This window comes from Apium graveolens, chromosome 7 (assembly GCF_009905375.1).
Source record: "Apium graveolens cultivar Ventura chromosome 7, ASM990537v1, whole genome shotgun sequence".
Taxonomy (NCBI): domain Eukaryota; kingdom Viridiplantae; phylum Streptophyta; class Magnoliopsida; order Apiales; family Apiaceae; genus Apium; species Apium graveolens.
The window spans coordinates 169,667,038-169,739,126 of record NC_133653.1 but is presented as its reverse complement, the minus strand read 5'-3'; positions in this window follow the sequence as shown (position 1 = coordinate 169,739,126).

The following is a 72,089-nucleotide window of genomic DNA, read 5'->3' as shown; positions in this document are numbered from 1 at the left end:
GGCATTTGGATTAACCAACGCACCAACAGTTTTCATGGACCTAATGAATCGAGTATTCAAGAGGTATTTGGATAGATTCATGATTGTGTTTATAGAGCATTTGAGAATAATTCTGGAATAATTCTGGAATAATTCTGATCTATTCCAAGACGGAAGAAGAGCATGCAGAGCATTTGAGAATAATTCTGGAGACACTGCGACAGGAGAAATTGTACGCAAAGTTTTCCAAGTGTGAATTTTGGTTAAAAGAAGTACGATTTCTTGGGCACGTAATTAGAAATAAAATAGTGGAAGTAGATCCGTCAAAAAAATTGAAGTTATAATCAACCTGGGAGTTGGAAAGAGAAATGCGAACCAAATATCCTCACTTGTTTTCCTTGGCTGATTCTGAGGACAGAATCCTGTTAAGGGGGGAAGGATGTAATATCCGGGAAAATTATGTAAATATTATATGTTAAATAAATAAATATTATGTGTTTATATAAGTTAAAATGTTCCCTGCCATGATATTACATGTTATAAATGCTATTTGTATTTCCGTGTGGACCAGAAATTAATATGTATTTAAACTGCAATTATATGAATCGATCTGCAATCGGGACTCGTATTTAATTGCGTTTTTATCGAGGTACTCATTTTATCTCGCTTTATGTGCGTTTCAATGTATTTTATGTGTTTTTGGGGTTTACTAGTAATTTAGGAATTGTTTCTGTTTTTCAAAAATCAACGGACTGGGCCCCCACCGGGACGTCAAAGCCCACAAAATTTATGGTTTTATTTTATAGAATTATTCGCATTTCAAATACCCATCATTTTTGTATTTTTGAATTTTTCGCAATTTTTGGGGAATTTTAACATAAACCTTGTATTTATTGGATTTAAAAATTATTCCTCATAATTACTATTTTTAGGCCTAGTTATTTTATTTATGGGAATAAAACACCCTTAATTGATTTTAGGGGTATTTATTTTATAAAAATATAAATAACCTAAATGATTATTATATTATATTTTATATTTATTAAAACCAAAAGTTGAAGAACATAAGTGGGGGTATGATTTTGTTCTTGATACAAATCCAGTAATTTTGAGAGATGTACTGAACCTCTGATCGAGCTCTAGGAATCAAATCAATCCTCTCAAGGAGACGGATCTTTCGATATCAAAATCACAAATTGGGGGTGAGTTTTTATCAAATTCGAATTTTAGTTCTTGAGCTCAAAATTAAAACTTGATTTATGGGGGTTGTTGTTTGTTTTGGATGATTTGAATAGCTTCACAATGATTCAAGGAGTCGATTTCATCATTTATATGCACCGCTTGATTGCTAAATGATATAACCCGAGTTCTTGGTTATTCTTGGATTTTAATTTGTGATTTTCAGAATTTTGATTGATTGGTGATTGTTTTTTATTATATAGTTATATAACTGTGATTCATAGCTCTGTTTTTATATAAGAAACTCGAGTTTTGGTCTAGAAACAAGCGAATTGGGTGTTGGCCGGATTTGAAGCTTGGTTCCGCCGTCTTCCATGGCTGTTACAGTTGGAATTAACGAACTCTTCGTGTTTCATTGTTGTTTTGGTGTTTGAATTTCTAAGGAGATTACGTACTGATTTGGCTTGAGGATAATCACGAAATCGGGACAAAAAGGGGGTGAACGAAGTTGGCCGGAACCCAGAACTCGCCGGAATCTACAAATATTCTGGCTTGTTCTTGGGTTTCTTGGCGACCCGGTTCGACCCGTTTTAGACCCAATCCCCGACCCGTTTTAGATCCAATCCACGACCCGGTTTTGATCTTCCATTCCCCTAAATCCTTTACTAAATCTGTTTCTGCTAATTTGTTTTTAAGTTATTTCAAAAATTCATTTTCTAATTTTAAAAAAATCATTTCTTTTATTTTCAAAAATCATTTAATTATTATCTTAAATTCTAAAAATTATGCACTTAATTATTTTAAATTCCAAAAATTATTTTCTTTTATTATTTTCTAAAATCTAATTTGATTTAATTATTTATAATTTATTTTAATTAATTATTTATGAATCTAATTAATTGATTAAATTATTTAATCAATTGATTTTATTTATAAATAATTAAATAAAATGTAAATTATTTATAATTAATTCAAATAATACCTAAAAATCACTTTTAAACTTTTAAAACTCATATTTTGGTATTTAAAAATGAATTAATATTATTATTAATTAATTTATTCCCAATTTATTCTTATTTTGTTCGTAATAAATAAACCGTTCGTCCGTTTAATATGCAACGAACGCGTACAGACTCAGAAAAATATTACGCTTTTAATAAAAAATATTTGCAATTCCTAATTTCTTTTGTAATGAAAGGTCATTTGATTTGTAATTCATTCTGAGTCGGTATTTAATCGATAAACACTGTTATTAACCTGATTTCAGTTCTAAATATACTAAGACCCTTCTTTTGACGACCTGACTTATGTGTTACATGAAATATGTGATTACGAGTTATATGAATAACATGATTACGTGCTATGTGATATGCATGCTATCTGTTTACAGTTTTAAAATACCATGATTAGTTATAAACAAGCGGGTAGATGTCAAGACGTATAGTTACATCAATTGAGTTTCGATTCGTAAATTAAGATAGTCCTTTTGTTTATAGAATCGAGTTGCAAGGAGTGTAGTTCACTGTTAGACGGAGTTAGTAGCCATCTGTTATAAGCCAGAGTTATAATAAGAGGTTATCATGCATACCAGGAAAGTATCCCTGCCTTCACTTATCGTTCAAATGATATTTATTATGAATCCTATCACGCAAGTATTCCTAAACTTTATTGTAGCATAATTGCTGGTATCCTTACCTTCATTTAACATTCAAGTGATATTCATTTTGAACTCTATTATGCAAGTATTTCTTCCCTATTCTAAGTTCAGAATCTTGAATCTTGAACTCTATTATGACTTGTTAATATGTTTGGCATCTCTACATGCAGAATTGACTTGTCGATATCTCAGAGATCTCTATATACATTTTGACTTGTCGATATCTCCAAGATCTCTAATGATAAATTGACTTGTCAATATCTCCAATCTTCACATCTTCATTTTGACTTGTCGATATCTCTGAATTCTCTACATGCAGAAATGACTTTTCAATATCTCCAATCTTCATATCTACATTTGACTTGTCGATATCTCTGAAACTTCTCTATAAGCCATTTTGGACTTCTCGATAAGCCATTCGGGAGTTCTCGAATGACTTCTCTATATTACTTGATCTGTGACTTGTTAAAATCTTGACTTAAAACATATTTGCTAAGACAGTTTTATTCAACTCCAAACTTTTTCATTTTTCTCTAAGTCATCATTATGGCTTGATCTTCTTCCAGAGTTTATTCTTTAGCTTGAATCTGTTTATAGAAAAATACTCCAGTCTAATCTTCTAACCATTTTACACACTCAAGTAATACAATACAAAACACAAAGTTGATTATTAAACAACTAAATCTTAGGGTTGTCAATGTGACTTAGTCTTGTTATTATATAGGCATGTCTTGTACAACAAACTTCTTTCAGTAACCTGCAAGCAGACTTCAATACTTCTTCTAATATTTTGATTCAATATATTTGCCTTGTCTTCAAGTTAGGTCTGTAATCAACTGTAGAGGGGGTGAATACAGTTTATGTAATCAATTCGATAAAGCTTTAACAGAATCAACAGTTTTTATATTAACAGATAAAAACTGATTACAAACGTACTCTCTCAAAAGGATGAAAAACTATCCTTGAGAGCTGCTAGGTTATGCGAATGATATAACAATATTCGCAATGCTTATAAAATGAACCTAATCTATGCTTTATATAGAGTACAACTACACAATCAAACAAGGAATCATATTCTATTACAATAAGGAAACCTATTCATGTATGATTGCTTCTGAGATAAAGTCCTTCACCGCCTTGAATTCCTGCTTTCCTTTTCCACCTCGAATATCTACTAAAGTGACAAATTCTGATGACATCATCTGCTAATCATCAAGTACTGATATAAGTACTGATGACGTCACTCTTCAGTAAATGCTGATATAAGTCCTGATATGAACTTCTGATAGTTTCTGTCCAGATATCATCAATTATATCTAACAATCTCCCCCAACTTGTGCATTATGAATATATTTACAAGTTCCAATTGATGATGTCAAAATTATCTAAATGCAGAAATCAATTTATCATATTCATTCCTACTTCAGTAAATATCAGACTTTACTCTTTATTCTGAACTCTAACACAGTCTGGAAAATCTTCAAGAAATTCCTCAGCAGATTTTCTTCCATTACATCCAAATACCATTGCATCCTCTGTTTATGTTCATTTAGTTCATCTGTTAATTTATCATTCTGATAGATGGAAACCCTGAGATTATGTAACTTTAAATTTTCAAGAGATAGATCATCCACCTCCAGAAACCCAATTTTCTTTCCATCCGGATTAAAGGTTAAAACTTTAGTCCCTAGACTCATTTCTATCTTGTGTCCTCCAATAGGCATATCAACATCATATCCAGTTTGATCAATGTACTTTAGAATGTAGTTAGATGTTTAAGGCATTCCCTTCTGCTTTAACTGTATTAGGTTCTTTATGAATGCAAACCTTCTGGAAGTTATAGAATTAGTTACCTTGAGAATTGTAGCAATAACTTCCAATTCCTACCATGATTTGTCTCTTAACTATTCTTGATTCAACCTTAAGCTTCCCCTAGACTCCATAAAATAAATTATTTTCTCTTCAACACGATCAATTACAATTTGCACTGATATTATCTTCATTAAGTCTTCAAGCATCACATTTATAATTTCCGGGAAATATCGTGTAATTATTTTATCAATAAATAATAATTATGTGATTATTATGTGAATTTTGGTGAATTATGTGATAATTGGTATTGATATTTGGATGTTTACAGGTGATAAAATTTGAGTATTTTAATTTTTATATGTCCAAAATAAAGTAAAGATAATTTTGATACTTTTTTGGTAATTTATATGTTTGTTATTCCCAATCAATGCAACAAGAATTACAGAAGGGGGGAGGGGGTTGTATGTTATTCTGGCTTCTTTTTCTGATTTTAAGAATGTTCTTACTTAATATATAATTGTGTTTGATTTTGCAATAAGTGCGGAATGAAAGTGAAATGAAAATCAAAACACAAAGAAATAAAACACAAGGCTTTAAAACTTTCTGGTGGATTTCAACATATCCACCAGAGATATATATATAAAGATGAGAACTCTGTGATGCTTGAATAGCACACAGCTGCTTACAAGTGAACTTACAAAATTACAAAGAGATGCTTAACAGATACATCTTTATCTCTCTCTCTAAAAATATTGCTTACATGGTTAGTTTATTCTACTTGCTATACTTGGTTTATATACTTCCAAGTTACATGATAAAAAGAAAAACAAGTAAAATAAAGATTGTTTCTAGTCTAATTCCATGCTACTTCATTACTCTATCCAGTATCTTTGAATATCTTCATAATTGTATGAAAATGGTAATGTTTCTTTGTTTTCTAAATCCTGCAATTAGGCTACCACATTCCATTTACAAACACCCGATGCATGTGACTATGTTGTCACTGTCAACTTCTATTTTGAATATGATCATCCGTCGGGACTATGTTGGTCATCCGTCGGGAGCCTTGTTGATTATCTGTCGGGAGCCTTTCTAGATTATCCATCGGGAGCCTTTCTTTCACTTGACTCTATTTCACTTATACAGAATTACAAGACATCTTATATTTACAATTAGCCAACCTATTCTGCATATCAATCTAGTAGTTAACATGACTTAAAGAATCCTACAATATCTACTAATACAATGTTGTTTGTAGGCATATGCTAGAAGACGTATTATTACATAAGCTACCCTCTCGATGGATGTTCAGTTGTCATCCGTCTGGACTATAAAGTTCATCCATCAGGACTATTGTAGAACATCCGTCGAGAGCTATAAAAACACTAAGTTAGATCTACTAAGGTATTTTGTTCAACTTATCATCAAGTTTACAACATATTCCTAACAATCTCCCCCAATTTATGCCTACTGTAGGCATAAATTAAGAGAAACTTGATGATAACAAAATACCCTAAATGTACAGATTGAATAATGGTAGATAGAACTAGTAAGTGCTACAGTTTATTTAAAATTTGACCAAAGTAAAGTGTACAAAGAGTTCTCACAATCATTTTCAAGGTGCTTCTCTAGTCAGAGCAGATGTGATCTATTTCCTTGATTGTCTTTATTTCTTGCCAAGCTTCTTGTTCTTTTCTTCTATTTGATTTTGGAGTTATCTGTGAAATTCAAGTTCTTCAGCATTTGATAGATCTAGCTTTTCTTGCATTTCCAATAGAGTCTCATTGCTTGAGATGCTCAATTGGTCATCCAGTATGAAGAATCTCCTAACACCTTTTTCATCCATGAATTCCATCATTCAGTAAGGCCTTAAATGCACTCTATTTCCTGTGAAGGGAATTGATAGAGTCTTTGGGAGTGCATTTGAGGACTTGCTGCTCTTTAGTTCTTCTATCTTCTTTAAAATCATTCTTTTGGCAGCCATATTGAATCCAAAATTTTTCTTGAATGATGAGAAGATCTGTATCAAAATAGAACAACTTTCTTGAATAATCATGTGAAGGGGCCATATGATATCTTTCCCACCCTTGTATTTGAACACCAGTTTTTTAGGGAGATTCCTGTGAGCATCAATTGCTCTCACTTCTTCTAGTTCATCCATGTAGAGATTTATATCTGAAAACTCCTTGATGTCACAGATATATGGAAGATCTCTCTTGTTGACAGTTGGTTGAGTTTTGGTTAAGGTTTTGGTTTTGAGTTTCACAGGCTTGACCTTCTTGATTGTTCTTGTCTTTGTCTTCTTTAACTTGTTGGAGATTGGTAAATTAAGCTCAAGAAGAGGCAAACTATCCCAGTCTATAGGCTCATCCTTGGGAACTATTGGCTCACTATGAAAGTTCTTTGTAGGATCCACCTTAAATTCATTCTACACCACTGAGGTCTTGGATGTTTGAGTTGTAGATGTAGACTGGCTGGGAATGTAATCTTCCATCTCATCATCATTGACGTCCAATCTCCTTTTGGGAAGGATTTTGTATCTGAACTTCCTTTTCTGTTGAGGTTCCTTGTGCATTTTCTGATTCTGATCTTCAACTACCATAGGTTGTTTCTCAGAAATCTCAGTTGCAGTTTTCACATCTTGAAGCTTGGCTACTGTAGCAGCTTGCACTTTCTTCTGTTTGAGCTTCTTAGCATCTAAAGCAGCTTGCTTTTTTTCTTGCTTGATTTTCTCCTTTTCTTCCTTCTTAGCTCTGCAAACTGAGGTTGTCCAGCCATCACACAGATTTCTTTCCCATTCCTGTAGATCTTAGAAATTCTTCTCTTTAACATAAAGTCAGTTGGATCTTTGAAGAATACAATGGACCTTTACAACAGTTTCTTTTCATCTGGCCTTGGATTCTCAAACATAAGGTCCAAGGGGTTCTTGTCAAATGACTTTGGATAATTTCTTTTGGGCTTCAGAACCAAGTTGGCTTTTGGAGACTCTATACATGAAGGTTGTCCCTTTTCCAAATTACCTAGACTCATTTCATTTGCAGAAATTTGTCTCAATTGAGAGAAGTGAGAAAAGACCTTGTCTTTCTTCTCAATTGGACCAAACTTCTTCACTATCTCTTCATCAATTTTTTTCCATTTGTCATCCATTTTATTCTCAACTGCTGCAACATCAAGCTTCTTAAAATTTTCATTTGATTCCAACTTAGCAGCTGCTATCTGAATCAAATCACTGATGTCCAAGACTGGTGGCTTAGGAAAAGTAATTTCTGGCACAATTACTTGACTGACTTGTATCTTTATCACATTCTCCCCCTCACTTATTGGCTCCTCTTAGCTAACTGGAACACTTGAGTCTTTCTCCCCCTTTTTGTTAGCATCAAGTTGAGTGGAGGTAGAAGTTTGTGCAGCCACTAGCTTTTGAAGCAACCGAGTTTGTTAAGCTTGATGTATATGGATTACAGTAATGGAAGCTTCCAAGGTTTTAAGTCTTGTGTCCAAGGAGTCCACTTTGCTGGCCAGATTAGAGTTTTTCCTTAGTTGTTTGTTGATGTCAAGCATGGTTGTGTTGGGAAATTTAGCATCCAGTCTCTCAGAAACATCCTTCTTGACTTGATCAATCTCTGTTTTAATTGTAGTGACATCCAGATTCTATTGAAGAGATTGAATTTGGTGTAATTGAAGAGAATTGTGATGTGCTTGAAGAAGCTTCTTGGTGTTGGTATTGGTTATAGCTTGAAGAGCTGCCTGAGTTTGTTGAATGATATGAAAGAGAGTAGACTTGAAATGTTGCTCATCACATTTTTTGGAAAATATCCAAGATGGCATGCTAGATCTTGAGCTAGGGTCTGCTTCTCCCCTTATGTCCATTGAATCTCCTTCATAATCATCTTCATCCCAAATAAATCCTCAGAACCACCAGTTCTATAATCAATGTCATCACCAGCTCTGGGTGGCATGGCTGAGATGGCATCTTTGGCTGTTTGCATGGAGGCAGTTATATGCACCAAATTGAGCATTCTTTCAGCAGCCACATTGTCCTGTTCAGCAAGAACTTGATAAGCTAAAACAAGGTGAGTAAATGCCTCAGCTTCATAAGAAACAGAATCTAAGACAACTTTATATTCTTGTTGAATTAGTTATTTCTTTTCAGCCTCATTGACATCCATTAACTCACCTACAATGAGCTCTTCCCATACATCAGTACCTGCTTTTCTCTCATTATCTCTCTTTTCTTTCATCAAGGGCTCCTCTTGGCTCACCACCCTCACACTCTCACCTTCACCTACTAAGGTGGAACTCCCCTCACTCACTATACTTGTAACCACTAGCTCATCTACACTTGTAACAATTGTTTAAAATTGAACTTGTGTAGTGAGTACTGATAGATGAGGAACATCCATCGGGGTAGTAGTTAGGATGTCCGATGAATGACTGCCGTTAGGCACATCCATCGGGATACAATCACTAGCCGATGGATGAATAATATCCATCGGAATAGAAGAAATGATAGAGTTTGGAGTAGAAACTATTATGGACTCTGTGCAGATATATGAAAATTTAGGCACAGAAGTCTCAATAATTCCTGAAATAATTGGCAAGTGAGCCAATAAATCATCTAGAAGATGGTGCTCACTTCTACTGAGGTTTGGCTTCTCCAACAGAGTTAAATAAGGAGAATCAGGGATTGATGTGTGAATCATATCCACATCCAGAGAAAAGGTGGGAGAGTTTTGTGTGTTTGGTGCTTCTATTGTTAAAGATTTTGGTTGTGACTCCATATTTATTGGAGCCACATCAAACTGAATTTGAGATGGTGCAGTGACTGAGTCTTTAGCTGCAGTTTGTATTGTGTGTGATCCATGTGCATCCCCAAGTTTACTAGATTTCTTCTTTCTTGTATAAGTTTGGGGTGAGTCTGTGTCCCTAACCTTTTTGACCTGTGCTCCTAGTTGGGAGCTTGTTTCAATAGTAGCATCCTTTTAAGAGGATGAAACTAGAGATATGCTAATTTCCTTATTAAGCACCACAGTTTGTTGGGAAACTGTGGTGTGGCTAGGTTTGGGTACACTCACCTCACCATCCTTATTCTTAGGGTTTCTTTTATGTTCACCCTGTCCCTCACCAATCTTACCCACCATCACACTCCCCTCTTTGCTTTTGGTAGATTTTGAAACTGGCATCTTTTGAGAGACACCAGAGTGTGGTTTCTTTGATTTGGATTTTGAAGGTTTGGATTTTGTGGCTTGGGTAGGCATCTGTTGGGTCATTGACACATATGTCATAGCCACAGTCAATGGCAAAGAAACTTGAGAGGTAGAAAGAGTAGGGACAGAAGCATTTACCTCACTTACCTGAGGGCCCTCCATGATAGGCAAATAAACAAGGGGCACCTCCTTGTGATGATCAACTCTGTTTAAATCTGTAATTATTCTTCTTTCTTGAACCCAACAATCCAGTTTGTTGGTTGGGTTCTCAATTACAAGGTCCTAAAAATTATGGTTAATAATAATCATAAAGAATCTAGCATAATAAACATTTCTAGATCTCTTTTTGATTTCCCTTAACTTGTAACCTAACTCAAACATGTTAGCATAACTAAAATTATAGTAATGATCAGTAAGTAGCATGTAAAGCATGTTAAGCATGGTAGAATTGATAGAATCAAAGTTGCTTATCTTACCAGAAAACACCTTGGTAACTATATCACATAGAAAACTCCATTTTTTCCTAATACTTAGCCTTCTAATCTCCCTTAACTTAGTGGTAGGAAGTGCATAGCCAATAGAATTGAGTAAGTTAACTAAATCAACATTTGTGTGTGGTTTAGTAGCAGTGTTTTCAGGAATTTTAAAGAATGCTTGAATAGTATCACTGTTAATACAAAATTCCTTACCTTTAATGGAGAGAGTTATTGTTTTGTCAGTTGCCTGATACACAATAGTAGTCCACATCTCCTCCACAACTTCACAGTAAATTGTGGGTGATTCCAGCATGGCATAGTTAAGCTTGCATCTCTTCACAAAATCCATCATTTTGTGATAATCTTCAGAGGCTAGAATTTCTTTGTTTACAAGAGCCACAAGGTTGTTCTTTTCATAAATAAATCATGTCTGGGACATGATCTTGACTACTAGTGCCATTGTTAAGCAAGAAAAGTTGCAGAAAGAAAGGGGGTTTTGCTTTGAGGAATGATAGAGCAGTTAATTGCAATAGAGAAAAATAAAAGCTAAAATGAGCTTGGAAAAAGGCTTTCATGTATTCTCAGATAAATTGGGATAAAAATTAAAGGTAAAAATTAAAGACCCAATGAAAATTATCCAAAATAGCCGTTTTAAAAGTAAAAATAAACTGTCAAAATTCTGTCAATTATTCGTCGTGATATACTTACAGATTGTAAGTAAATCCGATGGATAATGTTCAGAACTTTAACGGCTAAAATGTTGACAATTCAATGGATGGGAATAAAGCAATTATCCGTCGGGTTTAAAATAATCCAGAAAAGTAATTGATTTTTACCAGGCTATTCTATTTTGATGGATGATCAAACTCGATGGATAATAAATTTTCGGCTGCATTTCAACTTGACCAAATTTTCATTCAAAAAAGAAAAATCAATTAAGTTTCCGGCTGCATTTCAACTTGCAAAATAATCAAAAATGATTTAAGAATAATTAAGCATACCTAACTCACTTACCAACCTAGAGAATATGGATTCATCAAGTGGCTTGGTAAAGATATTTGCAAGTTGCTTCTCGCTTAGAACAAAATGAAGTTCCACAGTACCACTCATTACATGTTCCCTAATGAAGTGATACTTGACGTCTATGTGCTTTGTTCTTAAATGTTGTACTGGATTTTTGGTAATGGCAATTGCTCTTGTGTTATCACATGAAATAGGAATTCTGTCCACTTGCAGACCATAGTCCAACAATTGGTTTTTCATCCATAGAATCTGTGCATAGCAACTGCTAGCAACAATATATTCAGCCTCAGCTGTAGAAGTAGAGACTGAATTTTACTTTTTACTGAACCAGGATACTAGCTTGTTTCCTACAAATTGATAGGTTCCTGTAGTGCTTTTTCTATCAATTTACACCATGAATAGTCTGCATCTGAATAACCAGTTAGATCAAAACTAGAATCTCTAGGATACCAAATGCCAAGTTTTGGTGTTCCCTTGAGATATCTGAAAATTCTCTTTATAGCTATTAAATGAGACTCTCTAGTATCAACCTGAAATCTAGCACAAAGACAAGTAGCCAACATTATATCTGGTCTGCTAGTTGTTAAATACAAAAGAGAGCCAACCATGCCTCTATAGCTTGAAATATCTACAGACTTTTCAATAGTGTTTAATTCAAGTTTAGTTGTACTGGCCATGAGAGTTTTTGCAGATGTGCAATCCATTAAATCAACTTCTTTAAAAGGTCATAAATATTTTTTGTTTGACTAATGAATATTCCATCACTAACTTGTTTAACTTGTAAACCAAGAAAGTAAGTTAGTTCTCCCATCATGCTCATTTCATACTTACTTTGCATCAATTTGGCAAACGTTTTGCAAAGTTTTTCATCTGTAGAGCCAAATATATTATCATCTACATAAATTTGAACAAGTATACCGGAGCCATTAACATTTCTAAAGAATAAAGTTTTGTCCACAGTACCTCTTGTGAAATGATTTTCTAAGAGAAACTTTGACAAGGTATCATACCAGGCTCTAGCTGCTTGTTTCAATCCATAAAGTGCTTTCAAAAGATAGTATACATATTCTGGAAAATTTGGATCTTCAAAACCAGGAGGCTGACTGATATAGACTTCCTCCTCCAAATTTCCATTCGGAAAGGCACTTTTAACATCCATTTGATATACTTTGAAATTGGCATGGGCTGCATAGGCTAAGAAAATTATGATGGCTTCAATTCTTGCAACAGGAGCAAAAATTTCATCATAATCTATTCCTTCTTATTGACAGTAGCCCTTAGCAACCAATCTAGCTTTGTTCCTGATAACTATGCCATTTTCATCCATCTTGTTTCTGAATACCCTCTTGGTATCAATTGGATTCTTTCCTTTAGGCTTGGGTACCAGCTTCCATACCTTATTCTTTTCAAATTGGTTTAGCTCTTCCTGCATAGCTAATACCCAATCAGGATCCAACAGGGCTTCTTCTACTTTCTTTGGTTCTTCCTTTGAGAGAAAGCTGCTATACAGACATTCTTCTTGAGTTGCTTTTCTTGTTTGAACTCTAGAAGATACATCACCAATAATGAGCTCAAAAGGGTGATCTCTAGTCCATTTTCCCTGTTATGGTAGATTCGCTCTAGATGAAGAGGCCTCATCATTGTCTTGATGTGTGACTGAGTTTTAATTAGAAGAAACCCCCCCTGAGTTTGTTGATCTTTAATTTTAAGAAGGAGTTCTTTCTGTAAGTGATCTATTTTGACTCTCAGCTTCTCTCATTGTTCCGACGGATGATGCACTTTGTATCCCAACGGATGAAGCTGATTGTCTACCGACGGATGATGCATTATGTAACTCGACTGATGCTGAATTTTGTGCATTATTGGTGATAGTCTTTTCTGCATTATCCTTAGCCACTATTTCTTGATCACTATCATCATCACTATTATCACAAATCATCTCAACATTATCAAATTTGAGGCTATCATGGAAACCTTCATATTTTAGTCCTTCAATCTTCTTATCATCAAACACAATATGTTCAGATTCCATAACAATGTTTGTTCTGAGTCATGCCTTTTGCTTGATTGATCAAGGTGATATTCGGAGTATAACATGTTGTATTTAAAGCTGCTGCCCAAAAGTAAGTTGGCAGCCTTGATTCTTTAAGCATAGTTCTTGCAGCTTCAATGAGTGATCTATTTTTACTTTCCACCACACCATTTTTTTATGGAGTTCTTGCTGCAGAAACTCATGCATGATTCCATACTCTTCACAAAATACTCTCATCATAGAATTCTTGAACTCAGTTCCATTGTCACTCCTGATTCTTCTAACCTTTGAAGTCAGGATGATTGTTAACTTGCCTTATGTGATTGGTGATGATTTCAATAGCTCCATCTTTGGACTTTAGAAAATATGTCCATGAGAACTTTGAAAAATCATCCACAATTACTAGGCAATATCTCTTCTTTGAGATAGACAACACATTTACTGGTCCAAACAAGTCCATATGAAGTAACTGTAAAGGTTCTTCAATATATGATTCAAGCTTCTTTTTGAATGATGCTTTAATCTGCTTTCCTTTCTGGCAGGCATCACACAATCCATCCTTTAAAAACTCCACTTTAGGAATACCTCTAACCAATTCTTTCTTGACTAGCTCATTCATGGTCTTGAAGTTTAGATGAGACAGCTTCTTGTGCCATAGCCAACTTTCATCTTGACTTGCTTTACCGAGAAGACAAGTTACAGATTCCGCAGTTGTTGAGTTGAAGTCAGCTAGATACACATTGCCTTTTCTCACTCCAGTGGGAACCACTTTGTTGCTCTTCTTGTTAGTCACAACACAGGCTTCTGCAGTGAAAGTGACTGAGTTGCCCTTATCACAAAGCTGGCTGATACTCAACAGATTGTGCTTGAGTCCATCCATTAGGGCAACCTCCTCAATGATTACATTATCCTTTGAAATCTAGCCATATCCCACAGTATAACCCTTGCTGTCATCTCCAAAAGTGATACTTGGGCCAACTCTTTCTCTAAAACCAGTTACCAAGGTAGAATCTCCAGTCATGTGCCTTGAGCAACCACTATCCAGATACCAAAGATTCTTTTTGTCTCCCTGCACACATCAAAATCAAATCAAATTGATTTTGGTACCCAAGTTTCCTTGGGTCCCTCCTTGTTAGCCTTTTTCTTTAGTTTCTTAGGTTTGACCTCATTTGACTTGGGTATTTCAGACTCATCCTTTGTCATTTGAGTTGGACCTTTGAAACCATTCATCATTGCAGAATTATCATGCATGGGTTGATTAACATGAAAAGGCATATTTTGTGTGCAAACATGTTATTCCAGTAAGGCATGCTAAATGAAATTTGTGGCATACTAAATGCAGCATAATATGGATTTTGTGCAAATGGCATGTTAGCATACTGTGCATTCAAATTTGGTGCAGACATAACATTGACAGGCATTGTAGGCATGCTGGGAAATGAAGGTGGTGCAGACATAGGAGTAGGCATGGCAAGTTTGCAATTAACAGATAAATAATTAACACTACCACACTTAACACGAATTTTTCTTGATCCATATTTATCAGGTGTGTAGTTGTTATGTTTGTTGATTCCTACTTTCCCATTTCTATTGTTTTTCCTTTTTGACCTTGCTATCACTTCAATTTTCTCCAATCTGTCATTCAATTTCTTGATAGACAAATGACCTACATTGAATCTTTTGTTCTTATTCACTTGACTTGTTTATTCTGAAATAAAGTTCCTAGAAACTGATCCATACTTTTCATTCAACTTAGCTAGTTTAGCTTCGCTAACTAGTTTACTTATACTCAACGGATGTGGCTCATTGTCTCTCGACAGATAATCCTTTTGATTATTCGACGGATAATTTTCATCATCCATCGAATCCACATCAGTTAACAGTCCTTCAACCAGATTGGAATCAAGCTTCTCCTTGTTCTTTTCCAGGCTGCATCACAAAAATATTCTATACCTTGAGCTTTCGTGATTTGAGCATAGACATCTCTACATGATTTCCATGCCTTAATCACTTCATGTTCTCGTTCAAGTTGCTTTCTTAAAATTTCCTCTTTCTTTAAGGATTCAGTTAGTTCATCCTTAGCAATCTTGCATTCTATATTCAACTTTTCAAACTTAACAAATTTAGTCTCCATCACATTGTTTCTTTCACTTAAAAACACATTGTTCTCTTTAATATACTTGTTTTCTTTAGTAAGAGACTTGAGTGTAACATGCAGGTGATATAGCTCAGTAGACATATCATTTATGGCATCATTATACTCATCTTTAGATAAATGAGCTAGGTTGGTAGTGATTACCTGATTGCTTGTTGAACTTGTCTCTTTTTCATCTGATTTGGTCATAAGTGCTAGATTGACATAGCTTGTGTCTTCATCATCTTCTAATCCATCTGTAGCCCAGTCATTCTCTTGTGTGATGAAAGCCTTTTCCTTTTGTTTGAGCAACTCAAAATATTTCTGCTTATAATCAACAGGCTCAAACTTCTTTTTTCCAGAATCAGGCTTTCTACACTCACTGGCAAAATGACCTGCCAAGACACATTTGAAACACTTGAATTTCGACTTATCAACCCTGTTTATGTTTGGCTTAGCTGCTCCAAAATTTTTCTTGAATTTGAGCCTGGAAAATCTCCTGGATAGAAAAGCAAGATGCTCATCTATGTCTTCCATGTCATCTTGACTAAGCTGGTCTTCATGCTCAGCTACTAGTCCCTTTCCTTTTCCTTCATAAAACTTTTGAGTTTGGTGCAGATTCAACAACTTCAACCTTTATCTCCTTCTCCTTTTCTTGCTCAGCAACTAGTGCAATGGACCCTCCATTTTTTCTTCCTTTCTCCATCTTCTCATCTTGCTTTATTTCAAGCTCATAAGTTTTTAGGATACCATACGGTCTATCCAAGGTGAACTCCTTGTAATCTTAAGAATTTCTCAATGAGACTGTCATAGACTTCCATTCCTTTGGTAGAGATCTACGAAATTTGAGGTTTGAGTCTTTTGTTTGATAGACCCTTCCATGAAGATTTAGAGCATTCAGTAGTGTTTGGAATCTACTAAAAATGTCAGTGAGTGACTCACCTTCTTCACTATGGAAATTCTCATATTGCTGAATCAAGAGTTGCATCTTGTTCTCCCTTACTTGCTTAGTTTCATCACATATAACTTGAATTGTATCCCAGACATCCTTAGCAGTCTTGCAGTTTATGATGTTGTCAAACATATCACTGTCAACACCATTAAACAGAATGTTCATGGCCTTTTAATCCTTTTGAACTTGTTCTTTGTCTGGATCTGACCATTATGCTTATGGTTTTGAGACTGATGCTTTATTTCCTGTAGTAGCTCTCATAGGGACACGTGGACCTTTCACAATGCAGTCTATATATGCTTCATCTTGAGATAGGAGATGCAGGTGCATCTTTACCTTCCAATGTCGATAGTTGTCTTTTTCCAGAAATGGAATCTTTACTCCAACATCTTTTCTGTTCATCTTGTTAATTATTGTGATCTTTAAACTCTTTGTTCTTCAAGAGCTTGCTCTGATACCAGTTGTTATTCCCAATCAATGCAACAAGAATTACAGAAAGGGGGGATTGAATGTAATTCTGGCTTCTTTTTATGATTTTAAGAATGTTCGTACTTAATATGTAATAACCCCAAAAAAAAATTTGAACTTTTTGTAACCCTTATGAATAGTGATTTTGCTGATTATGCTGAATAAGAAAACTTTTCATGCCACACTATGTAGAGGTTCTTTTATTGATATTCTGAGATCTTATTAGTACTCTATATGGTATATAAGTGTATGTAAAGATCGTCAGAATCCAAATTCGAACACTTTGATTTTTCCCGAAAACCCACCAGATACAGAAAGAATTGAGTATAAGGTAACATGATTAAAAGGATTTTAATTCAAGTATTATAAGAGAGGATCATAAAAGGAATATAAAATATTGAGAAAGGTTTAAGGGAACCTAAGTAATGAGATCTCGGGTATGATCCCTCAAACGATAAATGAGAATCAAAGTTAAGCAAACCGTATAACAGATAAGCGGTCTTTAGCCAAGTAATTAGGGGTTAATCAAAGAGGTTAGTGGGTGATGATGTCATCATACCAATAAGAAGAAAACAAGTGTAAGAAGATGACATAAGAAAGATGACATAGGCATGATGACATAAGCATGACAAATAGAAAGGTTATTTGGTTAATTGTGAGCCATGTAATTTTTACCATGGTAAATTTAATTAGCAAACAAGAGAAGCAACCAAGCCAAAAGAAATCATAACACAAAAATTGAGAAGTTGACTTTGTTTTTCCACAAGAAGCTCTCGGCCAAAACCAGAGCAGCAACTTCAAACTACCATATCGCCTTCAATACTCACTCAAATAGTATGTTCTATAGCTCTTTGGAAAGGTATTGAGATGGCCTACAACTCTTATTCACAAGTCTCATCCAAATAAGCAAGGTAAGACCCTCGTTTTGACAGTTCTTTCAATCTACCTTTTAGAAACTTCAAAACCTAACTTTGTGTTCTTGATTTCTTTGGAAAGATCAAGCTTGTAGGAGGTTAGATTAAGGCTCCCTAAGGATTCCTAGAAACTTAACACCTACCTTGTAAGGTATCAACTTCAAACCCTAGCTTTGATTTTATGATTCCATTAAGTTTTATTGAAGCATTGTTAGTATTAAGGCTTGATCTTTGATTATAAGTTATTTTGGTGGATTTGAATTGGTTTTGAATATCGGGTCTTTGATTGGTTGGATAAATTGGTAAAACTTGGAGTTGGGGACTGAGTTTGTAGTATGATGGTTGAATATTGTTGTATTGGTGGTTGTGAGTGAATTGATGATAATTTAGAGTGTTAATTAAATTGAAAATCGTGTAAACATAAACGTCATAATGCCCGATTTTCCTTAACTGTTCTGTTATTAACTTTAGGACCCGTGAACTCACTGAAAGATTCTAACCTTTTCCATTTTTAGATAGTTTATGTTACGAGCTTCGTTTTGATATGTGGTTCGCTTGAATCTGATGTACGGTTTAGGAGAAACGACCGTTTTAAGTAACGGCGTTTTGCGAACGAACCATTACCCCTTACCTTACTTTAAAACCTTGGTTAAGGCCCTTAAATGACTAATTGGAGTATGAAACAATTATGTAAAGTGGGTTAGGTATTTGGTAGGGGACTCGCGAAATAATCGCCTTAAAACCCTTAATGGTTAATTTATTAAAAATGGAGGAGCCGAGGGTACTCGAGCGACTTAAGTGAATCGTTAAGCGCAAAAGCAAACGTTAGGGTCTAATTGGTTAAAGTATAGATTCATAAGCGACTTTGGTTTAATTCCAACTTACATGTTGTTTATAGGTTACCAGACTCGTCCCAAGCCTTTTATCACCCCCAGTCGCTCAGGCAAGTTTTCTACCCGTTATACTGTTGTTGTGATGTAAATATATGTATATGCATTATCTTGTGATAAGTGCATGATTGTTATTAGCAAATTTTGCGATATATTGGAGCATGCTGATATTGTATATATGCATGTCTGTTTCATAATCTTGATATCTAATTGTTGATTCAATTGCTTATAAGTTGCATAATACCTATGCTAGAGATAAGCAGTAGTTGCGTATACCCTTAGTATAGGGGACCCAAAGGTGAACATATTTTCTAAACCGGGAGATGATGTTCCCGAGTATATTATATATATATATATATATATATATATATAAATAGTTTTCAAAACTATTATTCGAATAAGGTTTATTCGATAACTTTATTTCACTTAATGAATATTATTTTGAATATTCATTCGAGGATTTATGAATCCGCTTATTTTATTAAATAATATTCTTTATTTTATTAAAGAATAATGTTTCTATAATCAAACTTATTTTCGATTATTCAAATAAAGATCGTACTTTCGTATAAGTATATCTTTGGTTATTTATTATTCATTTCAAGTATGAGTTTTAAAACTTCTACTTCAATTATTTTTATAAAGATTATTCTTTATGGGAATATTATTTAAATAATAACATTAAGATATTTTCTAATATATTGGGACTGATTTATTTTATTAAATCAGCATTAATCCAAACATTCTTAAAAATGTTTTCGAGTCTTCAAAATGATTTTTAAAGGTTAGGGCGGATCCCAAAACTCATTTTTATATTTAAGATCCTCCTTTCGAAGGGGATTTGAATATTCGCTCAAAACCTGAGGGATCCGGCTCTGTGGTGTGTTTTATATTCGCAACAAGGTTGCTGTTTTGATAAAAGAGTTTTTGATTACTTACCCAACACCCAGGAAGTAAAATTCTTAGAACAAGTTAATCCATTAACATGCACCACCTGGGAAATATCGGTGAGTTTTCCTTTCCAACTAGATACGACTTCTTGGTGGAGCCGTATCAACAAGTTTCTACTTGGGGAAAGAGGGGACAAGCTTTACGTTTCAGAGTCATGGATTTCATCTGAACTAGGAGTGGCGTAAGTGGTCGAGTGGCGCCGGCCCCGCCTTATTATATTGGCCCAAATGGCCTGGAAGTTCCGCTAAGACGGTCCATTCCTTAGGAGTCCAGTGTTAGGTTGACAAGTAAATCCGACAGGTTCTCCTCTACATGTAGAAAATGGTGGGGTTGCACTACTGCGACTGATCATCGTAAGTGTTCTTCCTGGCGCGGCAAACTCCCGTAATAAATTAATCATCCAATTGGATATTTCTGCAACACTACCCAGAGCACTTCGATAGAAAGGCTACGGCTGGGCGATTGTTAAGTGTTGGCAGAGTCGAGTTTTCAAAATGATGTTTTCATCAAATGAAGTATCTCGTAACTTCATTTCATTTTGATGATATTTCAAAGATTAATTCTATACAAGTTTTGTCGTATAGCTTCATCTATGGGATGAACTAATTATAACTTGAATGGTGGTAGTTCAAGTAGTATTCGGAAAAGATATAAGTATATTGGAGTATCTTGTAACTTCATCTTTTCAACTTATATCTGGTTAATGATTATCTTATGCATGACAAAGATTTTCACAAAAACGTTGAGACAAGGTTAAATATATGAGATCACCTTGCAACGATATTTTTATACAGTTGTAAACTGGAACTCTGTGTAGATTATACATGGAAGAGGATTTAAAAATTCTGAAAAGTATATATATATACTAAATATTTTGCGACTTGGTCGCATTAAGAGATCAAACTTGGTTCATTTCTTCTTGACCAAGACTTTCATGAGTACTATGAGGATGCTCATATATTGTTAATTATTATACATATTATTTCGGTGGGCTTGTTGCTCACCCTTACTTTCTTCTTTCATCACACAACATCAGATAGACAAGATGAACAGGACCAAGCTCCCAATTCGCAAGTGGATAGGAAACGTTACGCAGTTTCCTATAGGCGTTGATGTCGCTATAGCTGAGGTAGGAACTACCAATAGGCTAGGCTTTCAACTTTTGATGTACCAGACTTATGTATCTTTATGTATTTTAATAGTGGCAAAGAAATGTAAGTTTATTCAGAAACCCTTTTAAGGTGTAATGGCATATAATTGTGGAATAAAATGACTCGTGTTATTTTTGGATATTCATCTCTGAGACTATAACTTGTGGTGTGTGTCTGTTTATTGTGGGGTCACAGTACGGAGTAGTTGATTGTTTATTAAGATTGGGTGTTATTAAGGGAAATGGAACTCGCGACAACCCGGATCCCCGACCCCGAATTTACATAAGCCGTAAGTGCTCTAGTACATTTTTACGCAGAAAGAGCTCAACATGCGCTAGAGGAGGTGGTTAGAGCTAATTAAGGATTACGATTATGACATTCTTTATCATCCCGGGAAAGCCAATATGGTGGATAATTCCTTAGTAGAAAGGAGAGACTCAAAATGATAATGTCTTCGGGAGAGTAGATAAAAGATTTCGAGAAAATGGAAATAGAAGTTAAGGTAACCGGAGCCGGTACTGAAAGACTATTTGAGGTTGTAATGCAACCTGAATTATGGGAAAAGATCATATTGTGCCAAGAAAAAAATTAATGAATGAAGGCAGAGAGCGAATGACTGGAGAAGAGATTAATACTGAGAAAGATGATAAGGGAATAATGAGGTGTTCCTACAGAATTTGGGTTCCAAATGTTCAAGAGCTTAAAGATGAGATCTTAGATGAAAGCCCTAGTTTGAGGAATAAGATTTACAGCGAACCCTGAACGTGATAGTCAGGGAGGTCGCCATCAAGATAGAAGGAACCCATAACATAATGAAGTGGAAAATGAGGATTTAAAATATGTAGGATGACCCTGATTATGGGGAGGAGGAGGGAACGTTCAGACTAAGGAAACAGAAGTCGAGTAAGGGTAGGGAGAACTCGGATGGTACTCCTATGGGGCAATTTCATGGACCTGCCAAAACAAAACTTATACTTTTACCCCAACCACTACCCTGAGGAAACAATGTAGTGAGAAATTCTTTCAGGACCTTTAAGTCGCTAAGCTCACAGAGTTCCAAGGAAATAGCTGACCCAGTCGAGGCAAGAGCCTGGCTAAAGGAAATAGAGGAATCATTTGAGATTCTAAATGATTAACGAATCACAAAAGACTGTTTTTGTCACTTACCCTCCTAAGAGAGAGACCACCCGCTGGTGAAACACCAAGAAAGGCACGGAGCCAGAGGTTATAATAAAATGATTAAAGTTTAGTCAATTGTTTTCGGGAAAGTACTTCCCAAGGTTATAGAGATAGTGTAAAAGCTTTAGAGCCAGATCAAAGGTGGACAAGTATGATGAATCATGAATCTAGGTTGTGAAAGACGTCAAGGTTCGACTGAAGGACACGAATCCAGAATGACGGGATGTTTGAAATCAATGCTTATGTGGTGTTGGTTCATGAAATAGTTATAATAGAAATGAAAATAAAAGAAATTGAAGTGGAAAGGAAAATAAAGACAATAAAGTTGAGGAATGATAAGGGAGTTGGGTATGAGGAAACCCTAAAGACTCGTAGCAATAGAAATAGAAAAGTATGTAATCATCAGGATAAGGGTGATTCACCATGAGTTAAGGTTGATGGTTGAAGACATAAGAGATATATATATATATATATATATATATATATATTGTACCCCTTTAAGTTGGGAGAATTCGAGGAAACCTTGAGATAGTTCGAAGGATAAACAATGAGACGCGGATAGATTGAGGAGACAAGAAAGTCAGAAATTAGGAAGATTGGATAAGGAAGTGACCTTCAAGAATGTGAAGTGTAAGACGGGGGCATGATACCCAGAAAGGGAGACACTAGGTATGAAAGATATCCCAACATTGAGATGACTGTTGAGATAAATAACAAAAGTAAATAAGGATTTATTAAGAAGAAGTTCATGTTGAACACGACCAATATCTTCCAGGACATCCCTGTTGTCATTACCAAACTAGGAAAGAAAAGCGGATAACCATTGTTATCTATTGAAGGCCATATGTGTTGACCTCAATTTGAATAAAGATGCTATTGTGAAATTGGTATAGACTATCTGGGTGGGAATGATTGAATAAGATAATCTATCAAGGATATATGACTTGATTTATCCATGGAAGGATGCAAGTACCTTTTTAAAGGTGGAATTAAGGATATAACCTCAATAACTTGAGATGAACCCTAGGGGAATGTATAAGGGTTGGCATTTCGCCCTTAATAGGGACAACATGAGTTTTGACATTATGAATTGGAAAGGATTAAGGTAAAAACAACCTTTAAAGATCAGTAGAGAAATTTTTCAGAAGTACATAGACAATGGTTCTAGTATTAGTAAATGGTATTTTGATATGCCCTGTATCCAGGGAATACAGGAGGAATGATTCAAGGATAACCTTAGAGGTCTTACAAGGAGAAAGGTAATATTCAAAGTTTTGAAGAATAGAAATCTTGATAAAGAAAATATGACATAATTATAATAATGCCAAGTAGGGCACGTGTTAAACCATGAGAAGTATAGATTGAACCAATGGGGTCAGAATTGTTAAAACAAGAAGGACCTAAGATAAAAGACGTCCTAAGTATGATTAAGAGTCAGCCGTGATAATGTTCACATTTAAAGACTAAGGCAGTGACTTATGGAAAGATGGTGATTTTTTTTATCATAAGGACTTAAGAAACACATTTTCACATAAGCAGTAATTTGAAATGAAGTAGAAAATTTAGTGAAGGTGGTTAAAATGACATTGATTGTAAGGAAGTATTACTATCAGGAAAGGCCAAAGAGGTGGCCGACACTTTAAGTGTAAGAAGACACTTATCGGCGCTCGTGCCAGAGGAATACAGTGATGATGGTTAAAGCGGTGAAGGTTGTATTATGGTTTGGAAGATTGACATTCCTTCTGATAACTGTGCAATACCCAACCGTAATAGTAGTTTGGTAAAGGTTCAATTCGTGTAGTCGCCATGAGCGGGCTATCTATCTTAGAAGGTACTATCTTGAGATAGGCCAGGACCATGTTTCAAGAAGGACTAAACGAACCTTTGAGTTAAGTCTTCTATTGAAGGCATATGATTAAGAATGGTATTAACCTGCTATCGTTGCTTTTATTGAAACTCTTCTGCAATTTTATCTGCTTCATGTCATATGTACGCCAAGTTCTAGAGTGTTCTTCATGAATCATGGAATGGTGATTATGTTTCCTCCTTAGAAGAATTCTATATGATATGTATGGACTCCGTATGGTTAGCTATTAAGATTTCATAGAAAATGAATGACTATAGTGGGTCAGTGGTGGACCATAGTAATGCAGCAATGATTCTGCGAGTAATGAGCCGATTACAACCGTAAGAGTTGTAGTGTAATGGATGTTGAGATTGGGTACCACTAATCGGGTTGTGGTGATGTATAAGTTATCATTGATAGACTAATTAAGTCGATTATCTACCTATTGAATACTTATTCCTTCTTATCAATAGAGAGTCGTATTACTCTACGAGGAAGGTTGTGGTGCAAGCATAGAATTCTAATAACGATGATGTCTAGAATGAAATCCCAGATTCGATTTTCGATGTCGAGGGAGTTTCAAAGGTGATTGTTTATAAGCTCAAGCAAGAGCATGGGATCATAGAATGATGGACGGAAAAGTAGATATTCGGGAGCGTGAAATGCGATGCTATAATACTTGATGTTGATATATACACATATATGTTTTGTTCTCCTATGACAAACCTCTATAGTTCAGAGGTAGATTCCAAGCCAGATATTTGTGGCAGTATTTTTCATATACAATTCTCTTCAATTCGTTCTTTTCTCTCCTTTTCATTTTGTATAAGCTGAGAAGAACAACCCTTCCAGAAGGGGAGGTATTGCCGAATGACTATCTATCTGTGTTATAGAAGCCTAGTAGGATACCACATGTTGTTTAATTGCTTGTCAAGTACTAAAGGCTGGCCACCTTCTGTACTAACTATGTAATAGGACAAGTGTTCACGATCATAGTGATCTCTAAATAAATTCTTTACTTCTATATGAAGGACCAAGCTTTCGAAGATGGAGGCAGCTAGAGATGAAGTGGTACCAAGTATGGTGGTATTCGGAATGGAAACGCATTCGTGATACTAAGGTTGACGCATTTATTAAAAGGTTATAAAACTCTAGCGAGTAAAGGTATATCTAGAATAGTATTCTGTACGGAAGATAGTAACGATTATGAACGGGAAAAAAAGTGGGTATTGAGAAGCAAAAGCTATAATGCTAGAAGCTATGATGAGAGTCTGTGAAATAGACTTGAAAGAATTTGGAATGAACACTTAACGCGGATTGAGTTTTCTTATGATAATAGATCATATGTCATTATCGAGATGTCACCTTATGAGATCCTTGAGGGAACACAATGTCGATCTCCCTTATGTTAGGATGAAGTTGTAGAGCGCAAGATGCTCGGACCCTCCGTAGTCCAAAGGACCAAGGATATAATAGATCTAATCAGAGGATAGCTGGTAGTAGCCCAAGATGGACATAAGAAGTATGTTGATTTGACATGAAAGGACAGAATAGGAAGTAGGGGACCTAGTGCTGTTATAGGTATTCCCTTGGAAATGATGGATGAGGTTCGGAAAGAAAGGAAAGCTAAACCCACGAATTGTTGGACCCTTGGATATATTAAGACATATTGGGAAGTTAGCATATGAGCTAGCCCTACCCCCGAACCTGTAGCAAGTTCATAACGTGTTCCACGTATCAATGTTAAGGAAGTGTAATCTGGATGCCTGACATATAGGGGCATATGAGCGCATAGACATGCAACCAGACGTAACATATATGGAGCAACCAGGAAAGGTTATAGATCGAAAAGGAACAAGTGCTTAGGAGAAGGGTTATCAAAATAGTCAGAGTTTGATGGTAGAACCACAATGTGGGAAAATTTACTTGAGAGTTAGAAAGTGCAATGCTAAGAGAGTATCCCTATTCATTTTCTATCTGATTCCGGGACGGAATCCTTTTACGGAGGGGAGACTGTAATAACCCCAAAAAAAAAAATTTGAACTTTTTGTAACCCTTATGAATAGTAATTTTGCTGATTATGCTGAATAAGAAAACTTTTCATGCCACACTATGTAGGGGTTCTTTTATTGATATTCTGAGATCTTATTAGTACTCTATATGGTATATAAGTGTATGTAAAGATCGTCAGAATCCGAATTCGAACACTTTGATTTTTCCCGAAAACCCACCAGATACAGAAAGAATTGAGTATAAGGTAACATGATTAAAAGGATTTTAATTCAAGGATTATAAGAGAGGATCATAAAAGGAATATAAAATATTGAAAAAGGTTTAAGGGAACCTAAGTAATGAGATCCCTGGTATGATCCCTCAAACGTTAAACGAGAACGAAATTTAAGCGGACCATATAACAGATAATCGGTCATTAGCAAAGTAATTAGGGGTTAATCAAAGAGGTTAGTGGGTGATGATGTCATCATACCAATAAGAAGAAAACAAGTGTAAGAAGATGACATAAGAAAGATGACATAGGCATGATGACATAAGCATGACAAATAGAAAGGTTATTTGGTTGATTGTGAGCCATGTAATTTTTACCATGGTAAATTTAATTAGCAAACAAGAGAAGCAACCAAGCCAAAAGAAATCATAACACAAAAATTGAGAAGTTGACTTTGTTTTTCCACAAGAAGCTCTCGGCCAAAACCAGAGCAGCAACTTCAAACTACCATATCGCCTTCAATACTCACTCAAATAGTATGTTCTATAGCTCTTTGGAAAGGTACTGAGATGGCCTACAACTCTTGTTCACAAGTCTCATCCAAATAAGCAAAGTAAGACCCTCGTTTTGAAAGTTCTTTCAATCTGACTTTTAGAAACTTCAAAACCTAACTTTGTGTTCTTGATTTCTTTGGAAAGATCAAGCTTGTAGGAGGTTAGATTAAGGCTCCCTAAGGATTCCTAGCAACTTAACACCTACCAAGGAAGGTATCAACTTCAGACCCTAGCTTTGATTTTATGATTCCATTAAGTTTTATTGAAGCATTGTTAGTATTAAGGCTTGATCTTTGATTATAAGTAGTTTTGGTGGATTTGAATTAGTTTTGAATATTGGATCTTTGATTGATTGGATAAATTGGTAAAACTTGGAGTTGGGGACTGAGTTTGTAGTATTATGGTTGAATATTGTTGTATTGGTGGTTGTGAGTGAATTGATGATAATTTAGAGTGTTAATTAAATTGAAAATCGTGTAAACATAAACGTCATAATGCCCGATTTTCCTTAACTGTTCTGTTATTAACTTTAGGACCTGTGAACTCACTGAAAGATTCTAACCTTTGGCATGTTTCGATAGTTCATGTTACGAGCTTCGTTTTGATATGTGGTTCGCTTGAATCCGATGTACGGTTTAGGAGAAACGACCATTTTAAGTAACGGCATTTCACGAACGAACCATTACCCCTCGCCTTACTTTAAAACCTTGGTTAAGACCCTTAAATGACTAACTGGAGTATGAAACAATTATGTAAAGTGGGTTAGGCAGTTGGTAGGGGACTCGCGAAATAATCGCCTTAAAACCCTTAATGGTTAATTTATTAAAAATGGTGGAGCCGAGGGTACTCGAGCGACTTAAATGAATCGTTAAGCGCAAAAGTGAACGTTAGGGTCTAATTGGTTAAAATATAGATTCATAAGCGACTTTGGTTTAATTCCAACTTATATGTTGTTTATAGGTTACCAGACTCGGCCTAAGCCTTTTATCACCCCCAGTCGCTCAGCCAAGTTTTTTACCCGTTATACTGTTGTTGTGATGTAAATATATGTATATGCATTATCTTGTGATAAGTGCATGATTGTTATTAGCAAATTTTACGATATATTGGAGCATGCTGATATGGTATATATGCATGTCTGTTTCATAATCTTGATATCTAATTGTTGATTCAATTGCTTATAAGTTGCATAATACCTATGCTAGAGATAAGCAGTAGTTGCGTATACCCTTAGTATAGGGGACCCAAAGGTGAAAATATTTTCTAAACCGGGAGACGATGTTCCCGAGTATATTATATATATATATATATATTTATATTTATATAAATAGTTTTCAAAACTATTATTCGAATAAGGTTTATTCGATAACTTTATTTCACTTAATGAATATTATTTTGAATATTCATTCGAGAACTTATGACTCCGCTTATTTTATTAAATAATATTCTTTATTTTATTAAAGAATAATGTTTTGATAATCAAACTTATTTTCGATTATTCAAATAAAGATCGTACTTTCGTATAAGTATATCTTTGGTTATTTATTATTCAATTCAAGTATGAGTTTTAAAACTTCTACTTCAATTATTTTTATAAAGATTATTCTTTATGGGAATATTATTTAAATAATAATATTAAGATATTTTCTAATATATTGGGACTGATTTATTTTATTAAATCAGCATTAATCCAAACATTCTTAAAAATGTTTTCGAGTCTTCAAAATGATTTTTAAAGGTTAGGGCGGATCCCAAAACTCATTTTTATATTTAAGATCCTCCTTTCGAAGGGGATTTAAATACTCGCTCAAGACCTGAGGGATCCGGCTCTGTGGTGTGTTTTATATTCGTAACAAGGTTGCTGTTTTGATAAAAGAGTTTTTGATTACTTACCTAGCACCCAGGAAGTAAAATTCTTATAACAAGTTAATCCATTAACAGGCACCGCCTGGGAAATATCGGTGAGTTTTCCTTTCCAACTAGATACGACTTCTTAGTGGAGCCGTATCAACAAGTTTCTACTTGGGGAAAGGGGGGACAAGCTTTACGTTTCAGAGTCATGGATTTCATCTGAACTAGGAGTGGCGTAAGTGGTCGAGTGGCACCGGCCCAGCCTTATTATATTGGCCCAAATGGCCTGGAAGTTCCGCTAAGACGGTCCATTCCTTAGGAGTCCGGTGTTCGGTTGACAAGTAAATCCGACAGGTTCTCCTCTACATGTAGAAAATGGTGGGGTTGCACTAATGCGACTGATCATCGTAAGTGGTCTTCCTGGCGCGGCAAACTCTCATAATGAATTCATCATCCAATTGGATATTTCTGCAACACTATCCAGAGCACTTCGATAGAAAGGCTACGGCTGGGCGATTGTTAAGTGTTGGCAGAGTCGAGTTTTCAAAATGATGTTTTCATCAAATGAAGTATCTCGTAACTTCATTTCATTTTGATGATATTTCAAAGATTAATTCTATACAAGTTTTGTCGTGTAGCTTCATCTATGGGATGAACTAATTATAACTTGAATGGTGGTAGTTCAAGTAGTATTCATAAAAGATATAAGTATATTGGAGTATCTTGTAACTTCATCTTTTCAACTTATATCTGGTTAATGATTATCTTATGCATGACAAAGATTTTCACAAAAACATTGAGACAAGGTAAGATATATGAGATCACCTTGCAACGATATTTTTATACAGTTATAAACTGCAACTCTGTGTATATTATACATGGAAGAGGATTTAAAAATTCTGAAAAGTATATATATATATATACTAAATATTTTGTGACTTGGTCGCATTAGAAGATCAAACTTGGTTCATTTCTTCTTGACCAAGACTTTCATGAGTACTATGAGGATGCACATATATTGTTAATTATTATACATATTATTTTGGTGGGCTTGTTGCTCACCCTTGCTTTCTTCTTTCATCACACAACATCAGATAGACAAGATGAATAGGACCAAGCTCCCAATTCGCAAGCGGATAGGAAACGTTACGCAGTTTCCTATATGCGTTGATGTCACTGTAGCTGAGGTAGGAACTACCAATAGGCTAGGCTTTCAACTTTTGATGTACCAGACTTATGTATCTTTATGAATTGTAATAGTGGCAAAGAAATGTAAATTTATTCAGAAACCCTTTTAAGGTGTAATGACATATAATTGTGGAATAAAATGACTCGTGTTATTTTTGGATATTCATCTCTGAGACTATAACCTGTGGTGTGTGTGTTTATTATGGGGTCACAGTACGGAGTAGTTGATTGTTTATTAAGATTGGGTGTTATTAAGGAAAATGGAACTCGTGACAACCCGGATCCCCGACCCCGGATTTGGGGGTTTTACATAATATATAATTGTGTTTGATTTTGCAATAAGTGCGGAATGAAAGTGAAATGAAAATCAAAACACCAAGCAATAAAACACAAGGCTTTAAAAGTTTCTGGTGGATTTGAACTTATCCACCAGAGATATATATATATAAAGATTAGAACTCTGTGATGCTTGAATAGCACACATCTGCTTATAAGTGAACTTACAGAATTACAAAGAGATGCTTAACAGATACAGCTTTATCTATCTCTCAGAAAATATTGCTTACTTGGTTAGTTTATTCTACTTGCTATACTTGGTTTATATACTTCCAAGTTACATGATAAAAAGATAAATAAGTAGAACAAAGATTGTTTCTAGTCTAATTCCATGCTACTTCATTACTCTATCCAGCATCTTTGAATATCTTCATAATTACATGGAAATGGTAATGCTTCTTTGTTCTCTAAATCCTACAATTAGGCTGCCACATTCCATTTGCAAACACCCGATGCATGTGACTGTGTTGTCACTGTCAACTGTTATTTTGAATATGATCATCCGTCAGGACTATGTTGGTATCTGTCAGGAGCCTTGTTGATTATCTGTCAGGAGCCTTTGTAGATTATCCGTCAGGAGCCTTTCTTTTACTTGACTCTATTTCACTTATACAGAATTACAAGACATCTTATATTTACAATTAGCCAACCTATTCTGCATATCAATCTAGTAGTCAACATGACTTAAAGAATCCTACAACATCTACTAATACAATGTTATTTGCAGGCATGTGCTACAAGACTTATTATTACATAAGCTACACTCTCGATGGATGTTTAGTTGTCATCTGTCGGGACTATTATAGAACATCCGTCGAGAGCAACAAAAATACTAAGGTAAATCTACTCAGGTGTTTTGTTCAACTTATCATCAAGTTCACAACATATTTCTAACATTGTGTATGTGAGATTGGGTGTCTGTGATATAGAATTATTAGATTATTGACTTAATACAGGTTACACATGATTAAAGGATTGCGTGATGACCCAGATTCTTGACCCCGGATTTGGGGGCGTTACGGAAATGGTATCAAAGCATTAAGTTATAGTACTTAGAGTATTATCCTCTACAATCTGATCGTAAAAGTTTTATACTTTTCCCTTGTTTTCTTTTCTAATTAGGCCTTATATTCTTTGAATATTTCAAAAGAATCAGATTTATTCTTCATAAGAACCACATATACATATCTACTGAAATCATCAGTAAATATTATGAAGTAGTATAAGCCACCCATTGCCATCATACACATTCAACAATATACATCATTATGTGTAAGTCCTAATCGTTCGGTGGCCCTTTCACCTGATTAGGTAAAAGAAGCTTTAGTCATTTTTCCAATGAGATAAAGTTCGCATCTTCCATATGATTCAAAATTAAACTTATCCAAGTATCCATCTATAAGTAACTCAAAAATGCTATTCTCATTAATATGGCTTAACGACAATGCTAGAGTTAATGTTTGATTTGAGTCATCTTAGAACATATAAATTGTTAATTCATTGTGCAACATTATAAGCCTTATCATTAAAATAGAATAAACAACTATTGTTTATTTAATTAAAATGAAAACCTTTCTTGTCCTGACAAGAAATTGATTTAATATATCCGCTAAAGGCAGGCACGCAATAACAATTTATCAAGTTCTCAATCTCGCTTGATGGGAAAAATTAGGTATCGAGTTCCTTCAACTAGAGCAACAACTTTTGCTCCAATTCTAACCCGATATTTGAAGCTTGACTATTGTTGGTCTTCTTCTTTAGATCTTCCAAACAAGCTCGACAATTTAACTTCCAATCATCCAGTTATTTCCATAGAAGTGACAATCATCTCCTTTAGCAACACCACTATCAGGATTCAAAAGCCCTTTGGGATTGGACTTTGATTTGGCACCGAATAAGATCAAATCTTCACCTTGCCTGTCCACTTTCCTTTCCCATTTGCATTCCATGAGTACACCATCAATATGGACGTAATTCATGTCATTATCGTGTTATTTTCAGCAGTTCTAAACATGCCCAACTACTCAGTGAGTGTTCCGTCTATCTCATTCCTTTTGTTCTTAACAAACTGAGAATATAAGTTGTTCAAAGATTGTTTGATCAAATCAAGCTGATTTTCTAGACCTTTCTTGAAACCCAAAATATCAAGGTACATATACCTATCATCTCTAGAACATATGGTCCAACCAGATATCATTCTTCCATTAATGCAAAAGTATGGTGCCTTATTATTGTCTAATCTTTCTGAAGAGCCTATCCTTCAAACATCCTTTGAAGGTGCTTAATCTTTCTGACGAGCCTCTTCTTCAAACATCCTTTGAAGGTGCTTAATCATATCATAGGCATCATTATGCTCTTATTGCTTCTAAAGCTCAGCACTCATAATTACAAGCATGAGACATGAAACATCAGTTTCATAATCAATTTTCTTGTGGTAAGTATTTTGTTCAACAAATATTTCATTCTAAGCTAGAAGAAATTAGGGAGGGGTTTGAGTGACATCCTTGAACCTGAGGACAATCCTCAAGTTCCCATGTCAATTGAGAAAATTATTTCATGTCAGCTTGTCCTTCTCAAGGACTATTACATAGAGAAGTCATTTGTCTTATTTGTCATTTGATATCTATAATATTAAAGTGCATAAAATGAATTAGCCTATAGATGATCATTAAATTATGTTCAAGTGATTATTCATATATATTTAAAATATATATTTCCCATTATTCAAGTGCATAAAATGAATTAGTCTATAGATGAAAGTGAAATGAAAATCAAAACACAAAGTAATAAAACACAAGGCTTTAAAACTTTCTGATGGATTTGAACTTATCCACCAGATATATATATATATATATATATAAAGATGAGAACTCTGTGATGCTTGAATAGCACACAGCTGCTTACAAGTGAACTTATAGAATTACAAAGAGATGCTTAACAGATACAGCTTTATCTATCTCTCTGAAAATATTTCTTACTTGGTTAGTTTGTTCTACTTGCTATACTTGGTTTATATACTTCCAAGTTACATGAGAAAAAGATAAACAATTACAACAAAGATTGTTTCTAGTCTAATTCCATGCTACTTCATTACTCTATCCAGCATCTTTGAATATCTTCATAATTGCATGGAAATGGTAATGCTTCTTTGTTCTCTAAATCCTACAATTAGGCTGCCACATTCCAATTGCAAACACCCGATCCATGTGACTGTATTGTCACTGTCAACTGCTATTTTGAATATGATCATCCGTCAGGACTATGTTGGTCATCTGTCGGGAGCCTTGTTGATTATCTGCAGGAGCCTTTGTAGATTATCCGTCGGGAGCCTTTCTTTCACTTGACTCTATTTCACTTATACAGAATTACAAGACATCTTATATTTACAATTAGCCAACCTATTCGGCATATCAATCTAGTAGTCAACATGACTTAAAGAATCCTATAACATCTACTAATACAATGTTATTTGCAGGCATGTGCTACAAGACTTATTATTACATAAGCTACACTCTCGATGGATGTTTAGTTGTCATCCGTCGGGACTATTGTAGAACATCCGTCGAGAGCAACAAAAACACTAAGTTAAATCTACTCAGGTGTTTTGTTCAACTTATCATCAAGTTCACAACATATTCCTAATAGTGTGTATGTGAGATTGGAGGTCTGTGATATAGAATTATTTGATTATTGAGTTAATACAGGTTACACATGATTGAAGAATTGCGTGACGACCCAGATTCTTGACCCCGGATTTGGGGGCGTTACGGAAATGGTATCAAAAGCATTAAGTTCTAGTACTTAGAGTATTATCCTCTACAATCTGATCATAAAACTTTTATACTTTTCCCTTGTTTTCTTTTCTAATTAGGCCTTATATTCTTTGAATATTTCAAAAGAATCGGATTTATTCTTTATGAGAACCACATATACATATCTACTGAAATTATCAGTAAATATTATGAAGTAGTATAAGCCACCCCTTGCCATCATACGTATTCAACCATATACATCATTATGTGTAAGTCCTAATCGTTCGGTGGCCCTTTCACCTGTTCAGGTAAAAGAAGCTTTAGTCATTTTGCTAATGAGATAAAGTTCGCATCTTCCGTATGATTCAAAATCAAACTTATCCAAGTATCCATCTATATGTAACTCAAAAATGCTATTCTCATTAATATGGCTTAATGACAATGCCAGAGTTAATGTTTGATTTGAGTCATCTTTGAACATATAAATTGTTAATTCATTGTGCAACATTATAAGCTTTATCATTAAAATAAAATTAACAACTATTGTTTATTTATTTAAAATGAAAACCTTTCTTGTCCAGACAAGAAATTGATTTAATGTATCCCCTAAAGGCAGGCACGTAATAACAATTTATCAAGTTCTCAATCTCGCTTTATGGGAAAAATTAAGTATCAAGTTCCTTCAACTAGAGCAACAACTTTTGCTCCAATTCTAACCCGATATTTGAAGCTTGACTATTATTGGTCATCTTCTTTAGATCTTCCAAACAAGCTCGACAATTTAACTTCCAATCATCCAGTTATTTCCATAGAAGTGAAAATCATCTCCTTTAGCAACACCACTATCAGGATTCAAAAGCCCTTTGGGATTGGACTTTGGTTTGGCACCGAATAAGATCAAATCTTCACCTTGCTTGTCCACTTTCCTTTCCCGTTTGCATTCCATGTGTACACCATCAATATGGACGTAATTCATGCCATTATCGTATTATTTTTAGCAGTTCTAAACATGCCTAACAACTCAGTGAGTGTTCCGTCTATCTCACTCCTTTTGTTCTTAACAAACTGAGAATATAAGTTGTTCAAAGATTGTTTGATCAAATCAAGCTGAGTCTCTAGACCATTCTTGAAACCCAAAATATCAAGGTACATATACCTATCATCTTTAGAACATATGGTCCAACCGGATATCATTCTCCCATTAATGCAAAAGTATGGTGCCTTATTATTGTCTAATCTTTCTGACGAGCCTATCCTTCAAACATCCTTTGAAGGTGCTTAATCATCTCATAAGCATCATTATGCTCTTGTTGCTTCTAAAGCTCATCACTCATAATTACAAGCATGAGACATGAAACATCAGTTTCATAATCAATTTTCTTGTGGTAAGTATTTTGTTCAGCACATATTTCATTCCAAGCTAGAAAAAATAAGGGAGGGGTTTGAGTGACTTCCTTGAACCTGAGGACAATCCTCAAGTTCCCATGTTAATTGAGAAAATTATTTCATGTCAACTTGTCCTTCTCAAGGACTATTACATAGAGAAGTCATTTGTGTTATTTGTCATTTGATATCTATAATATTAAAGTGCATAAAATGAATTAGTCTATAGATGATCATTAAATTATGTTCAAGTGATTATTCATATATATTCAAAATATATATTTCCCACTATTTTTATCAAATTAATAGCCCTAACTATTAATTCGGAAAGAATATCTTCTATATCCTTTCTAGTGATCCAAAATCCATATTTCGCCATGCGTTAGGTCAGCTTTGGCTTTCCTCCTAAAACTTGATTATTTAGGTAGACAACATTTGTCAATTATATCAACTATATAACTCTTGGATAGGTTGGAGGAACAATATTTGTTCATATTTATCTAATAAATCTTGCCAAACTCTATGTCTCCAAGTTCATAATCCTATTGTGGTAACTTAGTTAAGTCAAACCCAATAGTAAAAAAGTATTAATATACTTCAACACATCTCCCACGATAGATGGGAGTACTTCTCTTTGTCGAACCCACTCCATATCGATTTAGGGGTTGACATATTGGACTCATTGGAAGGCATCTGATCAGCTTAATATTAAATTCAAGGTTTTGTTAATTTTAAAACGATCATGATCCCATCATAAAGAGATTCCCAATTTTGCCTTGAATAAAATACTTTAAATCAATATTCATCAATGGTTTGATTTCCAGGTAGTGAGGGAGTCACAACGGTCTTACTTAAAACCCACAACCTTACAAGTTCAATGAACTCGCTTTTGACAAAATCGCCCCATATCAAAAATAAAGAAAATTTGTAATTTATTCCGTGTTTCATAAACACGAGAATCTCATAGTCATTTGTTCATTTTTAAATCTTGAGTCATTACAGATTTATCTTGTTTATCAAGCATGGCATGGGTGCCATATCTAATACATACATTCTTAATCTAATTAAGCATGTATCTTTATAAACTACTCTACACATACATTCATCATATGCGCATATATATGTAAAGTTCAATAAATAAACTTGGTTGGCTATGGCTTCATCCTATGTGATCTTCATCAAGCTAATGACAAAGATCTAGGTCAATCTAAGGTGAAAAATAAATGTAAGATAACTATTACATGTCTTCTTTCTTGTATTACTTCCTTGGATGGCCTCTATTTGGGATTATCCTTCCTTGATCTTCAAATCTTCATGTCTCCGTGTACATTACGAGAATGAAATATAAACCTAATCTAATGAACTTACAAGAAGAACTCAAGTTACATTTGAGATTTAATAATTACAGGATCGAACGACATGCAAGCCGTATTTAAAAAAACAAAACCATTAACCTAAGGTCATAAGTCATAACCATCCACCATGCTCAATTAGCACATAAAAATATATTAGAGCACATAATCTAATCTTAACATATCATAACCATCATGATCTAATCATAAAAACCAAATATGGAAAAAATCAAAAAAATTCAAAATTAAATCTGATAACATTAAATCGCAGATTACAGGGTCTAAACGGCATCAAACGCCTTACAGACGAGTCGGTGATGGCATTATCCATCTATTTTGTTCAGAAGCTCGATTACCTATCGAATAGGGTATTCTTTTGCGAAAATCGGACACCAGACCCAGATTTCAGCAAATTCGCTGTCTTATAATAAGAACGAACACAAAACATGTATATATCAGTATATATACATATTATATAATCATCATATGATTATTCAACTCTCATGAATATCATATATTCAAAACATATACACACATACGCATATATAAACATAACAACATGTAAAACATATAAAATCGCATACATAACAGTCATGGAATATTGTATACATGTTATCATCATAAAATAAGTATACACAAATAATTTTCGCAAGTAGCTCTGATCCCATTGAAGGGTTTCGAGCACATAAACGCAATGGGAATGGTAATTAAAAATGTGAAAACTAGAATTTTTGAAACCCGCCGCATGATCCATACGAAAAACAGATATTCAATTCGTAGATTAGATTGTTTACCTTAAGAAGCTTTACAAATTGGTTGAATAATGGAGATCCAAAGATTGTTCAATCACCACGCATCCCGCTCTCGTGATCTAAGCTCTATCGGTATCCACACGAATGCTTGAACTCAAGGATTGGATGTGTACAAACATAAACTCGTTTCTTCTTACTCTCTCCATCTTCTCTCTTGGTGGCTAGGGTTTTAGTAAAAGTCTTGCCCACAAAATCAGCCACATAAACGATATTATATAGAGAGTAGAAAAAGAATTATAGCTCTTAACTAATTTTGAGTTACTATTAATTCAAAATTCCTATTTGTATAATAATTAAGTCAAACTTAATTATTTAACAACTGAATTTCATAATTGATATTAGTAAATTCAAATATCATTATTTATCTAATTAATTAAGTCATACTTAATTAATATTATAAATAATTCAAACTACTTTAATTTATTTTAAATCCAATTTAAATTAAATAATCCTTCAAGCAGTCTTTGTGTGTGACCCTATAGGTTATTATTACGTTGGCAATGAATTTTAAATCTAATTTGAAATCGTAAACAATGAGCAGCATCTAGTAATACATAATTACTACCCAAGTAATAATAGTTGAATCGGTGATCGATTAAACCTTCCTGAATAATGTAAAATATAATATAATCCCTTTAACCAAATATTAATAGATTAAACTAGAGGCATGTAATGTGTCATCCTCATCATAGTTTAATCCAAGTTTCCTTGATCAATGAGTATACTATCATATCAAATCAACATTTGAGCGTGACCATGCATTTCATAGACTAGCTCACACAAGAGGCCAATAATATCACTCCTAAAATAGGAGGGATAAATCCCTTCTGGATCATTCACATTTCTCATACAATTCATAATATACCCAATGTCCACTTTTATCATTATCCGGTCAAGGAAAACTTTTAATGTAATCAATGTATACTAATTCTTGCATGGAAATGTAATGACTTAAAGTCTAAGGACCATTACATCATTGTCACTGTGAGAATTACTTATAACACAACTGACATGTAGAGTCTCTCATCGGGTATGTCCAGTACCATGTATATTTACATCTTCCTGTGATTTTTAATTTAGTATCACTATACCTATGATCAATGAGATGTGATCATCAGTCAACAGACACACCAATCTTAATTCATTATTATTGTTCCTTAATAAATATACTTGACTAGAGACCTTTAGGAATATTAATATTGTTCTCATAATCTCATTTCTAAGTCCCGTTGACTTTGCACTATTAGATCTCTTCATAAAATTTTCATATGACCACGTTGACTTTGCACTATTAGATCTCTTCATAAAATTTTCACTCATCCGTCAAATAAATTTCAGAATACTCGTTCCTGTATACCTATGATCTCTACATATTGCTCCACATATGCTAAGTCTGGAGGCAAGTTTATTAGCTCATTTCAATCACATGTCTGTCGTTGACGATTAAATTTCCTAAAATCGATTTATAGTACTCATTATAAACTTGGCGACTGTTCGACGATGGTGCTAATTTATAAGGCAAATTGCTTAGTCCTTTAAGGATTTCATCCGGTCCAATAAACCTTGGGTTCGACATTTCTTTCCCTTTCGAATCTCATCGCTCCCTCCCGGGTGCCATTTTCAACAATACTTGGTATGTTACTTCGTACTCTCCGTCCTTATAGTTTTGGTCCGCATATCTCAATTGTTCATCCTGGGCTGCCACTAGCCGGGTCCTGATAAGTTCTAGAAATTTCTTTGGTCTGTCGACTCAACTATGGTCCAAGTATCCTCCGCTTACCAACTTCTTCCCAACATAAGGGATAACGATTCTTTCTTCCGTACAAAGCTTTGTAGCCATTCCAATGGCCACGTGATAACTCGTCATTGTCGGTTATTCGATTAACGTCAACTGGTCACTTCATCTTCCTTAAAAATCTATAATATGGACTGTTAGCGCATCTCCTAGCATTTGGAATGGTCCTTCAACTTATTCATTTCCCCTCCATCTCTCTTACTAGTGCTAAATTTTCGTTCCTTAACGTTTGCTCATTTCGGCCCATCATCTTTGTCGATTATTTTATGTAAGAAGTTCTCGTTGCATTTCTACATGCTCGTCTCCTGTTACAAGCTTAGCATCAGATTTAACATTTCTTCCAGTAGTAGTATAAGGCACATCGTGGTCCTGTTGTCATCTAGAAGGAAGCGCCATTTCATACGCAATTGATTGACACGGTTTAGAATCGTGGAATGCTCAGCTTCCGCTATCGGTCAGACTTCCTTAACCATTTCCCATTTAATATTTATAGTACTATGGTACCTTCCGGGTCATATTCGTTATTCTCTCCAGCGCCTTAGATGTATTCGTGTTTATTATGAACTACTACTAGTGGCCTTTAAAAGGAGTGTACGATCTACTTTGCCTTCTGTCAGCTCTAATAATGACATCCTTCATTCTCCCACGTTATCCTTCATAAGGGATATCGGCGGCTCTTTTCCTTATGCTTGTATGGTGAGTATACCTACACGATTTTTCTGTCTACGATAGGCGATTCTCCTAACCGCTCCCAAATAAAAGGTAAGCCGCTAGACATATCTTTAATGGTTTGGATAGTCCTCTCATTCTACTTGTCGATTTAAGAACTCTAAGTCGTGCCTTTGTCCATCCTTTTTCTCAAAATATCTTGGGAAATAGTCCCGTTCTGAAATTAAATCTTGGGTCCTTGCATGGCGCAATTATCACGGGGTCTCTCTATCACCAATTATCTCTTCCGCGTTCATAACAATTTTGTATAGTGGAGATCTATCTTTTGCATAATAAAATAAGCGGTCATATTTACCCTATCACTCAAAATCCTCAAATAGCATGATGGCTGACTTGGTTCATGATAATCTTCCTTCAAAATTTATTATAATAAACTCTTACTCCCATTCAAGTCATTTACAAACCGTAATAACCAAAATTTTAATCCTCGTCATTCTATTTTTATTTTCATTACGTCAATGATATCCTTTTTTATATTCGGTCATGACTAACATCCTTTTAAGTTTATAGGCATCATTAATTCTTCCGGTTATGTAATAAAGGGTTCTCTTCACATTGTCTTAACTTGAAAATCCATTCATGCGATTCTTCTCATCAGTTGTTCTGAAATTTGTCATCCTCAATATATCTTTTCCTAATTAAAGTGTCGGCCACCACATTGGCCTTTCCTTGATGATAATAGATTTCTCAATCATAATTCTTGATTAATTTGACTATAGCCTCTACGTAGTGTTCAGTGTAAGTATACACTTCGGGAGAGAAAAATAAATTCCATATTTTCCTCATAAGTTAAACTCTTCGTCCCTTTCAGTGCGAACCTTATTGCGACTATGCTAGATCATTATTATGATGCCTTATGTCACAAACCTTAAGCTGCGTAGACGTATCATTACACTTCACACAAAATCTTGTTTTATCGTCGAGTATTGCTAACACGGGGTTGTTACTAATCTTACCTTCACTTTTTAAAAAAAAAATCCTATTCCTCAACTTCATACATGCCTGGTCTTTCCCGAATTCATTAGTACCTATCCCGATAATATTTCATAGAAGCGTACCTTACTTATCACGTTGGTATGTCTATTATCGTTCTTCTATAACCATGTTAAAGATCCTTATGATAATAACTAAACATGTTATTCCCTTTTAAAAACAACTTACTCATCATGATGCTCTGATTGCACTATCATAGCACTGAGTTTTCAGTCTCATATTACAACAATCGGTTCTCAACTATACCTCTCTTTTTTCGGTAGGCAATCAGCCTTGAAAGAATGATTTTCACGATAACTATGTAATTTAGATAATCTTAATAAGATTTGAAAATTGAATATCCCAAGAAATAATGAGCTCTGAAGAAAAGAATTGCAATACTCAAATTATATATGAATTGGAAAAAAGAATACAAAAAGGATTATTCTTCTATGTCCTTAAAATTTAAAATCATAATATTACTAACGAATGTCTGTCGCAAGCAATGGTTGATGGATAATAACATCACACGAATGATGATTGTAAGATTTCCTCATTGGGAGAAAATTTTCTATTCGAATAAGGCAGGAAAATCTCGAATAGCTTTATCACTAGAAGGTTAACCATTAAAGTTTCAAAAATAATGCTACTCAGAAAGAAGGAATTATACCCCCATGATAACAAAGAAGAGTATATCTTTGTTTAGTGACTTCAAGATTTGAAATAAACGTTCGTTATATAATGAAAGAATAGAACATTTTATGAAAAAAATGTTTGATAAAATTGGATATGAATTCTCGTTCGAGTGGGCGACCTATTTAGGTCTCAATTAAATCATTCTTTGAAAATTTCATCAACAATTAATTTTTGCATATATATGACGCGTCCTGTAATAAATAAAATTAATTTGATTGGAAGTGGACTAGCAGAATAATAACTAGCTCATATCAAGAAATATTATCAACCGGCTAAGAAAATGGCCACCCCAATTGGTTTGGCACATAACAACTAGCCAGGACGATTAGCTAGATTTTCATCGTATCAATTACAGTTTCAACTAATTAGGACAATTAACTAGTCGTTTGCGAGAACATATGCAGCTAAGCATATTTCAGTTTGTTCGGTAAAATCTCAACATTTTAGCCACTGAATAAATTTGTGGCTTCCCAGATGATGAGTTTGAAATAAAGAGTTTTGAAGTTTGGGCCGAGAAAGGCCATTATAACTCTGAATCGAGTGGTCTTGGCATCAGAACGATCGATAACCTTTCATCAATCATTTCTTATTAATGAAACGGTTCACTCAAAGGTGTCACCGTACACATGCTTCATCAATTCTTTGTACATAATTGAATCCGGGATACCAATATCAAATTGATATCCTTACTTTGATTTCAGTGTTCAATATACAACGTCATCTTGAATTAAATCAAAGTTCGTGAGAAATTTATGGATATCAGATGGTCAATGTCCTTAAATATATAATAAATACAAGCTCGATTGAAGAGTATAAGTATGAAGGAAATCAAATGTTAATATTCTCAAAGGAATATTTACCGATTACTCAAAAATTTAATTAACAAAAGTCCTTAGATAATTTTGAAAGAAAGTATAGTGGGTCTGAGCCTGAACAAGATAATCATAAAATTTAAATAGAAGTTCATGGATCAAATAAAAGAATTGAACATGTCCTGATGCAGAGAAAGACTATCAGGTTGTTGGTCATATATAAAGTTTAAAGTAGAGGACTAAAAGGATTGCCTGATATGACTTATCAAGGCAACATGAATGATATATAGTTTAGAGGGAGTAGTGTGACGGTGAGTAGATGCCAAAATAATTCATTGATTATCCTAACCCTCGTCATTATCCGTCTGAGGATGATCTCATCTCTTTGTTCTCGTAATTCCATGTTGCAACTACTATCTCCCTCAACATCATCTTAAAGTCATATACTAACTTGACTTTCGCACGTATATCTGTCATTCCAGTGTTTTACCTCGAAGACCTTACTCCGAAATATTCTAAAAGCATCATTCAAGCCAATGGGGGCCTGTTACGCGTATCCATTACTAATTACAAGTGGCCAGTTCCGCCAAGAACAGATCAAAGAGATCTCTCAGGGATCTCAATGCAGTCCATAAGTTCAGTGGTATGTGTGTGTAAGTGAACATACATTAGCGAATATATTAGAGGTCTACGAGTATATATACGTAGTCGCTGATATTATTTTTACCGAAGAATTTAATTCTAGACTCACCGGTCTCTCAGTCCTTGTAGTAGGTTATGCTAGTATTTGTGCCCTAGAAAAAACATTATGATGTTTTAGTTTAAGACATTTGGATTATTAATATTTTGTTTTATCGATTATTCTTTCTATAATTTATTAATTCTTAATTTACTACAATATAAATGTTAGATTAATAAATGTCCTTGGAATATGATACAAATTTATTTTCTTTGTTATTCTTTTATTCTTGTTTATGTATATTATAGCGCTTGTTGAGCATTTGGCTCAATACTTGCTTTCACCCTGATATTACAGCTAGCAGATATGGTTAGATTCAAGCAGACAGCGCGTAAGACTTGTGACGCCGATTCGTATGTTCGAGCTCAGGTAAATTAGTGATCATTTTGTGTGAGGACTCGAAATTAAAATCAGGTTGTAATAGTTAGTAGTGTTGGGTTGTTCCAAACCCTAAACTGTAAGATCTTGAATTCGGATGTATTTATTTCCTTTTATTAACTATTGTAATAATTTATAATATCTATTATTAAAGTTGGTGTGTGACAGGTTTTGGTATCAGAGCTACGGTTTAGAGTCCCTGGACAGCCCAAATAGGTTATATATGTATATAGGTTTATAATATTATACGAGAGTGTAGGTTTAGGTTATTCGAGTCATCCGCTAATAATTCTCTTATATATATATGCATTGTTTGGCAGCAAAGGGCGCATTCCTCATCATCCTCTGAACCGTCCGACACAATTGCTTTCTCCGTGTATGCTGAGTTGATGCGTGAGTTCGACAGGCTTCAGGGCAAGTACGATTGACTGTCAGAGCGATTGAAGAACATGTATCCGGACAACCGAAATTATGGAGGAAAGCCTAAGGAGCAGATGACTGTGAGAATTGAGACCTTGGTTCAGTACGTTAACAATAAGATTGATGAGATGCCATCGCACCGAGACCGTACCAGCCAGTATACTATCCACATGCTTGCGAACGAGCTCCAGAGTATTGTGAAGACACTTCGTAAGGAGAAGACTACCGAACCCCGATCTGATGGAGCGGAGCCTTAGTTCTTTCCATTATCTACTTCTCATGTCGTTGTATTGTTGGACTTTGTAGAATTCCCTATTATTTTCCTTTAAATAAGCATGTTATCCCTAGATTCAGACTTTATTCCGATCTTGATGTACCTTGACCTTAATTTCAATAATTATGCTCTATCGTTCTATTTGCTTTCAATTGTTCTTATACCTTTATATGCACTACCCTTATTGTTTAATTTGAAACCTGATTTAATGAATATAATGATTTGTGACACCTTAACCTTGAAATTTTATGTATTGTTCATACCTGTTTTGATATAACTTCTATTTCAGGATCATGCCACCTAAAAAGAAGAACCCGACAATAACTTCTACTACAGATCCTAATATTCTTCGATTACTGGAAACCTTACAACAACAAACAAATGCTATAGCTCAACAACAAAGAACTCTTCTACAAAAATTTGAAAACCAAGATAACTGTGAACCACACCAACCACCTGATCCACCAGTACCACCTCGACAAATTGTCACTTTCAAAGCTTTTCAAAATGTGAATCCACCTGGATTTCATGATACCACTGATCCGGTAATAGCTAACACATGGATTAGGGAAATGGAAAGAGCTTTTGAATTGTTTCAGTTAGGAGAAGATCAGAAGATGCCATATGCTACATATTTTCTGAAAGGGGAAGTCATCTATTGGTGGGATTCAGTGAAAGCTTTGGAAGCAAATCAGCCGGTTTCTTGGGAAAAGTTTAAGAGGTTATTCCAGGAAAAGTATTACCCTAAGTACATGCAAAATTAGATGGAGCTTAAATTTCTTAAATTGAAGCAAGGAAGTATGTATGTGTTGGAGTATGAGAAGAAGTTTACGTAGCTGTCAAGGTTTATGACGAAATATGCCAACACTGAGGAAGATAAGGAAAAAAGATTCCAACAAGGATTAGAACCTTGGATCAGAGATAGAGTGGCTATGTTTGATCTTGATACTTATGCTGGAGTAGTACAGAAAGCTGCTCTGATTGAGAGTAATGGGATCCAGTCAAGGAAAGAAAATGATAACAAGAAGAGAAAGGTTCCATTTTATGGAGAGAAGTCTGAAATTAAAATCTCACAAGACAGGAGTGTGAAAAGGATTGGATTCCACAAAGGAGGAAATTTTCATAAGAAGGGAAATTTGAATAAGAGACAAGATCCTAAGGGGAACAACCAGTCAAGCCAAGGACAAGTTGGAGAAAATAGATTTCAGAGACCAGAATGCAAGCATTGTGGAAAAAGACATCCATGAGTGTGTAATAAGTTGAACATGACATGCTACAGATGCAACCAGAAGGGGCACTTGGCTAACGAGTGTAAGATACCGAAGTCGGGAGTTACATGCTATAAGTGTGGAAAGACTGGACACATAGCTAGGGAATGCAAGTCAACTGGAACAGTCAAGGCTTTGATGAACGCGGCAAGTACCAATGTAAGTATGCCAGCTGAGGTATTGGCATTACCTCCATCATCTACAGCAACTCCGCAAGCAACAACAAGGATATTTGATTTAAAGATGAAGGACGCTGTTCAGAATTCTGAGGTGATAGCATGTAAAATTTTAATGAATAATGTTGAAGCTAAGGTATTGATTGATTATGGAGCTACTAGATCTTTTATATCAGAAACTTTTGTTGATAAACTTAAATGTGATAAAATGACCCTGAACGAGGTAATAGATGTGGTAATTGCGAACCAAGAGAAGATTTCTGTAAGTCAATTATGTCCTAAGTTCGATATTGATATTTCGGGGCAAAAATTTTCAGCGGACTTGATACTTTTCAAGTTAGGGGAGTTTGACATAATCTTAGGCATGGATTGGTTAGGAGAGAATAACTCTCAAATAAACTATAAAAATAAGAAAGTGTATTTAAGGACGGAGAACGGAGAGAAAGTGGTATTTAAGGGTCAGAGGCAAGAGCGATTATTTCTTACAATCATCCATGTTAAGAAATTGCTTAGGAAAGGTTGTGAATCATTCCTAGCCTATGTAGTAGATTCAGGAAGAAAGAGCCTCAGCATGGAAGATATTCCTGTAGTCAGCGAATTTCCAGATGTGTTTCCAGATGAACTACCAGGTTTACCGCCCGATCGATAAATCGAGTTTGAGATCAACCTTGCTCCAGGCACGGAACCAGTTTCAAAGGCACCTTATAGAGTGGCACCAGCAGAAGTGAAAGAGTTGGCGAACCAGCTACAGGAATTGTTGGACAAAGGAGTGATACGTCCATGTACGTCGCCATTGGGAGCACCTGTTCTGTTTGTAAAGAAGAAGGATGGAAGCATGAGGTTATGTTTAGACTATCGGGAGTTGAATAAGATGACGATTAATGTAATATCCCATATTTTCAAATATTATTGTTATTATTATTTGGAATTGTTTATATGACTTTATGTGAATTTTAGTGAATTATCTGGTAATTGAAGTTTATGCTTTGGATGTTTATATATAATATTATTTGGGTATTTTAATTTTGTATGTTCAGAATAAAATATAGATAATTGTGATATTTTTCTGGTAATTTTTGGACTGTTATATGATTTTATAATGATTTATGGATTTAATAATTATTTTCCGATTAATTATAAAACCGGGAATCGTCCAACTTCAACCGTTTTTGCGTTTTTACAACCCGAAACTCTTCCGAAAACACCTTCCTAATCAGATAATTCCGGACATTTTCCGTGTTTTAACTTTTTCGATCCGGATTACGGTTTGACCTGTACAAGTCCCGGCGTAAAAATTTTGATACGCTAATCATTTTATAGATTGATAAAAATCCGTATTCTCAAAAGGGGAGATATTATTATCTTAGTTGCGTATAAAATATTTTATAGAAAGCTCTGTTTTGATAATTATCCAAATCTAGTATTAAATTGTATCGTTTTTATAATTACTTAGCGGCTAAGTAATATATTTTCGGACCCAATATGATCCAATGGGATACTCCTTACGTGTTTAAATTGCATTTATATGAATCGATCCGTAAATAGGATGTGTGTTTACTTGCATTACTCATTTCATCTCATTTTATGTGTATTGAATGTATTTTATGTGTTTTTGAGGTTTTCTGTTAATTTAGGAATCGTTTCTGTTTTTCAAAAAACAATTAGGGGACCGGGACCCCACCAGGTCGTCAAAGCCCGCAAAAATTTGTGTTTTTATTTTTATAAAATCATTCGTATTTTAAATACCCTGTATTTCTGCATTTTCGAATTATTCGCAATTTTGGGGAATTTTGTACGAATTTTATATTTTACTGCTTTTAAAAATTATTCATTGTAATTATTATTTTTGGCCCTAATTATGATAATTAGGGGATAAAAACACCCTTAATTTATTTTAGGGTATTAATTTCTTTAATAATATAAATAGCTGCTGAAATTTTAGTTTATTATTTATTTTTATTAAAATTTCAGAAGAAAAAGAGAGGATCAAGAACATAGTTTTGGGGGTGAAAATTTCTACTCAAACTTTGATTGATGATTCTGGAGGCTATAGTAATCCGTTTTTGATGTTCAAATACTCGAATTGAAGCCCTCAATGAGCTCTTTCATTTAATACCAACATCACTGCGTAAGGTTGATTATTGTGAAATTTTTGTTTTTTTCAATTTAGACCCGATTTTTTTTATTCTTGATTTCTGGGTCGTTTTGATCGATTTTGATGTTATGATTAGCTTTAAATTGATGTTTAGAGTCGATTTGAGTATAAATTTGTATCGATCTATTATCTGGTTGTTATGCCCGAGTTCTTGATTTTCTTGTTTTTTTACTCGATTTCATGGATTATCCTGGATGTGGCTGTTGTTTATGATGATATGGTTAAATTGTACATTTCCCAAGCTTCGATTTGAGATATTATTCGTTAAATTTGATTAAGGATTGTCCGAAATCGTTGTTTCGCCGGACTTGCAGCTTGGTCTGCCGGCGTCCATGGCGTTTATGGCCGGAAAACTTGACTGAATCGTTGGTTGTTGTTTCGGTGGTTTTATCTGAGTTCAGGGATGGTCAATTGTAAGATTGATTTGAAGAAACGGATAAAAGCGTTTTGTTTGCATCGATATCGGACTTGCAACTAGTGGCCGGAACTCGACGCCGGATTTTGGATTTTTCCAGTTTCTGGTGGATTTCTTGTTGACCCGGTTAATCCCCCAGACCCGACCCGTTTTCTGAAATAAAAACCCGATTTTGATCCCTTTAAACCCTAATTCCCAATTCATGATATGTTTTCCAAATTTTTGTATTTAAAATAATTCAAAATTTAATTTATTTTCCAAAAATCATTTATTTATTATTTTAAATTCTAAAAATTATTTTCATAATTTGTTTTAATTCCAAAAATTATTTCTTTTATTATTTTAAAAAATCCATATTTGTTTTAGTTATTTATAATTTATTTTAATCAATTATTTATAAATTTAATGAGTTGATTAATTCATTTAATCAATTAATTTTATTTATAAATAGTTAAATAAAATATAATTATTTATATTTAATTCAAATAATTCCTAAAAATTGTTTTCAAGCTTTTAAAAATTATATTTTGGTATTTAAAAAATCAATTAATAATATTATTAATTGATTTATTCCTAATTATTCGTATTTTATTTGTAGAAAATAAACCGCTCGTCCGTTTAATACGAAACGAACGCGTCTAGACTCAGAAAAACATTATGTTTTCATTAAAATTACTTTCGAGACCTAAATCCTTTTGTTTCGAAAGGTCGTTTGCTTTACGAATCATTCTGAGTCTATTTTTGATCGATAAATCATATTTTTGACCCGATTTCAGCTTTAAACGTATCGAGTCGAACCTTTTGACGAACCGAGTCATATGTTATATGAATTATGTGATACGTGAATTATGTGTTTATGTGCTATATGAATTACGTGCGTTTATGAGTCAAAATTCTTTGTTTGACTGTTATAATTATGTGTGGGCTATCGTATGGGTAGACGATAGGATTTTTACGCGCAGTTCTTGGAGTAATTATTGTTTTAGACGATTAAAGTGTTATCTTTTAATTATAGATACGGATCATTCGAGTTGATCAGGATAAGATGTTGGATAAAGAGTAAGATGGAATGGTATTGGGTATCTGGCTTCTAGCAATCGCAGGAGCAACATATCAGTAAAGTGTTGAAGAGAAAGATGGAGATGTTTAACGACAGAATGTCAGAATATATGCGTTTTTGCTAGTGTGACTAACTGTTAAATCTCAAAGGCAAGTATCCCTATCATCACTTGTTGTTCAAGTGATATTTATTTTAAATCTTCTTATGCAAGTATTGTTTTCCCTATTCTCAGTGCGGTATAGATAAATGTTTTACATATCGCTGAATTAAATGATTCTGTTTATGAAAGTACTCTTCTGTTATTCTATGTTCAGAATACCTAAGTGATTTTACTTATCAAATGAGTGGATTTATAAATGTTTTGGGTTTTGGGAAAAATGAGTTGGTTTTGCGAGTATTCCTGGCCAAGTAAATGGGGGAATTAAAGTTTATAAGGGTGTCGGGTATTATGACCCCTTTCAATAAAATATTTTAAGATTGGATGGTTGCGTAAGAGGCCGTGGCGGCGGTCCAGCGGAGATTTAGGTATTATACAGGATATAATACCATTAGGCCGATTTGTGCCTTGGGTGCCCCATTTGTTTAGTTGGATATGCTTCGGCATACCGGTGTTGCTCCGTGGCTAATCACCGGCGGCAACACACCATCGTTCGAGGATTTCAATCTAAATTATTATATTGTTTTTGATAATCATAGAATCAATGATTTATCAACTGTTTTTGTTTTGGACTAATGGTAAAATGCAGTTTTGATTCAGTTTTTTTGATTCATGCTGATACTTATTTTGTTATTAAATATCAAAGGTGGTATTAATATAGATGATTGATGTTGACTTAAGTATGGGATGTTGTGAGCATCAAAGTTCATATTGATATCTAATTTGATATGACGATAAAATGAGTATGAATTTCAAGTGTTCGGTTTCAATGAAGTTTATGATTCATTCCATAATCATTGTTTCATATTATTGTTGTTTACGATATTTCCGTAAACACTGTTTTACGAGTTTTATTCTCGTCAAGATTCAAAGTATTGCTGAAGCATTTCGCTCGAAAATATCAAAAAGAGTTTTGAAGACAGTTAGAAAAAATTATCCGATTCTTTAATAAATTTTCTATTTCAGCAATTATGTTTTTAAAATGATCCGCGCTATTGCAGAAGTCGGTTTTATATCAAAATGACCATATATATATTACAATGATCTTGTTGAGCATTTCTTTCGCTCATACTTGTTTGTTTTCAAATTTAACCTCCAGTGAGGATTAGCTTGCGCTATTTAGCCGCGTAATTCGAGGAAGCAAAGAAGAACCTCTTGGAAGGTGGTTGGTCTAGGGTTTGCGAACTAGAGTAAGTTCTATTATGTAAAGTTGTTTATATTATATTATATTATATTATAGTTGTGTATTTTATAGTTGGGCCTAGTATACTTTTTTTCGAAGTTATACTAGCGGGTTAAGTTTTGAGATTGGAATTTATTGGAAATAGTTTTAAAAGAAAAAGAAACATTTATTTATGGAGTTTGGATATCTTGTTTCTAGAACTGTAACCTTAAAAGATCTTGGATTAGTTTGGGGTCATAGATGTTAAATATCTTCCGCTGGCATTTGCATTTTGATTAAACATGTTGATTTGGATTGAAGTTTTATAGTGACGACTAAATCCTCTGACCCTGGATTTCTGGGTTATTTTGATCGATTTTGATGTTATGATTAGCTTTAAATTGATGTTTAGAGTCGATTTGAGTATAAATTTGTATCGCTCTATTATCTGGTTGTTATGCCCGAGTTCTTGATTTTCTTATTTTTTTACTCGATTTCATGGATTATTCTGGACGTGGATGTTGCTAGTAATGATATGGTTAAATTGTACGTTTCTTAAGCTTCGATTTGAGATATTATTCGTTAAATTTGATTAAGGAATGTCCGAAATCGCTGTTTTTCCAGACTTGTAGCTTGGTCTGCCGGCGTCCATGGCTTTTATGGCCGGAAAACTTGACTGAATCGTTGGTTGTTGTTTCGGTGGTTAAATTCAGAGTTCAGGGATGGTCAATTGCTAGATTGATTTGAAGAAACAGATAAAACTGTTTCGTTTGGATCGAAACCGGACTGGCAACCGGTGGCCGGAACTCGACGTCGGATTCTGGATTTTTTCAGTTTCCGGTGGATTTCTTGTTGACCCGGTTAATCCCCCAGACCCGACCCGTTTTCTGAGATAAAAACCCGACTTTGATCCCTTTAAACCCTAATTCCCAATTCCTGATATGTTTTCTAGATTTTGTATTTAAAATAATTCAAAATTCATTTTATTTTCCAAAAATCATTTATTTTATTTCCAAAAATCATTTATTTATTATTTTAAATTCTAAAAATTATTTTCATAATTGTTTTAAATTCCAAAAATTATTTCTTTTATTATTTAAAAAAATTCATATTTGTTTTAGTTATGTATAATTTATTTTAATGAATTATTTATAAATTTAATTAGTTGATTAATTCATTTAATCAATTAATTTTAATTATAAATAGTTAAATAAAATACAATTATATATAATTAATTCAAATAATTCCTAAAAATTGTTTTTAAGCTTTTAAAAATTATATTTTGGTATTTAAAAAATCAATTAATAATAATATTAATTGATTTATTCCTAATTATTCGTATTTTATTCGTAGAAAATAAATCGCTCATCCGTTTAATACGAAACAAACCCGTCTATACTCAGAAAAACATTATCTTTTTATTAAAAATACTTTCGAGACCTAAATCCTTTTTTTTCGAAAGGTCGTTTGCTTTATGAATCATTTTGAGTCGATTTTTAAGCGATAAATCATATTTTTGACCTGATTTTGGTTTTAAACGTATCGAGTCGAACCTTTTGACGAACCGAGTCATATGTTTTATGAATTATGTGATACGTGAATTATGTGTTTATGTGCTATATGAATTACGTGCATTTGTGAGTCAAAATTCTTGTGTTTGGCTGTTATAATTATGTGTAAGCTATCGTATGGGTAGACAATAGGATTTTGACGCGCAGTTCGTGGAGTAATTATCATTTTAGACGATTAAAATGTTATCTTTTAATTATAGATGCGGATCATTCTATTTGATCAGGATAAGACGTTGGATAAAGAGTAAGATGAAATGGTATTGGGTATCTGGCTTCTAGCAATCGCAGGAGCAACAAATCAGTAAAGTGTTGAAGAGAAAGATGGAGATTTTTGAGACCGAATGTCAGAATATATGCGTTTTTGCATGTGTGACTAACTGCTAAATCTCAAAGTCAAGTATCCCTATCATCACTTATTGTTCAAGTGATATTTATTTTAAATCTTCTTATGCAAGTATTGCTTTCCCTATTCTCAGTGCGGTATAGATAAATGTTTTACATATCGCTGAATTAAATGATTCTATTTATGAATGTTCTCTTCTGCTATTCTATGTTCAGAATAGCTAAGTGATTTTACTTATCAAATGAATGGATTTATAAATGTTTGGGGTTTTGAGAAAAATGAGTTGGTTTTGCGAGTATTCCTGCCCAAGTAAATGGGGGAATAAAAGTTTATAAGGGTGTCGAGTATTATGACCCCTTTCCATAAAATGTTTTAAGATTGGATGGGTGCGTAAGAGGCCGTGGCGGTGGTCCACTGGAGATTTAGGTATTATACAGGATATAATACCATTAGGCCGATATGTGCCTTGGGTGCCCCATTTGTTTAGTTGAATATGCTTCGGCATACCGGTGTTGCTCCACGGCTGATCACCGGCAGCAACACACCGTCGTTCGAGGATTCCAATCTATATTATTTTATTTTTTTGATAATCATAGAATCAATGATTTATCAACTGTTTATGTTTTGGATTAATGGTAAAATGCAGTTTTGATTCAATTTTTTTGATTCATGCTGATACTTATTTTGTTATTAAATATCAAAGGTGGTATTAGTATAGATGATTGATGTTGACATCAGTATGGGATGTTGTGAGCATCATAGTTCGTATTGATATCTAATTTGATATGACAACAAAATGAGTATTAATTTCAAGTGTTCGGTTTTGAATGAAGTTAATGATTCATTCCATAATCATTGTTTCATATTATTGTTGTTTACGATATTTCCATAAACACTATTTTACGAATTTTATTCTCATCAAGATTCAAAGTACTGCTGAAGCATTTCGCTCGAAAATATCAAAAAGAGTTTTGAATACAGTGAGAAACAATTATCTGATTCTTTAGTAAATTTTCTGTTTCAGCAATTATGTTTTTAAAATGATCTGCGCTATTACAGATGTCAGTTTTATATCAAAACGACCATATATATATTACAATGATCTTGCTGAGCATTTCTTTCGCTCATACTTGCCTGTTTTCAAATTTAACCTCCAGTGAGGATTAGCTTGCGTTGTTTGGCCGCGTAATTCGAGGAAGCAAAGAAGAAGCTCTTGGAAGGTGGTTGGTCTAGGGTTTGCGAACTAGAGTAAGTTCTATTATGTAAAGTTGTTTATATTATATTATATTATAGTTGTGTATTTTATAGTTGGGCCTAGTATACTTCTTTTCGAAGTTATATTAGCGGGTTAAGTTTTGAGATTGGAATTTGTTGAAAAGAGTTTTAAAAGAAAAAGAAAAATTTATTTATGGATTTTGGATATCTTGTTTCTAGAACTGTAATCTTAAAAGATCTTGGATTAGTTTGGGGTCATAGATGTTAAATATCTTCCGCTGGCATTTGCATTTCGATTAAAAAGGTTGATTTAGATTGAAGTTTTATAGTGATGAACAAATCCTCTGACCCCGGATTTGGGGGCGTTACAATTAAGAACCGTTACCCGCTACCAAGGATAGATGATTTATTTGATCAGCTGAATGGAGCTAAGTGCTTTTCCATGATTAATTTAAAATCAGGATACCATCAACTGAAGATCAAAGAAGACGACATCCCGAAGACAGTATTCAGGACAAGATATAGACATTATGAATTCTTAGTAATGCCTTTTGGGTTGACTAATGCTCATGCAGCATTTATGGATCTGATGAACCGGGTATTTAAAAAGTATTTGGACACGTTTGTAGTGGTATTCATTGATGATATTCTTATATATTCAAAGTCAGAAGAAGAACACATGCAGCATCTATGGATAGCATTGGAGATACTCCGACAAAAGAAGTTGTATGACAAGTTTTCCAAATGTGAGTTCTGGTTAAAGAAAGCTTAATTTTTGGGACATGTAATTGGAAGTGAAGGAGTCAAAGTCGATCTGTCAAAGATTGAGGCAGTTATGAGTTGGGAGAGACCAAAGACACCTATGGAAGTGCGAAATTTTCTAGGATTGGCGGGATATTATAGAAGGTTTGTTAAAGATTTCTCGAAAATCGTCACACCATTGACTAAGTTGACCAGGAAGAATTAGAAATTTGAATGGAATGCAGAATGTGAATAAAGTTTTCAAGAATTGAAACAGAGGTTGGTTACAGCTCCGGTGTTAGTATTACTAGACAATCAAAGAGACTTTGTGATTTTCAGTGATGCCTCACATAAAGGTCTGGGTTGTGTGCTAATGCAACACATCAAGTGATTGTGTATGCGTCGAGACAGTTAAAACCACATGAATTGAAGTATCCTACACATGACTTGGAATTAGTAGCTATAATATTTGCACTTAAGATTTGGAGACATTACCTATACGGAGAAAGGTGTGAGATCTACACGGATCATAAGAGTTTAAAGTATAGTTTCACTCAGAAGGAGCTCAACATGAGGCAAAGGAGATGGTTGGAATTGATTAAGGACTATGATTGCTCGATAAATTATCATCCGGGAAAGGTGAACGTGGTAGCTGATGCTTATATGGTAGCAATACCAAAGGAATTATCTGAAGAAATTATGAGATTTGAATTAGAACTTTGTGGATGCGGAAAAGTTAAAGAGATTTTGTAGGATTTTATACATCACAGAAGCATGGTAAAATAATTTTCTTGATATAAAATCCAAATAAAGGCATACAAATTGTGATTAAATCATATGGGATCGATTTCTAACCTTTAAAAGCGATCCAAGAACGACGAGCGGAGATCCCTAGCAGCTGCTCCTCAAGTGTGAAGCACTCCACCGGTATCCACCAAGAGATCAATGTGATGGAGGAGGAAGGGGTGGGAGAATTAGGGTTTTCTTAACTTTTTAGGTTGAGACAAAAATAGGGTTTATAATAGTATATTTATAGGCAAAATTTTCAGCTGAAAATTTTCCATAAAATATTACTATTATTAACCCTTTATTCTTATTAACCAATTAACTAATAATTAAAACACCTTTTAATTATTAATCCTTTTTCTATACACTTTAGAAATAATTCTCTCACTTGATTTAATTTCCAAAAATTAAATTCTTAATTAATAATATTAAGAACTTTTTCTTAATTAATTTAAAATCAATTAAATCTCATTTAATCAATTATTAAATTTTCCAATTAATTATTTATTACATAAATAAATAATTATCAGCCATTATTAATTAATTTCTCCACCATTAAATCATTCTCTTTTATGGTGTGACCCTGTAGGTTCAATATTAAGCCGGTAGTAGAAATAAATAATAATAAAATTATTTTATCATTATTTATATAAATTCTCTAATTCATTAAATATGATTAATTAATTAATCATATTTATTCTACATCGTGAGGGATACTTCTCAGCATATCGCGACTATCCGGATAATACGAATTCACTGCTTAGAATACCAAGAACCCATTTAGTGAATAGTTACCGTACAATCAATTCCTTCTACCCTGCAATGTTACGATTAAATACAAGGCATGGAACTTGTGTCAAACCTATCTTATTTAATCATATGCTTTCCCATTCAATATGCTTAGTTCTAATTAATGTAAATTAGAAACTCCTTTTTATTTCATTCACTCTAACCAGAGATTCCTGAACTAGCATAAGTGGATCAACATTGAACATTCTCTTCCTTCACTGGAAGGGGTAGATCCTTTATTGATCATACACTATCTTCGTGTACAAATTCATATACCCAGTAGAGCCCTTATAATTGTCCCTGGAGACTAAGAACTAAACCAAAGCATAGTTTAGTGTACACAAGATGACTATGATGACCTCAAGTCTAAGGATACTTGTACAACTATCACTATGTGAACAATTGCTGACACGTGAGTGAACCCCATCAGTTGTTCAGCTGTGTGAGTCATGTTCAGTGAACTTATTCTATAATAAACACCTACATACTAGCTATAGTGTCACCACACAAATGTCTATGAGAACAGACAGCCTTCATAATGAAGCAAGCATAGTATGTACCGATCTTTGTGGATTATTAATTACCAGTTAGTAATCCAATGACCATGAACTATTTAAGTTTAGAGTTATCATCTTTTATGTCTCATTATTATGATCTCATCACAATGCATAAAAAGCTTTACTCTAAACTTTGGTATATCTTATTTAAACACTTAAAATAGATAAAGCCCGCAATAAAAAAACAAAACAAGTCTTTTATTAATATCAATGAAATCAAAACAGATTACATAAAAGTTATTCCTAAATCCTCATACATGATTGGACTTAGACACATCTCTTTCAGTATAAAATTCTAAATGGGATCAGAGCGTGATTAAATCATATGGGATCGATTTCTAACCTTTAAAAGCAATCCAAGAACGACGAGCGGAGATCCCTAGCAGCTGCTCCTTAACTGTGAAGCACTCCACCGGTATCCACCAAGAGATCAATGTCATGGAGGAGCAAGGGGTGGGAGAATTAGGGTTTTCTTAACTTTTTAGGTTGAGACAAAAATAGGGTTTATAATAGTACATTTATAGGCAAAATTTTCAGCTGAAAATTTTCGATAAAATATTATTATTAACCCTTTATTCTTATTAACCAATTAACTAATAATTAAAACACCTTTTAATTATTAATCCTTTTTCTAAACACTTTTGAAATAATTCTCCCACTTGATTTAATTTCCAAAAATTAAATTCTTAATTAATAATATTAAGAACTTTTTCTTAATTAATTTATAATCAATTAAATCTCATTTAATCAATTATTAAATTTTCCAATTAATTATTTATTATATAAATAAATAATTATCAGTCATTATTAATTAATTCCTTCACCATTAAATCATTCTCTTTTACGGTGTGACCCTGTAGGTTCAATATTAAGCCGATAGTAGAAATAAATAATAATAAAACTATTTTATCATTATTTATATAAATTCTCTAATTCATTAAATATGATTAATTAATTAATCATATTTATTCTACATCGTGAGGGATACTTCTCAGCATATCGCGACTATCCGGATAATACGAATTCACTGCTTAGAATACCAAAAACCCATTCAGTGAATAGTTACCGTATAATCAATTCCTTCTACCCTGCAATGTCACGATTAAATACAAGACATGGAACTTGTGTCAAGCCTATCTTATTTAATCATATGCTTTCCCATTCAATATGCTTAGTTCTAATTAATGTAAATTAGAAACTCCTTTTTATTTCATTCACTCTGGACAGAGATTCCTGAACTAGCATAAGTGGATCAACATTGAACATTCTCTTCCTTCACTGGAAGGGGTAGATCCTTTATTGATCATACAGTATCTTCGTGTACAAATTCATATACCCAGTAGAGCCCTTATAATTGTCCCTGGAGACTAAGAACTAAACCAAAGCATAGTTCAGTGTACACAACATGACTATGATGACCTCAAGTCTAAGGATACTTGTACAACTATCACTATAAGAACAATTGCTGACACGTGAGTGAACCCCATCAGTTGTTCAGCTGTGTGAGTCATTTTCAGTGAACTTATTCTATAATAAGCACCTACATACTAGCTATAGTGTCACCACACAAATGTCTATGAGAACAGACATCCTTCATAATGAAGCAAACATAGTATGTACCGATCTTTGTGGATTATTAATTACCAGTTAGTAATAATACGACCAGGAACTATTTAAGTTTAGAGTTATCATCTTTTATATCTCATTATTATGGTCTCATCACAATCCATAAAAAGCTTTACTCTAAACTTTGGTATATCTTCGTTAAACACTTAAAATAGATAAATCCCGCAATAAAAAACCAAACAAGTCTTTTATTAATGTTAATGAAATCAAAACAGATTACATAAAAGTTATTCCTAAATCCTCATACATGATTGGACTTAGGACACATCTCTTTCAATATAAAATCCTACAATGGGATTAGAGCGTGATTAAATCATATAGGATCGATTTCTAACCTTTAAAAGCGATACAAGAACGACGAGCGGAGATCCCTAGCAGCTGCTCCTCATGTGTGAAGCACTCCACCGGTATCCACCAAGAGATCAATGTGATGGATGAGGAAGGGGTGGGAGAATTAAGGTTTTCTTAACTTTTTAGGTTGAGATAAAAATAGGGTTTATAATAGTATATTTATAGGCAAAATTTTCAGCTGATAATTTTCCATAAAATATTATTATTATTAACCCTTTATTCTTATTAACCAATTAACTAATAATTAAAACACCTTTTAATTATTAATCTTTTTTCTAAACACTTTAGAAATAATTCTCTCACTTGATTTAATTTCCAAAAATTAAATTCTTAATTAATAATATTAAAAACTTTTTCTTAATTAATTTATAATCAATTAAATCTCATTTAATCAATTATTAAATTTGCCAATTAATTATTTATTACATAAATAAATAATTATCAGCCATTATTAATTAATTCCTCCACCATTAAATCATTCTCTTTTATGGTGTGACCCTGTAGGTTCAATATTAAGCTGGTAGTAGAAATAAATAATAATAAAACTATTTTATCGTTATTTATATAAATTCTCTAATTCATTAAATATGATTAATTAATTAATCATATTTATTCTACATCGTGAGGGATACTTCTCAGCATATCACGACTATCCGGATAATACGAATTCACTGCTTAGAATACCAAGAACCTATTCAGTGAATAGTTAATGTACAATCAATTCCTTCTACCCTGCAATGTCACGATTAAATACAAGGCATGGAACTTGTGTCAAGCCTATCTTATTTAATCATATGCTTTCCCATTAAATATGCTTAGTTCTAATTAATGTAAATTAGAAACTCCTTTCTAATTTCATTCATTCTGGCCAGAGATTCCTGAACTAGCATAAGTGGATCAACATTGAAGATTCTCTTCCTTTACTGGAAGGGGAAGATCCTTTATTGATTATACACTATCTTCGTGTACAAATTCCTATACCCAGTATAGCCCTTATAATTGTCCCTGGAGACTGAGAACTAAACCAAAGCATAGTTCAGTGTACACAAGATGACTATGATGACTTCAAGTCTAAGGATACTTGTACAACTATCACTATATGAACAATTGCTGACACGTGAGTCAACCCCATCAGTTGTTCAGCTGTGTGAGTCATGTTCAGTGAACTTATTTTATAATAAGCACCTACATACTAGCTATAGTGTCACCACACAAATGTCTATGAGAATAGAAAACCTTCATAATGAAGCAAACATAGTATGTACCGATCTTTGTGGATTATTAATTACAAGTTAGTAATCCTACGACCAGGAACTATTTAAGTTTAGAGTTATCATCTTTTATGTCTCATTATTATGATCTCATCACAATTCATAAAAAGCTTTACTCTAAACTTTGGTATATCTTATTTAAACACTTAAAATAGATAAAGCCCGCAATAAAAAAACAAAACAAGTCTTTTATTAATATCAATGAAATCAAAACAGATTACATAAAAGTTGTTCCTAAATCCTCATACATGATTGGACTTAGGACACATCTTTTTCAGATTTGTCATACCATGATTTTTCAGCTAACATTATTGGAAAAGATAAAGAAATGTCAGGAAGAAGTAATGAAGCAGGAGAATAATCAGCTAACCAGAGAAAAGATTTGTACTCAAAGGGATGAACAAGGTATACTAAGGTTTTCTTCAAGAATTTGGATTCCCCATGTGACTGAATTGAAGAATGAGATACTGCAAGAAGCTCACAATTCTAGATTTGCAATCCACCCGGGAAGCACCAAGATGTACCATGACTTGAAACAGAACTTTTGGTGGCCAAACATGAAGCGAGAAGTAGCAGAATGGGATGCGAAGTGCTATACTTGTCAGAAAGTGAAGGCAGAACATCAAAGACCAAGCGGATTCATTCATCCCTTAAAGATTCCAGAATGGAAGTAGAAAAACATTGCCATGGACTTTATAGTAGGATTACCACGAATGAAATCCGGACATGACGCTATATGGGTTATAGTTGATCGCCTTATGAAGTTGGCACATTTTCTTCCAATTAATGAGAAGTCTTCATTGGATAGATTGGTCCATCTGTATGTGCATGAAATTGTATTACGATATGGCGTGCCCGTATCGATAGTTTCAGACAGAGATCCCCGATTTAACTAGAGATATCGGAAGCAATTTTAAGAAAGTCTTGGCACAAAGTTAAACATGAGTACGGCGTATCATCCGCAGACTGATCGTCAAAGCGAGAGGACAATTCAAATAATTGAAGATATGTTGTGTAGCTATGCGATTGATTTTGCAGGAAGTTGGGACGACCATTTATCATTGGTAGAATTCTCCTATAACAACAGCTATCACACCAGTATTGACATGCCACCATACGAAGCTTTATAGGGATGGAAGTGCAGATCACCAACCAGCTGGGATGAAGTGGGAGAAAGAAAGATTCTAGGCCTGGAATTGGTGTAACAAATCCATGAGACAGTCAAATTGATTCAGAAGAGATTAATTACTGCTCAAGATAGGCAAAGAAAGTATGCAGACCCGGCACGTAAGGATATCGGATTCCAAGTGGGTGAAGCCGTATTACTGAAAGTATCATCGACGAAAGGATTGTCTAGATTTGGCAAGAAAGGGAAGATAGCACCAAGATATATTGGTCCTTTTGAAGTTTTGAGTCAAGTGGGAAATGTGGCCTATGAATTAACTTTGCCGCCTCAGTATCAGCATGTGTATAATGTGTTTTATGTGTCATTACTTAAGAAGTATAATCTTGATGCCAACCATGTGATAGAGTATGAACCTATAGAGATTCAGGCAGACCTGTCATTTGTGGAGCAACCTGTCAAAATACTCGACTGGCAAGAGAAGAGTCTTAAAAATAAGTTGGTCAAGTTGGTAAGAGTATTTGGAGAAATCTCAAGGTTGAAGAGTCAATGTGGGAACTAGAGTTGGATATGTGTAGCCGATATCCTCATTTATTCTCCTAGATTTTGAGGACAGAATCCTTAAAGGGGGAGAGGATGTTACAACCGGTATTTCTAAACCCTATCTATATATAATTGTGTGTTTATAATTGAGATTTAAATTATGTTAAATTATAAATGTGGATGATCTATATGTTGAGTTCCTATAAATTAAGTGTTTAATGTATTAGTTTATATAAAAAAAATTGAAAGACAAATCTTATCATTTAGTATTTTTAAATGATAGTCAAAAGTACTTCATTTTATATGAAAAAATTATTTTAAAAATCTTTTAGCAACAAATTTTCAAATCTTATATCATTAAATTTCTAAAATCATAAGCTATTTTATGATATATATTTTGTGATTTATGGAAGTGCATTTATATTTATAGAAATTATTTTACATAAATTAGTTGGATTTTAATTTGCAATTTACTTAGTTGCCCATGCATGCATTTTGATCCCAATACAAGTTAAGGGAAAACTTGGAAATTCCAACCCCACTAACTCCCATTTTATTAGCCAAATTACTTATATATCCTTGCATGCAAAAATGGCACAAGCTTGCTAGAAGGTTGTTTTTGTCAATTTCCAACTCCACTCACATTTTAGTCAAATCAAACCATAAAAACAAATATAAGTTGTCAAAATCACTCCACTCCACACTCCACCCTCACCTTTCTTCACCCTCCTCCCTCTCCTTTCTCTCTCGGCCATCCCCTCTCTCGGCTTTTTCCTTGGCCGGAGCCCCCACCCCCTTTTTTTTCTTCTTCATTTTCATTCAAACATTCATCTTCCATCAAAGTAATCTTACTTCCTATATCTTTTTCATATATAATACAAAGAGTTTAGGGTGAAAAGTTTATGTTTTGATCTTGCATGTCATAGTTTTAACTAGAACTCAAAATATAATCTTGATTCTGATGGATTTAAGGTTGTATTATTGAGAGAACTACAAGGAATGGTGAAATGCCAAGTCATGAGAGTGAAGATCTTGCTTATATGGTCATTTCCCTTCCACTTCATTCGTCCATGACCATAAGGGAGCCGAATGAATGGTTCTTAATAGTGTTCTTTGTTGCTTTGTTGATTTTTGAATGTTTATGTGATGATAACTTGGTTTTTGGAAATAAAAACTTGATAAAACTCTTTGCATGCGAAGTGATCACATAGTTATGGTTAATTCTAGGCTTTCATGTTGATTTTATTATGAAATTATTTTAGAAACCATATTGTTTTTGGCTTGTTAATTCGAAAGCATGCATGCATAGATCCAACTCATGATTTTCAAAAGTTCTTGATCATTTGGATTGATTTTGTTAATAATCTCTAATTTCAGTTGATTTAAGATATTAAATATGAATTTTGCTCCTTGATATGTGTTTTTGATTCGTATATGTTTGGAGGATTTAAGTGTTACTTTCGAGTTTGAGATGACTTGTAATTAGTGTATTGTGTTAACTATTGTTTCGCTATATTGCACCTTAGGTAAGGATGATCTCGACTAAGCCAATGTTGTGTGTGGGGGTGTTAGTTCAGTAGGTTTCCTTGGTTGAGGTTTGGTTTGGGTTTTGATTGATGATTGGTTTTTCAAGTGAGAAACATGGTGAAAAGGGGTACATTAGATTCTGCAGAATTTCAGTTTGGTTCCATGAGGTTTAGAGTGAGATTTGACCATGTCATTGTAATGCACTTTGACGCCCAAGATACCAGAAGTTAAAACTAGGAATATACTTTAGATTTCAGGTGTTTATTAGAGGTTTGTAGGTTGTTTGGTTAGGTGCACGAGTGAAAACACTAAATTTGTCTAGCAGGGGACAGTTTTGTTGCAACTTAGAAATGGGGAGTTTTGACCATGTCATGGGTAGGCCCTCACTAGGACTTGGTTAGCCCTAGTTATAGGGAGTGTCAGAGGAGTTTTTACAGCCATATGTCATTAGAATTGAGTTAGAATCTTGTGTCACAAGTTAGGGAAAATCAGGACACTTTTCTGTCCAGAAAACAGGGGAACATTGGACTTTAAGCTTAGGCCCAAGTAGGCCCATGCTAGACTCTTGAGCCACACCAAGTTTGGGAGTTGCCTTATGATCAGAAGAGTCTAGTGTAAAAGTTTGGGAGGTGAACTTGAAGTGTAAGGGTGTCAATTGTACTCAAACACCCATTGGTGTCATCATGAAATCACTATAATGAGCATAATCACTTAACCTTTAGTTTTAGAGCACTTAGGAGTGAGGCCTCGGTTGACCATCATAGTTGTAAGATAGTATAAGGTCAGTAGAGTGTAAGGCCTAAGTCAGGGTCCATAATAACTTGATGGTTTAGAAAAGGCACTTCGAGTTATGGGGTCGATATTAAGAGTTTTGGCTAGTTTAGCATAACTAAGTGACTTGAGTAAGTGGAGTGAGATCATCCAAGTTTAGTGATGCAATATAGTGTGTTAATATATTATTATGTACTTAAATGTGTTATTTGAGCATATGTGGCTATGTAAACTATTATGCTTATAAGGTAATTGTAAGCGTGTATGTGTATATAGGCCTAAGTGCCAATGTGCGTAATTTCGGTTTATAATTAGGTTGAGTTAGTGAGTATACATTAAAATGAGGTTTTTATTATTTTGTGTAGGCTCTTGAGACGAGGGTAAACTTGCCATTAAAGTCGAGTGAAGCTCCAGTTGCTCCCACCTGCCAGTCAAGTCAAGCCTTTCTCAAGGCAAGTGTTTCAACCTACCTTTTTGTTTACACTGCAAGTGTGTGATAACCCAGTTCTTATATTTGATGCGAGTATTCTAATTCACCTTGATATATTTGAACCAAGTGGTTTCAAATCTATCTTTCGTATTATATGCAAGTGCCATGAACCCTCAAGTATTTATTGCAAGTAGTTTAAACTTACTTGAAGATTTCTATGCAAGTAAATCAAAAGTCATACCATGCTAGTATACCAAAGTAATTATGATGTTGAACATTGTGCAAGTTATACTCAGTAACCTTATCTTGATATCTAAAAGCCAGTTATTCCTTAACCTTGTTCATGATTGCTTGATAACCCTATCCTAACCTCTAAAACATGATACCATGTTATACTTTAAACTGATGATCACCTTCTTTATATTTTAATACCTATGTCTTATATGGAACCATTACCTTGAACCTAGTTTGACTTAGTTACTTTATACTATACAACAACCCTGTTAAACCTCATTGTCAAATTCCTTGTGAATAGAAACTTTGCGATTCCATTTGATAAGGTATCAGTCTAGTTGATCATGACTTTAAAGTTGATCTAGAACCCTTGATAAAGATGTTCATTATTTAATAGTTTAACCATCATTTGGCATCAATTCAATTTTTATAATAAAACTTAAAAAGTGGATTTTCAGTTCCAAAGGGGGACAAATGTTTTCTTTAAATAGTGGATCTGGACTGAGACGCAAGTCCTTTCCGCTCTTAATTCATAGGCTTAAATGTTGCCTAGTGATCCCATTAATGTTTTAGAATCCAGTGAGGTTCGGTATTATTTCGCGGCTGATCACCGGCTGTAATCCGTAGCGTCATAAAATGGTTTTTGATAAAGAAATGGTTTTGAAGTGTTTTATTACAAGAAAAAGATGTAATCACCCTGAAAGTTCATCTCTTGATACTATATTATTGAATCTTTCATTTCCTTTGTTATTCTTTTATTCTTGTTTATGTATATTATAGCGCTTGTTGAGCATTTGGCTCAATACTTGCTTTCACCCTGATATTACAGCTAGCAGATATGGTTAGATTCAAGCAGACAGCGCGTAAGACTTGTGATGCCGATTCGTATGTTCGAGCTCAGGTAGATTAGTGATCGTTTTGTGTGAGGACTCACAATTAAAATCAGGTTGTAATAGTTAGTAGTGTTGGGCTGTTCCAAACCCTAAACTGTAAGATCTTGGATTCAGATGTATTTATTTCCTTTTGTTAACTATTGTACTAATTTATAATATCTATTGTTAAAGTTGGGGTGTGACAAATTCAACTTCTTCTACCAGTTTAAATTTTAATTCATGTCGAGTTTTATATTATACTAATTTATTACTTCGGGCTAAATTAAATTTAAGTAGACTAAATATCATTTTTAAGATTTAGTTGATATATAATGTGACTTGGGTTAAAATAAAATAATAATACTATCAATCCCCCTAAAAAATTATACTAATGAACTTGGATAAACAAAATAATATATTTTACTTATACAGGATAAAAAAAATACATTATACAATTGATTCAGACTAACATAAAACTAAAATAAAAATACAACTCGACGAACAAAAATAAAATCATATATACCAATTATTCAATCTAAAACAAAAATTTCTTATTGATCCAAACTTTAAAAAAAAATAAAAATAAACTAAAAATAATTGGTTTGATTTGGTCGGTGTATTGGGCATTGGCTAAAATAAAATAATGTAAACCACTGGTCCGAGATAAATCAAATAAATATTACACTAAGTATAATTCGTATCTTATTGATATGAACTAAAAAATCAAATTTTAATTAAAACATATATTTTTTTGAAAAAAATACACATAAAATTATCAATAACACTATATCGTTCAATCAATAATATTGTCTTTTTCAAATATCTTTTATATAGTTATAGTTAATCGATTAAGTAATAAACATGCTAAAATAATATTTTTTTAAGGTCCCAACATAATGGAGACATTATATTTTTACCTTCAATAAAATAATAATTTTATTATAATAATATTTTCGCCTTACCAATGTTATCACTTCAAATAAGTTTAAATGTTCTAAAAAGTTATGAACATATATTTCTACTAATATAATTATCATGAAGTCATATCATATATAGTTTTAAATGAACAAAATTAAGAATTAAAATCAATATATTTTTTTAAAAATATATAAATATTAGAAAAATTGTGCGATTTGTGCATCGCACGAGTTTTAAGCTAGTAATAGTAACACTCGGTAAAGTTAACTCTAGAAGATCACTTTGACCGTCCATTTCGACCAAGGATTGATACTTATTTCGAGTAGGTTAGATATTGAAAACTATGAAGTTTTGTACTTATTAGAAATATAAGTTGGTGATGGGATTAAGAATACTGATTAAGATTATGATATTTATTGATTTAAAAACCCGAAACGAGAGGAAGTCAGAAAACGTATCTTGGACTTCAGGCAAGTTATCAAACTCTACCTTTTAAGAACTGTTGTGTTGTGATTGCTTTTAAATACTGCAATATATGCATGATAAATGTTTTACGGTGATTTACAAATTTTTATATATTAAATCATAAGATATGATGATTTTGGTATAGTAAATTTACTGGATTTGAAATAATATATTTAGACCGATAGTCCGTCGGTGTAAGTTTATAGAAACCCGGAAGTATTCTAGAGATGTTTATATTTGAGAAATGTTAACGCTAGAGAGTAACATGACGTATATATTGTTGTGTTGTGATTGCTTTTAAATACTGCAATATATGCATGATAAATGTTTTTGTGTTGTGATTGCTTTTAAATACTGCAATATATGCATGATAAATGTTTTACGGTGATTTACAAATTTTTATATATTAAATCATAAGATATGATGATTTTGGTATAGTAAATTTACTGGATTTGAAATAATATATTTAGACCGATAGTCCGTCGGTGTAAGTTTATAGAAACCCGAAAGTATTCTAGAGGTGTTTATATTTGAGAAATGTTAACGCTAGAGAGTAACATGACATATATATTGTAGACAGAGAGTCGGTCGATATGTATTATTTAAAAACCCGAAATTATTCCGGAGATGTTTTGGACAAGTAAAGTCCGTAGCTATTTTATTTCAAGTGACTCGATGCCCTTTTGCGAAATATCAAATTATCTCGAATTTATTTAAAACGATTTCTAAAGATCGTATTCCCTCAACTTTATTTAATTACCCGAGCAATGAATATTATTTCAGGTATTTATTTAAATAGGATAAGTATTCTCCATCGCTTATATTACTTTAAGTCCAATTATTTTATAAATTAATTTAAATTCTTAAGCATAAATTAGTTGAGGAATATTGTTTCAAATATTCTTTTAAAGTAGAATTATTCGAGGTTTGATTATTTAACAATTATTATTTATTTAATAAATATTTATTGAATGATTTAATATCATTTAAAAATCATAAAACCTAATTTAAAATATTTTCTGAATTTCAGAAAAATCATTCTAATACTTTTGGATCGTCAAAAAATTCTATCTCGACACATTTTAAATATTTTGACTATAGTGTCAAAAGAAACTCCCCCTTAAATACTTATCTGTTGACAATTGTCAACTCACATTATGTTAGCGCTTCTTCCAAAAATTCTCGGAAGTAGATATATATATAAAAATGAGATGAGTTGTGCCTATTAACAAGCAAAACGGTTGGGGAACTTTAATATGGTTCGAGTTCTCGGGATATGATAGGATTTTTCCAAGGACTAGGAGGGGTAGACTCTAGTACTATGAGTACTAGGGAGACAATCAAAGGTACCGCAGACGAAGGTACGCTGTGTACTCAGGAACCAGTGAAGTGTGTGCATACCCAAAATGGGACACATAGCCCGAATACGGTCAGGGTGATAACCGGGATACGAAGGTGTCGTCCTTCTACTAGTAGAAAAGGTTACAGATTTTCGTATTACGACTGATCATCGTATGCGATGGCTCCAGTGAATGTCCTAATTTTCCAATTAAAATTGAGATACAATACCGTAACCCAAGCCTAGGTGTTGGGTTTACTATTAAGGTATTTGCAGACTAATAAGTCAATCGAAAATATTATTTTGAAAAGAGGTGTATAACACCAAGAGATTGATTCTGCTGAGTATAAAATACTATCGAGAGCATGGTAAAGATATTTTGATATATATATACATAAAATATTTGATTTGATTTAAAGAGAAAAAGGTGTATACCACCAAGTTTTCAAATCATCCTATTATACAAAGAAATATTATTTTAACAGTTATTTTCCAACTATTTTGTACATTATGGTTGAGCATGATTTCTCACTCTTGCTTTCTTTTAAATGTCACAACAAAACAGATAACCAGTATGCCAGTGTGGGACTTAGTCGCTTGTAATTGTGGGGAGAAAACCTTGCAGCTTCATCTCAGGTGGACCAGAGTATCCAGATAGGTATAAGGTGTTAGTAGTAATTATTGTGACTTCATGTAGAGGTTACGAATAATTGTTTAAGATCCTGTAAAGTACATTCAAATTGTAATAAAGGAAGATTACATTGTGTACATCATTTCTAAGGCTATAACTTGTGTGTGTGTGTGAGAGAGATTGGGGGTCTATGATATAGAATTATTGGATTATTGAGTTAATACAGGTTACACATTATTGAAGGATTGCGTGACGACCCATATTCTTGACCCCAGATTTGGAGGCGTTACACCATATCCAAAAAAGTTTTAAAAATCCAAAAATCAAAAGAAACACATTCACCCCCTGTGTTGTCCTCAATATCTAACAAGTGGTATTAGATCCAAATCTGAAAGAAAACAGATAAAGATCTTGGAAGTATGAGTGCACAAAAGATAAGCAGTATCAAGATACCAGCCTTTGATAGAATCAACTACACACTTTGGAAAAAGAAGATGATGTTGTTAATAAGGATGGCTGGTCCATTATATATCTAGATTATCAAGAATGGCCCTTTTACTCCCATGGAAAGGGTTGATGAATCTACTGATGGAGATATGGTCAACCCAGCTCATTATGCCCCTGAAGACTTCTCAAAATACACTAAAACTGAAAAGATAAAAGTCTCCCTAGATAGTGGCCTGCAATTAATTCTGATAGAGTCACTTGACAATGTTATGTACAACAAAATTTTCAACTATGACACAGCCAAATAGACCTGAGAAAAGATTGAGATTCTGTGTGAGGGTACAGAGAAAGTTAGATTAAATCAAAGGAGAATACTGGTGTCTCAATATGAGGGATTTATGGCAAAGCCTAAGGAAGGAATCACTGAAGTTTTTGAAAGCTTCAAAAAATTGATAAATGACTTGCAGCCTCATGATAAATATTATGAAAATGAGGAGGTTAATCTAAAGTTCTTGCTAGCTCTTCATGATCACCTTGAACGGAATATATCAGTTATTAGAGAAGGAAGAGACTTGAGCAGAATAACATTGGAAGTGTTATATGGGATCTTAAAAACTTATGAACTTTAAATATTGCAAACAAATTCATTAAAGGCAAACCAAGGATATGTGGTTGATGGTTCTAGTACCTTAGTTCTGAATGATAGTGAAGCAAGTGAAGATGAACAAGATGCTCAAGTTCCAGTTATTCAAGTTCTGGAGCAAAAGAACAAAGGACCTCAGAAGCAAGTTATTTTGGAGCTAGAGGAAGATGATTTTCACACCTTGGATGAGCTAGATGAGATGGACCAATCCATGGGCTATATGGCTAGGAAATTCTATAACATTAGAGTTAAGAACCTAGGTTTTTCAAGAATAAGGGACAGTCTTCCAACATCAATAATTAAAAACCAAAGACTCAGTATAAATCGACTATCAAAGGTGGCTACAAGACTGGATTTGTTGACTCTAAATACAATTGATTTAAATACAAGTCAATATAAAGAAACTATTGAAAAGATGAGTGTAGATATGTTTCATATCCACACAAGCATGGTGGCAGCTACTGAGGAAGTGAGTAGACTGTCAAAGTTGAATGAGAACCTTGAGATTGAGAAGCAAGATTTGGAACTGCAGCTTGTTGATCTTGAAACTGTCAAGCAAGAAAATGAATATTTAAAGAACAAGTTGAATTGTGCAAGTGAAATAGAAGTTGTGTTGAGGAAAAAGCTAGAGAAGAATGAGGTGAAACTGAAATCTTTCAAGAATGCATCTCAGTTGGTTGGTCAGTACCATGAGAAGAACAAACCATGTGCTAATATAACTATTGGTTTGGACTATGATGCTTTGAACAGTAACAAGAAAAGTAAAGGTGACGAAGGTAAAGTAATTATAAATCAAGATGTCCCAGTTATGCTGAGAAAAGTTGATGCGCCTTTGTTCAAAGCATGTGAAGTCAATTTCAGTGAAGTTGAGTTGGTTATCAAGTAAGAGCTTGCAGATGGGTATAATGAGAGAAATGCACGGAAATAACTCCAACTCCTAAAATTGAAAAGAAGCCCATAGTAGATCAAGTTTCTAAGAAGCCAATCAAGGAAATCAAGACTGAGAATGCAGGAAGGACATAAAAGAATAGGAATGGGAAAGTTTGAGTGAACAAAAGAAATAACTTTGCATTTATTACAGAGGCTCCCAGAAAATAATGTTAGAAGTGTGGCTCTTCAAATAATGTAACTCGCCTTTGCAAAAAGGCTGTTAGTGAGCCAAAAGTGGTAGCCTGCAGATACAATGAAGCAAAGGCTGAAGATCCCTATTCCTTCTGTGACAAAATTGATTGCATTCCCTCCAACATGAAAGTAATGACAAGCTGTCATAGACTGAGAGTTAATCTCAAAGATGCAAGAATTGAGTCTACAGCTAAGAAGGAAACTGCAAATCAAAATTTGAACACTGTTCTTTCTGAATCATCAAATTCTATTTCTTAAAATTCTATTAACAAGAAGAAAGTACCTAACACTAATTGGGTAGCTAAACACATTTAATCCTCATTGTATGCAGCATAAAGTGAAGAAGGTCATATGGATCATAGATAGTGGATGATCCAGGCATATGACAGGTGATAAGGCCCTGCTATCACAGTTTGAGGAGATGGCTGACCCGTTGGTGAGTTTTAGAGACAACAACAAAGGTCTCACAATGGGATATGGCAATTTAGTTTCTGGAAAATGTTGTCATTGAAGATGTTGCACTGGTAGCTGGTCTTGAGGTGCATCTCTTGAGTGTCAGTCAATTCACAGATAATGGATTAAATATTTCTTTTGACAAAGGAGAATGCTCAATTATCAGCAAAAATACTGGTAAAGTTGCTTTAAAAGAAGCAAGAAAGGGAAGCTTGTTTGTTACAGATTTATACTCAGGATATAAGGATAGAATATGTTGCTTGTACACCAAGGCATATGTTGAGTAAAGCAAGATGTGGCATAAAAAGCTCTCTCACCTGAATTACAAGGCAATCAATACCCTGGTGAAAAAGGAGTTAGTGAGAGACATGTCAAACTTGGAGTTTGCTCAAAATGAAGTTTGTGAGGCTTGTCAAAAAGGAAAAATGAAGAGATCCAGTCACAAGAGCAAAATTGTAAATTCCATAAGTGCACCTTTGCAACTCATTCACATGAATCTATTTGGACCAGTTAATGCCTTATCTATTTCTCAAAAAAATATGCACTAGTGATGGTGGATGACTACTCAAGGTACACATGAGTAGAGTTTATGCATTCTAAGGATGAAACTCCACACATCATAATTAAACACATCAAGAAAATTGAGAAGCTGGCTGAAGATCAAAATTGTGTAAAAAGATTGAGGAGTGACAATGGCATAGAATTCAGGAATGCAATTCTACATGAAATCTGCAAAGATAAGGGCATTGTTCAAGAGTTCTCAGCTGCAAGGACACCTCGGCAAAATGGGGTAGTTGAGAGGAAGAACAGAACA